Raw genomic sequence first — 72,089 nt, 5'->3', positions numbered from 1 at the left:
TTTTAATTTTCTGTTTAGTTGATCTGTCCATAGGTGTGAGTGGGGTATTAAAGTCTCCCACTATTATTGTGTTACTGTTAATTTCCCCTTTCATACTTGTTAGCATTTGTCTTACATATTGCGGTGCTCCTATGTTGGGTGCATATATATTTATAATTGTTTTATCTTCTTGGATTGATCCTTTGATCATTATGTAGTGGCCTTCTTTGTCTCTTTTCACAGCCTTTGTTTTAAAGTCTATTTTATCGGATATGAGTATTGCTACTCTTGCTTTCTTTTGGTCTCTTTTTGCATGGAATATCTTTTTCCAGCCCTTCACTTTCAGTCTGTATGTGTCCCTTGTTTTGAGGTGGGTCTCTTGTAGGCAGCATATATAGGGATCTTGTTTTTGTGTCCATTCAGCCAGTTTTTGCCTTTCGGTTGGGGCATTCAACCCATTTATGTTTAAAGTAATTATTGATAGGTATAATCCCATTGCCATTTACTTTACTGTTTTGGGTTTGGGTTCATATGCCCTTTTTGTGTTTCCTGTCTAGAGAATATCCTTAAGAATTTGCTGGAGAGCTGGTTTGGTGGTGCTGAATTCTCTCAGCTTTTGCTTGTCTGTAAAGTTTTTTATTTCTCCTTCATATTTGAATGAAATCCTTGCTGGGTACAGTAATCTGGGCTGTAGGTTATTTTCTTTCATCACTTTAAGTATGTCTTGCCATTCCCTCCTGGCCTGAAGAGTTTCTGTTGAAAGATCTGCAGTTATCCTTATGGGAATCCCCTTGTGTGTTATTTGTTGTTTTTCCCTTGCTGCTTTTAATATTTGTTCTTTGTGTTTGATTTTTGTTAATTAGATTAATATGTGTCTTGGAGTTTTTTGCCTTGGGTTTATCCTATTTGGAACTCTCTGTGTTTCTTGGACTTGGGTGATTATTTCCTTCCCCATTTTAGGGAAGTTTTCAACTATTATCTCCTCAAGTATTTTCTCATGGTCTTTCTTTTTGTCTTCTTCTTCTGGGACTCCTATAATTCGAATGTTGGAGCGTTTCATATTGTCCTGGAGGTCTCTGAGATTGTCCTCATTTCTTTTAATTCGTTTTTCTTTTTTCCTCTCTGATTTATTTATTTCTACCATTCTATCTTCTATTTCACTAATCCTATCTTCTGCCTCTGTTATTCTACTATTTGTTGCCTCCAGAGTGTTTCTGATCTCATTTATTCCATTATTCATTATATATTGACTCTTTTTTATTTCTTCTAGGTCCTTGTTAAACCTTTCTTGCATCTTCTCAATCCTTGTCTCCAGGCTATTTATCTGTGATTCCATTTTGATTTCAAGATTTTGGATCATTTTCACTATCAATATTCGGAATTCTTTCTCAGGTAGATTCTCTATCTCTTCCTCTTTCGTTTGGCTTGGTGGGCATTTCTCCTGTTCCTTTACCTGCTGGGTATTCCTCTGTCTTTTCATCTTGGTTATATTGCTGCATTTGGGGTGGCCTTTCTATATTCTGGGAATTTGTGGAGTTCTCTTTATTATGGAGTTTCCTCACTGTCGGCGGGATTGTATCAGTGGCTTGTCAAGGTTTCTTGGTTAGGGAGGCTTGTGTTGGAGTTCTGGTGGGTGGAGCTGGATTTCTTCTCTCTGGAGTGCGATGAAGTGACCAGTAATGGGTTATGAGACGTCAGCGGTTTTGGAGTAACTTTGAGCTGCCTGTATATTGAAGCTCAGGGGTGTGTTCCTGTGTTGCTGGAGAATTTGTATGGTATGTCTTGCTCTGGAACTTGTTGGCCCTTGGGTGGTGCTTGGTTTCAGTGTAGGTATGGAGGCATTTGATGAGCTCCTATCGATTAATGTTCCCTGGATTCAGGATTTCTCTGATGTTCTCAGGATTTGGACTTAAGCCTCCTGCTTCTGGTTTTCAGTTTTATTTTTACAGTAGCCTCAAGACTTCTCCATCTATACAGCACCAATGATAAAACATCTAGGTTAAAGATGAAAATTTTCTCCACATTGAGGGACACCCAGAGAGGTGCACTGAGTTACATGGAGAAGAGAAGATGGAGTGGGTAGTTAGAGGTGACTGGAATGAGATGAGGTGGGATCAAAAGAGGAGAGAGCAAGCTAGTCAGTAGTCACTTCCTTATGTACACTCTTCAATCTGGACTGCTCAGAGGTGTTCACGGAGTTATACAGGGAAGAGGAGAGGGAGGAAGTAGGCAGAGGTGGCCAGGAGGATAAAAGAGGGAAATGAAAAGAAGAGAGACAGATCCAGCCAGTAACCAGTTCCCTAAGTGTTCTGCACCATCTGGAACACACAGATTCACAGAGTTGGGTAGAGAAGAGAAGGGGGAGGGAGGAGACAGAGACAACCTGGTGCAGAAAAAGGAGAGTCCAAAGGAGAAGAGAGTCGTCAAGCCAATAATCTCACTCTCAGGTAAAATTGGGTACTGAAGATTGGGTTTTTAAATGTACAAAATTGACAACAAATACCAAACAGCAAAGATTAAAAATCTAGAGTAGAGGTTGGATATTCAAAAATACAATATTAAAGAAAAGAAGAAGAAGAAGAAAGAAAGAAAAAAGCCACAAGAATTATTAACAACAACAACCACAAAAAGAGTATATATGGCGTTTGCTTTAAAAATAGGGTCTTTTTTTTTTTTTGAAAAGTAATAGTAGGTTATAAAAATAAAAATTAAAGGAGAAATAGAGGACTTAAAAATTTAAATAAGTAAAAAGAAAAGAGGAAAAAGAAAAGAAAAAACAATCACACAACAATATCAACAACAACAACAAAAAGAACGATCGTAAAAATAGTAAAGATATATCTGACCCTTTCTCTGGTGTTGTGGACAGTGTGGGGTCACTTGCAAGGTGGTTCCCTCTGTTTAATTTCTTCTGTTTACTGGTCTCTTCAGTGTCTGATTTTCACCCTGTCACGGGGGGGACAGTGGTGGACACTTTTTTTTTTTTTTTTAGGCTCACTTGTTCAGTCGCGCTGTGGGGAGGGAAGGATGTTGCAAACAAGTAACACTGGTGTGTGCTTGCAGTGTCTCAGCCCCGCTGGGCCTGCCCCTGCTCACGGTGCACACCTCTCAGGCTCTACATTGCTGCACCAGGAACCATCTGAGGCTGGCCCTAGGCTGCATGCACCTCCCCGGTTTAAGCCGCTCAGGCTTGGCCCTCAGGTAGCCCTCAGTGGCGCAGATTCGGTTGGGCCTGTGTTTTGTGCCCTTCCCAGGTCCGAGTAGCTCAGGTGTTTGGAGAGTGCAGTCGCTGCGACTTATCGCCTTTCCTGTCTCTGCTGCTCAGTTTTTTGGGTGTATCGCTGGCGTCCCTTCTCTGGTCGCTGATGACTGTCCAGAACCCCCAGAAGTCTTAGTTAGCAAAGAAGCCTGCTTGCATTTTGGTAGGTAATGTCTCTCTTGGGCTGCGATTGCCCCCTTCCAGCCCTTACAGGTCTGGCTTCCTGTCACCGGAGGGGGATGGTCTGCAGCCAGCTATTTCTGTTCCATCCTTTGTTTTGTGTGCAGTCCTGGTGGTGTCTTATGTTCGAACTTTTTGTGTGGCAGCTATCCCACAGTCTGGTTTGCTAGCCCGTTAGTTTGCTCTGGTTATGCGCGAGGTGTTCCGGCACGAATCTTATGAAGCACTACAGCCAGCACCTCCCTGCCCAGCCCCCACTTGCTAGTGGCAGATGCAGGCATCTGCACTGCTTCTCCACTGGGGGAGTTACTGTTGGGCTCGTAATCTGTTGGTTTTAATTATTTATTTATTTTTCCTTCCTGTTATGTTGCCCTCTGTGCTTCCAAGGCTCACCACAGACTCGGCAGCGAGAGTGTTTCCTGGTGTTTGGAAACTTCTCTTCTTAAGATTCCCTTGCCAGGATGGAGCTCCCTCCCTACCTCCTTTGTCTCCTTTTTTGTCTTTTATATTTTTTCCTACCTGTTTTTGAAGATAATGATCTGCTTTTCTGGGTGCCTGATGTCCTCTGCCAGCATTCAGAAGTTGTTTTGTGGAATTTCCTCAGCATTGAAATGTTCTTTTGATGAATTTGTGTGGGAGAAAGTGGTCTCCCTGTCCTATTCTTCCGCCATCTTAGGACTGCCCCTGAACTGATGCTTTTGAACTGTGGTGTTGGAGAAGACTCTTGAGAGTCCTTTGGACAGTGAGAAGATACAAGCAGTCCATCATAAAGGAAATCAGTCCTAAATATTCATTGGAAGAAGTGATGCTAAAGCTGAAACCCAATACTTGGGCCACCTGATGTGGAAAGGGGGCAAGAATCACAGAAGAAGTGACTAATTGGAAAAAACCCCGATGCTGGGAAAGATGAAGGCAGGACGAGAAGGGGGCAACAGAGGATGACATGATTGGATGACATCACCGACTGGATGGACATGATTTTGAGCAAGCTCTGGGAGTTGGTGATGGACAGGGAAGCCTTGCGTGCTGCAGTCCATAGGGTCGCAAAGAGTCAGACACAACTGACTGACTGAACTGAACTGAATAGCTAGTACCTCCTTCCCAGCTATGTGAGAAGTTCTCTTGGAAGTGGATCCTAGGGCCCCTGATCAAGCTTCAGGTGATAACAGCCCCTGCTGACATCTTAATGCAACCTCATAAGAAAACTTGTTCCAGAGCACCCAGCTAAGTCCCTGCTGAAGTCTGATTCACAGAAAATGTGAGATTATAAAAGCTTATTGTAAGTCTTGTGGTTTTGGGGGTATTCTGCTATTTAGAAATACAAAACTAGTGAAATGGAAATGACAAGAGAAAAATCTTTGTGGCAAGAACACAGTTGGCACCTTAGAGGAATGGCAAAAAGGTCAATATGGTTGGAGGTTAACTGAGAGGGGGATAATGATGGACAATTTCTATTTACAGCCTATTTTTTTGTGGAACATAAGCAAAAATTTCTGTAAGTAATGGTATATATTTTCTGTCAAGTTCTTTAATTATCTTCTTGCATATATATATATTTATATATAGTATATATTATATAAATATATAAAAATATTATTTATATATATAGGTTGCTCCTGGTGGCATTCAATCCCTGACAAGGGATTGAACCTGTGCCTGCTGCAATGGGAGTGCAGAATCTTAACCACTGGACCGCTAAGGAATTCCCTTGTATTTGAAAACATATAGTAAACCATGTATTTAATTAATCTTCATTTAAAAGCTACAAACAATGTAAAATGCTATATTTCAGTTCTGGTAAGTTTACTGACCCTTCCACTGGATATATAATGGCAGGATACCTAGGAGATATTGTGGGCTCAGTTCCAGATCGCCACAGTAAAATGCATCACGTGCTTTTTGGTTTCCCAGTGTGTATAAATGCTATGCTTACAATATACTAGCATCTACTAACAAAGTACACACTTTAATTAAAAAACATTGGTGTTGGAAAATAGTGTTGATAGATTTTTCGCCATGCAGAGTTGCCATAAGCCTTTGATTTGTGAAAAACATAACATCTGCAGAGCTCAGCAAAGAGAATAACAATAAAACGAGTTATCTCTTTACATTTTCGGTAAAATGAGATATTCCTTGGATAGATTAACCATCATAAATCATGGTGAAACAACTTAAATTCTCCAAATAAGAGTATTAGAGTGGAAAATATATGTTAGAAATATGTAATATGTCAGCAAATTTGGAAAACTCAGCAGTGGCCACAGGACTGGAAAAGGTCAGTTTTCATTCCAATCCCAAAGAAAGGCAATGCCAAAGAATGCTCAAACTACCGCACAATTGCACTCCTCTCACATGCTAGTAAAGTAATGCTCAAAATTCTCCAAGCCAGGCTTCAGCAATACATGGACCGTGAACTTCCTGATGTTCAAGCTGGTTTTAGAAAAGGCAGAGGAACCAGAGATCAAATTGCCAACATCCGCTGGATCATGGAAAAAGGAAGAGAGTTCCAGAAAAACATCTATTTCTGCTTTATTGACTATGCCAAAGCCTTTGACTGTGTGGATCACAAGAAACTGTGGAAGATTCCTCAAGAGATGGGAATACCAGACCACCTGACCTGCCTCTTGAGAAATCTGCATGCAGGTCAGGAAGCAACAGTTAGAACTGGATATGGAACAACAGACTGGTTCCAAATAGGAAAAGGAGTACGTCAAGGCTGTATATTGTCACCCTGCTTATTTAACTTATATGCAGAGTACATCATGAGAAATGCTGGGCTGGAAGAAGCACAAGCTGGAGTCAAGATTGCTGGGAGAGAGATCAATAACCTCAGATATGCAGATGACACCACCCTTATGGCAGAAAGTGAAGAGAAACTAAAAAACCTCTTGATGAAAGTGAAAGAGGAGAGTGAAAATGTTGGCTTAAAGCTAAACATTCAGAAAACGAAGATCATGGCATATGGTCCCATCACTTCATGGGAAATAGATGGGGAAGCAGTGGAAACAGTGTCAGATTTACTTTTGGGGGGCTCCAAAATCACTGCAGATGGTGACTGTAGCCATGAAATTAAAAGATGCTTACTCCTTGGAAGAAAAGTTATGAGCAACCTAGATAGCATATTCAAAAGCAGAGACATTACTTTGCCGACTAAGGTCTGTCTAGTCAAGGCTATGGTTTTTCCAGTGGTCATGTATGGATGTGAGAGTTGGACTGTGAAGAAGCCTGAGTGCCAAAGAATTGATGCTTTTGAACTGTGGTGTTGGAGAAGACTCTTGAGAGTCCCTTAGACTGCAAGGAGATCCAACCAGTCCATTCTCAAGGAGATGAGCCCTGGGATTTCTTTGGAAGGAATGATGCTAAAGCTGGAACTCCAGTACTTTGGCCACCTCATGTGAAGAGTTGACTCATTGGAAAAGACTCTAATGCTGGGAGGGATTGGGGGCAGGAGGAGAAGGGGACGACAGAGGATGAGACATCGCTGACTCGATGGATGTGAATCTGAGTGAACTCAGGGAGCTGGTGATGGACAGGGAGGCCTGGCGTGCTGCGATTCATGGGGTCGCAAAGAGTCTGACACGACTGAGCAACTGAACTGAACTAAACGATCAGACGCAGAGTCTTTGTGGATAAAATAAAAACATAGTAAAGGTTTTTTTCATTAAAATTTTTTATTAAAATGAGAATCTCTCTGCTTTCTGATTGACAAGTTTTTCTTAGAGAAAAACAGGTCGTTGTTAAAACGGACCTTTGGATCAAACCAATGTCTGTGAAAGATAAAAATAATAAGAAAATGAATTTTTTGTGTTAGGATTTTGTTTATACCTAATAATTAATCAGTTCCTGGGTTTTTTACCCGGAGAGAAAATGATACCTCAAAATGATATTTTGTTGACTTTTCTCACATCTCTGTGGAAACTAATTTTACTGTAAATTCTTCTCAAAGAATATTGGGAATTTTCTCCAGAAACTAGATTGCCTCTCGTTTTCTCCATGGGCTAGTGTTGTGGCACAGGTCAGGCCACCCCTGAATATGCTTCAGTGGTTATTGATAATTTTCAGTTAAATTTACTTAAGAAACAACCTGAAGCTGAAGCCACTGAAGCTGAAGCTCCAATACTTTGGCCACATGATGCAAAGAGCGGACTCATTAGAAAAGACCCTGATGCTGGGAAAGACTGAGGGCAGGAGGAGAAGGAGGCAACAGAGGATGAAATGGTTTGATAGCATCATCAACTCAAAGGACATGAGTTAGAGCAAATTGTGGGAGATAGTGAAGGACAGACAGGGAAGCCTGGTGTGCTGTAGTCCATGGGTTCTCAAAGAATTGGACATGACTTAGCTACTGAACAGCAAAATAATCAGTAAGATCTTAGTAAAGTAATTACCCTAAATTTTAATTTCTCGTCTTTAAAATGGATATAAAGTAGCTACTTAATAACATATTTTAAGAATACATGAGTTAGAGGCTTCCCTCATGGCTCAGTGGATAAGAATCCACTGCCAATGCAGGAGATATGGATTTAATCCCTGGTGCTGGAAGATCCCACATGCCACATGGCAACTAAGCCCATGTACCACAACTACTAAGCCTGTGCTCCAGAATCCGGGACCTGCAACTACTGAGCCCATGTGCTGCAACTACTGAAGCTCACTTGCTCTAGAGTCTCCTCTGCAACAAGAGAAGCTAGCACCATAAGAAACCTGTGCATAACAACTAGAGAGCAGCCCCTGCTCCTATAACTAGAAAAAAAGCTGGCAGGTAGCAACAAAGACCCAACACAGCCAAAAATAAATAAATAAAAAATGTTTATTTTTCTTCTAGTTTTAGATGATTAAGGAAGAGTAATTTGAAACAATAAACAACAACGATGACAATAAAACTCTGCCTATGAAATATTTCTCACTACACATCACTTAGATAAAGATAGCCAGACCTTTTGGAAAGAGGCATAAACAATCTCTTTCATCAATTTAGAAGAGGGCTCTTCATAAACCAAATAAGTTACTCTGGATTTAGGAAGAAGGGACTTCAGATATGTTGTGAAAAAAAGCACATTTTGACTATCACTGTAGAAACTGTGAGCTAATCTAACATACTTTTTTTTTTTGGAATGTATTTCTTTATTTTCACAGCTAAATTAATCTTTCCCTCCCCCTGGTTAACTGGGAAATTATTTTTAACAGAATAATAATAATAATAATAAAAAAACATACATGATTGAGCCCAGTAATTAATTCTTCAAATTCAAGAAACAATTCCTCAAATAATTTCATATAATTATCCTTTAAATTTAAAAAAGTATTCATTTCTTATAATACAATGCCTAAATCAGTGATTAAAAACGAGCACACAGACAGATGCATGCTCTCCAGTTTTGGAGTGGAGGAGGAGAGGTGAGAGGTAGAAGGCAGATGGGGAATTGAGTGCTAATTAAATCCCTAGGAAGATGAAAGTAATTAAAAAAAAGTCTTGAAAATATTGATGACTAATAAGCTCAGCATAAATAAATAAGCCAAGTAAAAATAAAAACTAACTGCTATATTTTGGAGGATAAAAAGGATTCCAGACAGATAAAAGGTAGACCATGCCTGGCCATTCATCACTTGTTCAGCAAATATTTGTTGAGTGATTATGATATAACAAATAGAGCTAAACTGAAGAATATGCGGGGGAATTGAAGAAAATCACATTAGTTATAGGGAGAAATAAAGTCAAATACTTTATTCAATTTACAGATGATGTGCTTAAACTTAATACTCTAATTTTGTAAAAGTTAGCACTTTAAAACTTTAAAAAATTTATTTTGACAAAATCTTACATGTTTAAGGTATAAGATGTGATGTTTGTATATATAATATATATTGTGAAATTATTACCACAAACTAGTTAACCTATCCATCACTTCCCATAGTTTATGCCCTTTCATTTTGTGGTGAGAACATTTAAGATCTACTGTCTTAGAAAATTTCAAGTATATAATACATTATTATTCATTATAGTCACCAGGTAATACAATAGGTCTCCAGACTTAATCATCTTATAACTGAAAATTTGTTCTCCTTGATCCTTATATCCCCTTTTCGCTCCAGCACCAGGTAGCCACTGTTCTGCTCTGTTACTATGACGTTGACTGTTATTTTTAGATTTCACATACAGGTGAGATCATGTGATACTTATTCTGTGTTTGGCTTATTGCACTTAGCTTAATGTCCTCCAGCTTCATCCAGGTTGTCACAAATCTCAGGTTTTCCTTTTAAAAGCTCAGTACTATTCTATTGTGTATATAAGCTACATTTTCTTTATTTGGCTTCCCTGGTGGCTCAGATGGTAAAGCATCTGCCTTCAATGAGGGAGACCTGGGTTCGATCTCTGGGTTGGGAAGATACCCTGGAGAAGGAAATGGCAATCTACTCCAACACCCTTGCCTGGAAAATCCCATGGATGGAGGAGCCTGATAGGCTACAGTCCATGGGGTCATAAAGAGTCAGACACAACTGAGCGACTTCACTTTAACACTTTTTCTTTATTCATTCATCTGTTGATAGGCACTACTTTCTTTAAACAATTTTTTTTTTACTATAGTTGATTTAAAATGCTGTGTTATTTTCTGTGGTATAGCAAAGTGAATCAGTTATACATAAACATATATCCAGTTTGTAATTCTTTTCCTATAGAGATTATTGCAGAGTGTTGAGTAGAGTTCCCTCTGCTATATACTAGGTAAGTCTTTATTAGTTTCCTGTTTTATATATAATGGGCTTCTCAGGTGGCGCCAGTGATAAAGAACCTTCCTGCCAATGCAGGAAATGTAAGAGATGTGGGTTCCATCCCTGGGTTGGAAATATTCCCTGGGGGAAGGCATGACAACCCACTCCAGTATTCTTGCCTGGAGAACCCCCATGGGTGTCCAGACATGAATGAAGCAATTTACCAATATGTCAATCCCAATCTCCCAGCTTCTCCCTTCACCTCTTCTTTTTCCACTGGTAGCCATAAGTTTGTTTTCTACATTTGTGACTCAATTTCTATTTTGTAAATAATTTCATTTGTACCATTATTTTTAAGAAAACACATATAAACAATATCATATGATATTTGTTTTTCTCTAACCTACTTACTTTAATCACTATGATAATCTCTAGGTCCATCCATGAGGCTGCAAATGACATTGCTTTATTCTTTTCTATGGCTAAGTTATAGTCCATTATATATATGTATTTCATCTTCTTTACTGGTGTTGGACTGCAAGGAGATCAAATCAGTCAATCCTAAAGGAAATCAACCCTGAGTATTCATTGGAAGGACTGATGCTAAAGCTGAAGCTCCAATACCTTGGCCAACTCACTGGGAAAGACCCTGATTCTGGAAAAGATCAAGGGCAGGAGGAGAAGGGAGTGACAGAGGATGAGATGATAGGATAGCATCACTGACTCAATGGACATGAGTTTGAGCAAATTCTAGGAGACAGTTAAGGACAGGGAAGTCTGGTGTGCTTTAGTCCATGGAGTTAGAAAGAGTAAGACTTGACTTAGAGACTGAACAGGAACAACAGCATCTTTATCTACTCATCTGTTGATTGACATGACACTACTTCTGAAATGAAAATATATAAAGAAATAAAAACTTTCTTTTCCAAAGTACTCATTTTCCTAATTTTATCCCACCATCCTAACCTTACCTCATTTTATATGGAACCAGCTATAGACACTCACATTACAACAGACACACACATCTACATATACTTTACATAGCTAAATAGAAATCATGTCATGAAAATTTCTCTGCAATTCATGTTATATCTGGTGTTTAGTGTTCTAGGAAAAGAAATATTAAGTTAAAGGGAATGCACATTTCACAGTTTCATAGACAAATTACTTTGCCATCAGTTCAGTTCAGTTCAGTTCAGTCGCTCAGTCGTGTCCGACTCTTTGTGACCCCATGAATTGCAGCACGCCAGGCCTCCCTGTCTATCACCAACTCCCGGAATTCACTCAGACTCACTTCCATCGAGTCAGTGATGTCATCCAGCCATCTCATCCTCTGTCGTCCCCTTCTTCTCCTGCCCCCAATCCCTCCCAGCATCAAAGTCTTTTCCAATGAATAAACTCTTCGCATGAGGTGGCCAAAGTACTGGAACAGAGGAGCCTGGTGGACTAAAGTCCATGGGGGTCACAAGAGTTGAACACGACTGAGTGACTATGGCTGATTGTGAGATTTCCAGGATTCCCATTTTTTCTGCTAGAATTAGATGCTATCTTTTTCAGTCTTAGCTTTCCCATGGATAGTTAAGAAAAGCTGTTTTTTTTTTTTTTTTTTACCTTTCAGTTGCAAGCCAGTTCAGCTTCCTTATATTTGAAAGCCATTTGTATTTGTTCTTCAGTGAATTGCCTGCTAGTATCTTTTGTCCATTTCCATTGACTTATTAGCCAAAATAAGTCAAAAAGACTTATTAGTCTTTTTCTTATTCAGTTAGTCAGTTCAGTTGCTTGGTCGTGTCCGATGCTTTGTGACCCCATGGACTGCAACACACCCTCTGGAGAGGGAGAGGCTTCCCTCTCCATCACCAAATCCTGGAGCATGCTCAAACTCATGTCCACTGAGTCAATGATGCCATCCAACCATCTCATCCTCTACCATCCCATTCTCCTCCTGCCTTCAATCTTTCCCAGCATCAGGGTATTTTCTAATGAGTAAGCTCTTTGTATCAGGTAGCAAAAGTATTGGAGCTTCAGCTTCAGTCAGTCCTTCCAATGAATATTCAGAATTAATTTTATTCAGGATGGACTGGTTTGATCTCCCTGAGGTGCAAGGGACTCTCAAGAGTCTTCTCCAACACCAGAGTTCCAAAACATCAGTTCTTCAGTGCTCAGTTTTCTTTATGGTCCAATTCTCACACCCATACATGGCTACTGGAAAAACCACAGCTTTGACTAGATGGACCATTTTGGCAAAGTAATGTCTATGCTTTCTAACATGCTGTCTAGATTTGTCAAAGATTTTCTTCCAAGGAGAAAGTGTCTTTTAATTTCATAGCTGCAGTCAACATCTGCAGTGATTTTGAGCTCAAGAAAATTAAGTTTGTCACAGAATCCATCATTTGGCCATCTACTCACCATGAATTGATGGGACCATATGCCATGATCTTCGTTTCTTGAATGTTGAGTTTTAAGCCAAATTTTTCACTCTCCTCTTTCACTTTCATCAAGAGACTCTTTGGTTCTTCTTTGCTTTCTGCCATAAGAGTGCTGTCATCTGCCTATCTGAGGTTATTGATATTTATTCTGGCAATCTTGATGTACTCTGCATGTAAGTTAAATAAGCAGGGTGACAATATACAGCATTGACATACTCCTTTCCTGATTTGGAACCATCTGTTGTTCCAAGTCCAGCTCTGATTGTTCCTTCTTGACCTGCATGCAGATTTCTCAGGAGGCAGGTCAGGTGGTCTGGTATTCTCATCTCTTGAAGAATTTTCCACAGTTTGTTGTTAAGCACAGTCAAAGACTTTGGTGTAGTTGATAAAGCAGAAGTAGATGTTTTTCTGGAACTCTCTTGCTTTTTTGATGATCTAACAGATGTTGGCAATTTGATCTCTGGTTCCTCTGCCTTTTCTGAATGCAGCTTGAACATCTGGAAGTTCTTGGCTCATGTACTGTTGAAGCTTAGTTTGCAGAATTTTGAGCATTACTTTACTAGCAGGAGAGATGAGTGCAATTGTGTGGTGTTTGAACATTCTTTGGAAAGGCATTTCTTTGGGATTGGAATGAAAATTGACATTTTCTAGTCCTGTAGCCACTTCAGGAAAAGGATAATGGAGTTTTGCCAAGAGAAGGCACTGGTCATAGGAAACACCCTCTTCCAACAACATAAGAGAATGCTCTACACATGAACATCACCAGACGGTCAAATTGAAATCAGATTGATTATATTCTTTGCAGCCAAAGATGGAGAAGCACTATATAGTCAGCAGAAACAAGACTGGTAGCTGACTGTGGCTCAGATAATGAAGACCTTTTTCAAAATTCAGACGTTAATTGAGAAAAGTAGGGAAAACCACTAGACCATTAAGGTATGACCTAAATCAAATCCCACATGATTATACAGTGGAAGTGACAAATAGATTCAAGTTATTAGATCTGATAGAGTGCTTGAAGAACTATGGACGGAGGTTTGTGACATTGTACAAGAGGCAGTGATCAAGACCATCACCAAGAAAAAGAAGTGAAAAAGACAAAACGGATGTCTGAGGCAGTCTTACAAATGCCTGTGAAAAGAAGAGATGCAACGGGCAAAAGAAAAAAGGAAAGATATGCCCATCTGAATGCAGAGTTCCAAAGAATAGCAAGGAGAGTTAATAAACCCCTCTTACTCCAATACTGTGGCCACCTCATGCGAAGAGTTGACTCATTGGAAAAGACTCTGATGCTGGGAGGGATTGGGGACAGGAGGAGAAGGGGACGACAGAGGATGAGATGGCTGGATGGCATCACCAGCTCGAGGGACATGAGTTTGAGTAAACTCCGGGAGTTGGTGATGGACAGGGAGGCCTAGTGTGCTGCGATTCATGGTGTTGCAAATAGTCGGACACAACTGAACGACTGAAATGAACTGAACTGAACTGAAGTGGAGTGATCAATGCAAAGAAATAGAGGAAAACAGTAAAATGAAAAAGATTAGAGATCTCTTCAAGAAAATTAGAGATACCAAGGGAACATTTCATGCAAAGATGGGCACGATAAAGTACAGAAATGGTCTGGACCTAACAGAAGCAGAAAATACTAAGAAGAGGTGGCAACAATACACAGAAGAACTGTACAAAAGAGATCTTCATGACCCAGATAACCTCGATGGTGTGATCACTCACCTAGAGCCAGACATCCTGGAATGCGAAGTCAAGTGGGCCTTAGGAAGCATCACTGTGAACAAAGCTGGTGGAGATGATGGAATTCCAGTTGAGCTATTTCAAGTACTAAAAGATGATGCTGTGAGTGCTGCAGTTAATATGCCAGCAAATCTGGAAAACTCAGCAGTGGCCAAAGGACTGGAAAAGATCAGTTTTCATCCCAATCCCAAAGAAAGGCAATGACAAAGAATGTTCAAACCACCATCTCACACATTTGCAAAGTAATGCTCAAAATTCTCCAAGCCAGGCTTCAACAGTACTTGCACTGTGGGCTTCCAGATGTTCAAGTTGGATTTAGAAAAAGCACAGGAACCAGAGATGAAATTCCCAACATCTGTCAGATCATTGAGAAAGCAAGAGAGTTCCAGAAAAATATTTACTTCTGCTTTATTGACTATGCCAAAGACTTTGACTGTATGGATCACAACAAACTGTGGAAAATTCTGAAAGAGATGAGAGTACTGGACCACCTGACCTGCCTCCTGAGAAATCTAAATGCAGGTCAATTAGAAACAGTTAGAACTGGACATGGAATACCAGACTGGCTCCAAATTGGGAAAGGAGTATATCAAAGCTGTATATTGTCACCCTGCTCTTTTAAATTGCATTCAGAGTACATTGTGAGAAATGCTGGCCTGGATGAAGGGCAAACTGGAATCAAGATTGCCAGGAGAATGAAGCAACTGACAAATAATTAATCCCCCAAATATACAAGCAGCTCCTGCAGCTCAATTCCAGAAAAATAAATGACCCAATTAAAAAATAGGCCAAAGAACTAAACAGACATTTCTCCAAAGAAGATATACAGATGGCTAACAAACACATGAAAAGATGCTCAACAGCACGCATTACAAGAGAAATGCAAATCAAAACCACAATGAGGTACCATCTCATGCCAGTCAGAATGGCTGCTATCAAAAAGTCTACAAACAAATGCTGGAGAGGGTTCAGAGAAAAGGGAACCCTTTTACATTGTTGGTGCGAATGAAAACTAGTACAGCCACTATGGAGAACAGTGAGGAGATTCCTGAAAAACCTGGAAATAGAACTGCCATATGACCCAGCAATCCCACTGCTGAGCAGACACACTGAGGAAACCAAAATTGAAAGAGACACATGTACCCCAATGTTCATCGCAGCACTGTTTATAATAGCCAGGTCATGGAAGCAACCTAGATGTCCATCAGCAGATGAATGGATAAGAAAGCTGTGGTACATATACACAATGGAGTATTACTCAGCCATTAAAAAGAATACATTTGAATCAGTTCTAAGGAGGTGGATGAAACTGGAGCCGATTATATAGAATGAAGTAAGCCAGAAAGAAAAGCACCAATACAGTATACTAACACATATATATGGAATTTAGAAAGATGGTAATGATAACCCTGTATGTGAGACAGCAAAAGAGACACAGATGTATAGAACAGTCTTTTAGACTCTGTGGGAGAGGGCGAGGGTGGGATGATTTGGGAGAATGGCATTGAAACCTGTATAATATCATATATGAAACGAATCGCCAGTCCAGGTTCGATGCGTGATACTGGATGCTTGGGGCTGGTGTACTGGAACGACCCAGAGGGATGGTACGAGGAGGGAGAAGGGAGGGGGGTTCAGGATGGGGAACACGTGTATACCTGTGGCAGATTCATGTTTATGTATGGCAAAACCAATACAACATTATACAGTAATTATCCTCCAATTAAAATAAATAAATATATATAAGAATTGATGCTTTTGAACTGCGGTCTTGGAGAAGACTCTTGAGAGTCCCTTGGACTGCAAGGAGATCCAACCAGTCCATTCTGAAGGAGATCAGCCCTGGGATTTCTTTGGAAGGAAGGATGCTAAAGTTGAAACTCCAGTACTTTGGCCACCTCATGCGAAGAGTCGACTCATTGGAAAAGACTTTGATGCTGGGAGGGATTGGGGGCAGGAGGAGAAGGGGACAACAGAGGATGAGATGGCTGGATGGCATCACCGACTCGACGGATGTGTTTGAGTGAACTCCGGGAGTTGGTGATGGACAGGGAGGCCTGGCATGCTGTGATTCATGGCGTTGCAAAGAGTCGGACACGACTGAGCAACTGAACTGAACTGAACTGATTCTCTCATTTTACTTTTGTGTGCTTTGTCTCTGGCTTTTCTCTTGTCTGCCCCATGCCGCTATTTTCAGGACATGTGTGTGTGTCTCATTTATGTGTGTACACTTGTATCTTATGTTGGGGAAAGTGCATGTGTTTCTCTTTGTCTCACTGTATATCTCTGGGCCTTTATGTCTCTTTTTGTTATTGACTTGGTAATTTTCTGTTTTTCTCCCCCTCTGCTTCTGTCTCTTCCCTGGTAGATTCTGCCTGACATTCCTTTGTATCTGTTATAGCCACTCCCAAAGGACAAACCAAATAACCAATTTAGTAAGTTCAGTTCAGTTCAGTTGCTCAGTTGTGTCCGACCCCTTGCGACCCCATGAATCGCAGCACGCCAGGCCTCCATGTCCATCACCAACTCCTGGAGTTCACTCAGATTCACGTCCATCGAGTCAGTGATGCCATCCAGCCATCTCATCCTCTGTCGTCCCCTTCTCCTTCTGCCCCCAATCCCTCCCAGCATCAGAGTCTTTTCCAATGAGTCAACTCTTCGCATGAGGTGGCCAAAGTACTGGAGTTTCAGCTTTAGCATCATTCCTTCCAAAGAAATCCCAGGGCTGATCTCCTTCAGAATGGACTGGTTGGATCTCCATTCACAGTAAATTCAGAAGCTGGAGTGTAAACTGAACAAAAACATTCTATTTATAACTCCTCAGGCATTCTCCTCTTGACCACACAGATCCTTTATGCTACTTTCAGTATACTTTTAGAAGACAAACTTGCCTGCTACTTTGACCAAATATTAACGCATTGATAATTTTATTAACAGAAAGTTAGTGCAAAAAAACACTTCATCCTCTTTGCCTTTTTCTTCAGGAATAGAATTAGGATCAACAGTTAGTAACGGATGGAACAAATGAATAGTTCTGAGTTATGCTGCCCAGTTACTGTTCCATCAAGTTCTTGATGGAACTTGGAAATCTCAAAACTTCACATTTTCAGAGCTCATGTTACTGAAAGAGGGTGGAGACTGACTGCTCACAAAAGCCAATAAACAGGGCAGGTTGGTGGAAAAGAAAGTTTGCTTTATTTCAAATTCAGGCAATTGGGGGAGGTGGTGGTGGTCAGGGAGGCTGGACATCTGTTCAAAGGCCGACTTCCTTCCTGACAAGCAGGGGGTAAGAGCTTTTATAGACAGAATGGGGAGGGGCTACATGCAGAAACAGCACAGTCATCTCTAACATTCATCTTCCAATTGGTCATTGGTGGCTTGACCAGCATGATCTTAAGTTGTTTTAAGTAGAGTTAAACTGCAAGGAGATCCAGCCAGTCCATTCTGAAGGAGATCAGCCCTGGGATTTCTTTGGAAGGAATGATGCTAAAGCTGAAACTCCAGTACTTTGGCCACCTCATGCGAAGAGTTGACTCATTGGAAAAGACTCTGATGCTGGGAGGGATTGGGGGCAGAAGGAGAAGGGGACGACCTAGGATAAGATGGCTGGATAGTATCACTGACTCAATGAACGTGAATCTGAGTGAACTCCAGGAGTTGGTGATGGACAGGGAGGCCTGGCGTGCTGCGATTCATGGGGTTGCAAAGAGTCGGACACGACTGAGTGAGTGAACTGAACTGAACTGAATCTTTAGTTCCAAAGTCCGTTTTTTCCTATTTCTCTGAGTCCAATTCTCAGAACTGTAGCAGCTTCTCCTGTGGGTACTGTCTGGTTATCCTGTAGTTAACTTCTTCTACCTGATGTTTTAGTATTTATGAGTTCACAGGACATGGCTCAGAATATCTATAGCTCTTGAGAAAGCTCCTTGATTATGCTTAATGAATACATTATTATTATTTGTTCTCCTTTGACTGTTTTCCTGTTTTCATGTGTTCTCATTTTTCTGATTAAACTTACTCTTTGACTAAGGCAGGCTAAGGACACGGGGAGCAAGGACCATAGGTCCTGCTCCATTTCAATCTAACACAGCAGATTCTTCTTTTCCAGCCTGAAATCAAGGCCAAATACCTGATGGGATAGATTACTGGTTCTCTGAACCTAGATTTCATTCTCCTTTCTGAAGAGATTAGAAAACTATCAATGACATTTCCAGACTCAGTCAAATCTAGGGGGTCCAGGTAAGGCTCAGATTCTGCTGAATAGAAGCCCTCAGGCAGAATGAGCAGACAGAAGAGAAGGCTGTTGTCCTGACAAGCACATTCTGGCTAAATGTTTGTGGGGACTTGCCTCAGTTTTCCCCTTTCTAGCCTTTAGCTTTGTGGGTGTGAGCCTTTAAGTATTGTAACAATAGCAGTAGGGGTAAAAACTTCAAAATTTTGAATACTGCTAACTGATGTGACTTGACATGGCAGTGGCCATCTGACTTTAGGTTAATCATATATATATATATGCCTAGAACAGCCCTGATTTATGACCATTGTACCAGTGTAATTATTAATAGAGTTCCAGTCACACTTAAAAATACTCTCTACTCCAAAAGTGGTAATCCTACCCCTAATTTTCCAGTTCTTGCAATAAGACTATATAAATACCTAATCTCTGTCCTTCACCATCTCCAGAAGTTTGCCCAAATGCATGTTCATTGCATCAGTGATGCCATCCTGCCATCTCATCCTCTGACATCCTTTTCTCCTTCTGCCCTCAATCTTTCCCAGGATCAGGGACTTTTCCATTGAGTCAATTGTTCACATCAGATGATCAAAATACTGGAGTTTCAGCTTCAGCATCAGCCCTTCCAATGAGTATTCAGGATTGATTTCGCTGAAGATCGACTAGTTGATCTCCCTGCTGTCCAAGGGACTCTCAGGAATATTCTCCAGCACCACAGTTCACAGGCACCAATTCTTCTATGCTCGTCCCTCTTTATGGTCCAGTTCTCACAACTGTACATGACCATTGGGAAGAACATAGTCATGATTATACAGACTTTGTTGGCACAGTAATACCTCTACTTTTCAACACACTGTCCAGATTTGTCATAGTTTTCCTGCCAAGAAGCAATCGTCTTCTGCTTTCATGGCTGCAGTCACCATCTGCAGTGATTTTAGAGCCCAAGAAGAGGAAACCTGTCACTACTTCCACATTTTCCCCTTTGATTTGCCATGAAGTAATGGAGCTGGATACCATGATCTTAGTTTTTTTAATATTTAGCTTTAAGCCAGCTCTTTCACTCTCCTCCTTCACACTTATCAAGAGGCTCTTTAGATCCTCTTAGCTTTCTACCATTAGAGTGGTATCATTAGCATATCTGAGGTTGTTGATGTTTCTCCTACCTATTTTGATTTCAGCTTGTAACTCATCTAGCCTGGCATTTCTCATGATGTGCTCAGTGTATAGATTAAACAAACAGGGTGAAAGCAGATAGCCTCCTTTCTCAATCTTGAGCCATACAGGGTTCTAATTGCTTCTTGGCCCACATACAGGTTTCTCGGGTGACAAGTGAGATGGTCTGGTATTCCCATCTCTTTAAGGGATTTCTACAGTTTACTATGACCCATACAGTCAAATAAAGAAAGGCAATGCCAAAGAATGCTTACTAGCACACAACTTCACGCATCTCACACACTAGTAAAGTAATGCTCAAAATTCTCCAAGCCAGGCTTCAGCAATACGTGAACTGTGAACTCCCTGATGTTCAAGCTGGTTTTCAAAAAGGCAGAGGAACCAGAGGTCAAATTGCCAACATCCGCTGGATCATGGAAAAAGCAAGAGAGTTCCAGAAAAACATCTATTTCTGCTTTTTTGACTACGCCAAAGCCTTTGACTGTGCAGATCACAATAAACTGTGGAAAATTCTGAATGAGATGGGAATACCAACCACCTAACCTGCCTCTTGAGAAATCTGTATGAAGGCCAGGAAGCAACAGTTAGAACTGGACATGGAAGAACAGACTGGTTCCAAATAGGAAAAGGGGTACGTCAAGGCTGTATATTGTCACCCTTCTTATTTAACTTCTATGCAGAGTACATCATGAGAAACTCTGGACTGGAAGAAACACAAGCTGGAATCAAGATTGCCGGGAGAGATATCAATAACCTCAGATATGCAGAGGACACCACCCTTATGGCAGAAAGTGAAGGGAAACTAAAAAGCCTCTTGATGAAAGTAAAAGAGGAGAGTGAAAAAGTTGGCTTAAAGCTCAACATTCAGAAAACTAAGATCATGGCATCTGGTCCCATCACTCCATGGGAAATAGATGGAGAAACAGTGGAAACAGTGTCAGACTTTATTTTTGGGGGCTTCAAAATCATTGCAGATGGTGACTGCAGCCATGAAATTAAAAGATGCTTACTCCTTGGAAGAAAAGTTATGACCAACCTAGATAGCATGTTCAGAAGCAGAGACATTACTTTGCCGACTAAGGTCCATCTAGTCAAGGCTACGGTGTTTCCAGTAGTCATGTATGGATGTGGGAGTTGGACTTTGAAGAAGGCTGAGCACCTAAGAATTGATGCTTTTTAAAAAAATTTTTTATTTTTACTTTATTTTACTTTACAATACTATATTGGTTTTGCCATACATTGACATGAATCCGCCACAGGTGTACATGAGTTCCCAATCCTGAACCCCCCTCCCACCTCCCACCCCATATCATCTCTCTGGATCATCCCCATGCACCAGCCCCAAGCATCCTGTATCCTGTATCGAACATAGACTGGAGATTCGTTTCTTACATGATAGTATACATGTTTCAGTGCCATTCTCCCAAATCATCCCACCGTCTCCCTCTCCCTTAGAGTCCAAAAGTCCATTCTATGCATCTGTGTCTCTTTTGCTGTCTCGGATACAGGGTTATCATTACCATCTTTCTAAATTCCATATATATGTGTTAGTATACTGCATTGGTGCATTTTTTTCTGGCTTACTTCACTCTGTATAATCGGTTCCAGTTTCATCCATCTCATTCGAACTGATTTAAATGTATTCTTTAATGGCTGAGTAATACTCCATTGTGTATATGTACATTGTGTATATGTACATTGTGTATATGTACATTGTGATGGACATCTAGGTTGTTTCCATGTCCTGGCTATTATAAACAGTGCTGCAATGAACATTGGAGTACATGTGTCTCTTTCAATTCTCATTTGCTCGGTGTGTATGCCCAGCAGTGGGATTGCTGGGTCATATGGCAGTTCTATTTGCAATTTTTAAAGGAATCTCCACACTGTTCTCCATAGTGGCTGTGCTAGTTCGCATTCCCACCAACAGTGTAAGAGGGTTCCCTTTTTTCCACACCCTCTCCAGCATTTATTGCTTGTAGACTTTTGGATTGCAGCCATTCTGACTGGTGTGAAATGGAATATACAAGCAACTTATGCAGCTCAATTCCAGAAAAATAAATGATCCAATCAAAAAATGGGCCAAAGAACTAAATAGACATTTCTCCAAAGAAGACATACGGATGGCTAACAAACACATACAAAGATGCCCAACATCACTCATTATCAGAGAAATGCAAATCAAGAATTGATGCTTTTGAACTGTGGTGTTGGAGAAGACTCTTGAGAATCCCTTGGACTGCAAGGAGATCCAACCAGTCCATTCTGAAGGAGATGAGCCCTGGGATTTCTTTGGAAGGAATGATGCTAAAGCTGAAACTCCAGTACTTTGGCCACCTCATGCGAAGAGTTGACTCATTGGAAAAGACTTTGATGCTGGGAGGGATTGGGGACAGGAGGAGAAGGGGCCGACAGAGGATGAGATGGCTGGATGGCATCACTGACTCGATGGACGCGAGTCTGAGTGAACTCCAGGAGTCGGTGAGGACAGGGAGGCCTGGCGTGCTGCGATCCATGGGGTCGCAAAGAGTCGGACATGACTGAGCGACTGAACTGAACTGAACTGAAGAGTCAAAGGCTTTGATGTAGTCAACAAAACAGAAATAGATTTTTTAAATATATAAATTTATTTATTTTAATTGGAGGTTAAGAGAAGACTCTGATGCTGGGAAGGATTGGTGGCAGGAGAAGAAGGGGACGACCGAGGATGAGATGGCTGGATGGCATCATGGACTCAATGGATGTGAGTCTGAGTGAACTCCGGGAGTTGGTGATGGACAGGGAGGCCTGGCGTCCTGCGATTCATGGGGTCGCAAAGAGTCGGACACGACTGAGCGACTGAACTGAACTGAATTACTTTATAATATTGTATTCGTTTTGCCATACATCAACATGTATCCGCCACAGGTATACCCGTGTTCCCCATCCTGAACCCCCCTCCGTCCTCCCTCCCCATACCATCCCTCTGGGTCGTCCCAGTGCACTAGCCTCAAGCATCCACTATTCCCCAGCTTTCTCTATGATCCAGTGAATGTTGGTAATTTGATCTCTGTTTCCTCTTCTTTTTCTAAACCCAGTTTGGACATCTGGAAGTTCTTGGTTCACATAATGCTGAAGTCTAGCATGTGAGATTGTAAGCCTGACCTTATCAGCATGGGAGATGAGTGCAAATTTTCAATGATTAGCACATTCTTTAGTACTACCCTTCTTGGGAATTGGGATGAGAATTGACCTTTTCCAGTCCTGGGGCCACTGCTGGGTCTTCTAGATTTGCTGACATATTGAATGTAACACTTTGTTGGCATCATCCTTTAGGGTTTATTATTATTATTATTTTTATTTATTTATTTTTTAGTTTTTTATTTTTTAAATTTTAAAATCTTTAATTCTTACATGCATTCCCAAACATGAACCCCCCTCCCACCTCCCTCCCCATAACATCTCTGTGTAGTTCTACTGGAATTCCATTGCACCCATTAGCTTTATTAAGAGCATGCTTCTTAATACCCACTCAACTTCGCTCTCCAGAATGTCTGGCTCTGGGTGGCTGACCACACCATAGAAGTAGTCTGGTTCATTTGGATTTTTTTTTTTTTTTAGAGTTCTTCCATGTATTCTCTCCATCTCTTCTTGATCTCTTCAGCATCTACTTGGTCTCTACCATTTATGCCCTTTCTTGAGCCCATCTTTGAGCAAAATATTCCCTTGATATCTTCAGTTTTCCTGAGGAGATCTTTAGTCTTTGTCCTTCTCTTGTTTTCTTCTAGTTTTATACACCATTCACTGAAAGACCTTCTTGTCTCTCCATGCTGTTCTTTGGAAATCTGCATTTAGTTGGATGTACCTTTCCTTTATGACTTAAATCAAATTCCCAGTGAATATGCAGTGGAGTTAACAAAGATTCAAGGGATTAGAACTTATAAACAGTGTGCCTGAAGAACTGTGAATGGAGGTTCATAATATTGTGCAGGAGGCAAAGTGGTTGTCTGAGGAGGCCTTCAGTTCAGTTCAGTTGCTCAGTCGTGTCCGACTCTTTGCGACCCCATGAATCGCAGCACGCCAGGCCTCCCTGTCCATCACCAGCTCCCCTAGTTCACCCAGATTTATGTCCATCGAGTCAGTGATGCCATCCAGCCATCTCATCCTCTGTCGTCCCCTTCTCCTCCTGCCTCCAGTCCCTCTCAGCATCAGAGTCTTTTCCAATGAGTCAACTCTTCGCATGAGGTGGCCAAAGTACTGGAGTTTCAGCTTTTGCATCATTCCTTCCAAAGAAATCCCAGGGCTGTTCTCCTTTAGAATGGACTGGTTGGATCTCCTTGCAGTCCAAGGGACCCTCAAGAGTCTTCTCCAACACCACAGTTCAAAACCATCAATTCTTTGGTGCTCAGCCTTCTTCACAGTCCAATTCTCACATCCATGCATGACTACTGGAAACACCATAGCCTTGACTAGACGGACCTTAGTCGGCAAAGTAATGTTTCTGCTTTTCAATATGCTATCTAGGTTGGTCATAATTTTCTTCCAAGGAGTAAGCATCTTTTAATTTCATGGCTGCAGTCACCATCTGCAGTGATTTTGGAGCCCCCCAAAAGTAAATCTGACACTGTTTCCACTGTTTCCCCATCTATTTCCCATGAAGTGATGGGACCGGATACCATGATCTTCGTTTTCTGAATGTTGAGCTTTAAGTCAACTTTTTCACTCTCCTCTTTCACTTTGATCAAGAGGCTTTTTAGTTCTTCTTCACTTTCTGCCATAAGGGTGGTGTCATCTGCATATCTGAGGTTATTGATATTTCTCCCGGCAATCTTGATTCCACCTTGTGTTTCTTCCAGTCCAGCGTTTCTCATGATGTACTCTGTGTAGAAGTTAAATAAGTAGGGTGACAATATACAGCCTTGACGCACTCCTTTTCCTATTTGGAACCAATCTGTTGTTCCATGTCCAGTTCTAACTGTTGCTTCCTGACCTGCATACAGATTTCTCAAGAGGCAGGTCAGGTGGTCTGGTCTTACAAATAGCTAAAGAAAGAAGAGAAGTGAAAAAAGAAGGGGAAATGCAAATTTATATCCAACTAAATGCAAATACCTAGTTACCTGCATTTAATTTTCTTCTGTTTGAAATGCCCAGAGTGATTATTGTTTCTTTTATGGTGTCAGAGATAAAGCAGTACACTAGTTAATGGCAACAAAGGCAAATTTTATTGTTATAACTATTAAAATAAGGGAGAGAACCCAGTGTAACCTGAGCTCAAGTCTGCTGAAATAAAAGGCAGGAGACTTTTAAAATACTAAGGTGTGCTAAAGGAAGGACACTAAGAGTGTGAAGGGGGTGTTTAATTCATATAACTAGGCTATTTGACTGATCGGTGTTTTTCCAGAGGAGAAACAAACTTGCATATTTATGATAGGAGGTGGTTATACTAGTTGGACCAAAGTGTTCTCTGAAATTAGACCCTTTCTCTTCCATGGGAACTGAGAGCCAAGGTGAGAGTTATGTACTTGAATGTATTTCAAGAGATGGCTTCCAGGTCCTTGAGGAAATACATTTGGATGGTAGAAGATTTATGTTTTAGGGAATTTCCTAGCCATCCAGTGGTTAGGACTCCTTGTTTCCACTGCAGGAGAGATGGATGGGTATGGCTAGGGGGTGGAGTGGGGTGGGATGGGTTCGAAGTGCAGAGATTGGGTGGGGGAAACATTTGCATCTTAAAGGAACAGAGAAAGAATGTATCACTGCAATCTTTCTCAGGCAGGATTTGAAGAAGGGCCCAATCTTACCCTAGGTCTTAAGATGCTAAAGGTTATTCTAGAGTTTGGTCAAGAAGAGAGTCTTTATCACTGATATACCTGGGATCATGGGATTTTGCTGGAATTATTTTGGGAATGGCATTCAGTTACCATGAGTCATTTTGCATTTTGTTGTTGTTCAGTTGCTCAGTTGTGTCTGACTCTTTGCAATCACATGGACTGTAGCACACCAGGCTTCCTTGTCCTTCACCATCTCCCAGAGTTTGCTCAAACTCATGTATATCAAGTTGGTGATGCCATCCATTCACCTCATCCTCTGTTACCCCCTTCTCCTCCTGCCTTCAATCTTTCCCAGCATCAGAGTCTTTTCAAATGAGTCTGTTCTTTGCATCAGGTGGCCAAAGTATTGGAGCTTCAGCTTCAGCATCAGTCCTTCCAATGAATATTCAGGACTGATTTCCTTTAGGATGGACTGGTTGTATCTCCTTGAAGTCCAAGGGACTCTCAAGAGTCTTCTTCAACACCACAGTTCAAAAGGATCAATTCATAGGAGCTCAGCTTTCTTTATAGTCCAACTCTCACATCCATACCTGACTACTCACAAAACCATAACTTTGACACTACAGAAGTTTGTCAGCAAAGTAATGTATCTCTTTTTAATATGCTGTCTAGGTTTGTCATAGTTTTCCTTCCAAGAAGCAAGTGTCTTTCAATTTCACGGCTGCAGTCACCATCTGTAGTGATTTTGGAGGCCAAGAAAATAAAGTCTGTCACTGTTACCATTGTTTCCCCATCTATTTACCATGAATTGATGGGACCGGATGCCATGATCTTCATTTTCTGAATGTCCAGCTTTAAGCCAGGTTTTTCATTCTCCTCTTTCACCTTCATCAAGAGGCTCTTTAGTTCTTCTTTGCTTTCTGCCATAAGAGTGGTGCCATCTGCATATCTGAGGTTATTATTTCTCCCAGCAATCTTGATTCCAGCTTCTGCTTCATCCAGGCTGGCATTTCGTATGATGTACCCTGCATAAGAGTTAAATAAACAGGGTGACAATATACAGCCCTGATGTATTTCTTTCCCAATTTGGAGCCAGTCCATTGTTCCATGTCCATTTCTAACTGTTGCTTCTTGACCTGCATACAGTTTTCTCAGGGAGCAGATAAGGCAGTCGGTATTCCCATTTCTTTAAGAATTTTCCACAGTTTGTTGTGACCAAAGGCTTTAAATGAGACAGAAGAAGATGTTTTTCTGGAATTCTCTTGCCTTTTTTTTTTTTTCCCCTCTAATGTTGCATAGAGCTTGACTTCAGCTTTCACCTTTTTTTTTTTTGAAAATGACTGCAAGAGTATTAGTGCGGCCCCACCTCTAAAATGAACAGAAACCTGGAATTTGAAGTTTCGAGCATACATTTATAAATATGTAATAAAATAGCGTTTCTTTTCCTACTACTTGCTTGGGTTTTAAAATGATATTTACTTTAATATTTATTAATTTCTATTACTCCATTCCAAAGAGGCAGAGAGGAAGCAAGGAAGACTAAAGTATTATAACTTGTAAATATAATGTTGACCATATGGGATCTAGTTTGTGACTTGAACATCGAAAAGAAACCTAGAGGCACTGTCTTCCTCGTTACGGAGCAGCCTGGCACTCTCTCTGAGTCTGGCCTATAGGGGTTAGTCTGCATTTCTCACCAAGACAGTCAATATTTCTAGATCAAGACTCTGGGGGGCAGAGGTGAAGCTTATTCCAAACCTCTAAATAATATCTCATCCTTATGGAGGGAAAATTTATTTGTTCTTCAGAAATAAGTACAAACACAATATTTTATTATTCCACTTTGCCTGACATTTGATTTGTTTTACTGGTAGATGTGGTTTTAAAAATAGAAAGCAAATTATTATGCCTGAGTGACTTCAAAACCTTCCTATCATTTCAGTTTGTACCCGTATTGCTTCTAAGGAGGCTATTGAGGGGCTGTGTGTGCGTGGGAGTGAAGAGGATAAAAGGAGGAGGAGAGGAAGATCTGAAGAAATGGTGAGGAGGGGCAAATTGCCAGAAGCTCAACAGTTTGAAATTACAGCCTGGATGAATTACTTATTATATTCCCTCAACTGAACTAAAACGTGTTTGTCTTGAAAAGAAAACTAAGGAGATTAATTCTTGAGATAGGAAATAAAAGATCACACAGATTTCAAGGTGTTTGCACTATAATTTTCAGAGAGTATTTTCATTAAAATTTTGTTTAAAACGGGCCTTTTGTAAAAACATGATTTGGAGAGAGTGGAATGAAGAAAATAAAAAATCAACAGCATTTCAATATTGTTTTTTTTCTCTTTATTTAATTTTATTTTGAGGAGAGTAGAGAAAGAAATAACTTTATAAAGAAAAATTTTGAACAAGTCAATTCAAGGTAGATAATTGGTGGTGAGAATAAAATCATGCACTACTTTAATATTTTTAAAAAATAACCTTTTTTTTTTTTTTTTTTAGCAGCTGCTAGTTCACAGCAAAACTGACTAGAAGGTACAAAGATATCCCAAATACCCTCTGCCTCCATGAAAGCATAGCCTCTCCTGTTATTAACATCCTACACCAAATTGGTACATTTGTTACAATTGATAAATCAATAGCTATCATCCAAAATCTGCAGTTTACATTAGGATTCACTCAGTGTTGTACATTCTATGGTTTTGGACAAATGCATGAAGACATGTATCCACCATTATAGCATCACAGAGTTGTTTCATTGCCCTAAAAATCCTCTGCGCTTCACCTATTCATCTTTCCTTTCCCCTTGACACCAGCTAACCACTGATATAAATATCTGCCCGCTGCCATAAATATCTGTATGCAGATTTTGTGTGGACATAAAATTTCAATTCCTTTAGGTAAGTACCAAAGAGTGTATTGCTGGATCATAGGGTAAGAGTATCACTACTTTAATTTTCACAAGTTTTTTTTTTATTATTCACTTTATCTTCATAGAAATAAACTTTTATTATGTTTTCAAGACCCAGAAATATCATACACTTTTTTCCTTTATGCACATTTGATTTTTGAATTTTTTGTTCTTCTATGGAGTGGAATAAAATATTCTTGAACTAAACCATTCTGTTAAGAACTTGGAATGCCTTGGTTTGACTCTCTTTTCTGAACCCTGCTTTGGTGTTCAGACTTTGATTTCCTTTGAAGAGTGTGTTTCAGATCTCAGTGCTTTTTCTGAGTTTCTGGAGTGTAAAACTTACTGTTTTACTTGACATTAAGGAATATCTGGGCTTACTGTTAAGAACCACAGACAACCAAGTAATTTGCAAATAGTATAACATCTCCACCTTATATCTGTAAGTTTTGCCAGATAAGAAAAGTGGCATCTATGGACAAATGTAATGACTCTGAAAACCAAGCATCATTAGGAAAATGTGTTGGTGGAGATATAGCTCCAGATACTACACCTGAAAAATCCATGGTTTGAAAATGAAAGGTATACTCCTTATGAAATTCTGTTAGCATAATGGTATATAGATGAATATCATGACTGGAATCCATTTTCCGATGTTTAGTAAAAGGTGACACTTCTTCCCTCGTCTTCTTCCAGCCCCTCATTAGTTGAGCTTTGTTCATTACCACTGACTTTGTTTGAAGGAAGGTTTTATCTTAGTTGCCATCCCTCAAAAGCTGACCTTGAAAAAAAGGACTTGAGTGCAGGTAGTTTGTCTGGGTAGATCTTGAGATGCACAAGTGAAGGAAGTGAGAAGATGGGAGAAGGAAGGGAGGAAAAGTCATGAGAGGATGCATTAAGTGAATAAATTACTTAGGTAGGCAATGGAGTTCAATCCAGCTAAGGATGCTATTTATCTTACTGAGGGACAAGGAAGTTGGGGTATTCATTTCCTTCCCTTGTTGTTGAGGTTTGCTTCTTGTGTTTAATCCCCAGCACTTCCAGAATGCCCACAAATATGAATTTTAAAAGAACCTTGCTTATAGAAGTATGGACATACAAAGCACACTTGAAGCAGAATAAAGTTAAGATTTTTCATGACCAGCAGAGCAAGCTGTTTCTTCTAGGACAGAGAGAATCTACAAGCCAAGAAACAGATAGGGCAGGGTGTTTGTGATGGAAAGTTTATCAATGTGCCCAGAAATTGTCCATAAGAACTATAGGAACTCAGAGTGGGTGCTGGGAGGATATGAAAGATGGTATGCAATGGTGTCTGTGTGGGCTTTGAAATATTTAGATTTTCACTTGGTGGAACTTGAATGATATTAAGATTGACATTTAAAAGCCCCTCAGTGGTTGCTTTTTTGCTGGTACTAAGTGCACAAACTAGAGGAAGTACACCTTCACACATTGGGATAGTTGTGAAGCTAATACAAAAGGTCTCCAGTGTAAGCAGTATGGGGATAGCCAGGTTTTTGTCTCCCAGAGCTCATCATCACTCCCATGCAGTGTGCCAACATATGGCTCCTTTTAGAAATTCTTTTTTTTTTTTTTTCCCCAGAGAAGCATACTGTAAAGTGAAAGTATTCTCTGTAAAACTACTTGGGGATTCTAACAGAAAATTCTTTACCTATTAAGTAAATAAAAACACTCTTTAAATAATAATTCTTTGGCAGTTTCAAAAAGCAGCTGAAAACTACTAGTTGGCATAAGCATATTATTAACTTCTACAAATCCTATGATATATGTATATGGTAAATATGTTGGGAAGATTCCCCTGGAGAAGGGAATGGCAACCCACTCCAGTATTCTTGCCTGGAGAATTCCACTGATAGAGGAGCCATGGCAGGCAACAGTCCATGGAGTCACAGAATCGGACGTGACTGAACGATTAACACTTTCATGTATATGTATAATGTATAATTGTATGTCTCATCCAGTTGGGTAGTTCTTTCTTTGTTTTTTAATTTAAATTTATTTATTTTAATTGGAGGCTAATTACTTTACAATATTGTATTGGTTCTGCCACACATCAACATGAATCCACCATGGGAGTACATGTGTTCCCCATCCTGAACCCCCCTCCCTCCTTCCTCCCCCTACCATCCCTCCAGGTCATCCCAGTGCACCAGCCGCAAGCATCCTGTATCGAACCTGGACTGGCAATTCATTTCTTATATGATATTATACATGTTTCAGTGCCATTCCCCCAAATAGTCCTGCCCTCTCCCTCTCCCACAGAGTCCAAAAGACTGTTCCATACATCTGTGTCTCTTTTGCTGTCTCGCATACAGGGTTATCGTTACCATCTTTCTAAATTCCATATATATGCGTTAGTATACTGTATTGGTGTTTTTCTTTCTGGCTTACTTCACTCTGTATAATAGGCTCCAGTTTCATCCACCTCATTAGAACTGATTCAATTGTATTCTTTTTAATGGCTGAGTAATACTCCATTGTGTATATGTACCACAGCTTTCTTTTTTTTTTAATATAAATATGTTTATTTTAATGGGAGGTTAATCACTTTACAATATTGTATTGGTTTTGCCATACATCAACATGAATCCGCCACAGGTATACACGTGTTCCCCATCCTGAACCTTCCTCCCTCCTCCCTCCCCGTACCATCCCTCTGGGTCGTCCCAGCGCACAGCTTTCTTATCCATTCATCAGCTGATGGACATCTAGGTTGCTTCCATGTCAACATAAAACACATTTCATTATGGGCATTTGAAGTGTGATTGTTGAAGCTATTATCTCTCTCTGAATAGTAGCAGTTGTCAACAGTTTACTGAACAAAGTGGAGGAAAATGGTGTAATTCATAGGCAAAGAGACAATATCTACAATGCAGGGTGTGCTTTTTCATAATTAGCGCAATAGGACTAAGACTATCATTTTATTATGATGAAGAACAATATAAATTCCAAGATCTTCATACATTCAAAGAAGGTTCTTTTTCCAAAAAATGGTTTTAACTACAGTAACAAAAGTTGGGCATATATAAATGTGGATATTTTAAACTCTATGCAGTCTTCCATATATTTCCTTTATGCACATGCAAAAGTTAAGTTACGAGCCACTGAAAATAGTTCTATAGTATTTAATTTACATGTGATATTTGGTATCTGCTACTGGCACAGTCCGTAATTGGGGAAAATTTTATGGAAAATTTGACAAATAGGATGATGATGAGGAATATTTGATTTATCTCACATATAGGACAGCTTGTTCTTTTTATACTATTTAAGGGGCTTCCCTGGTGGATCAGACAGTAAGCAATCTGCTTGCGATGCAGGAGACCCAGGTTCAACCCCTGGGTCAGGAAGACTCCCTGGAGAAGGGGATGGCTACCCATTCTAGTACAGGCATTATTAAATTGTAAATATAATACCACATAGTGCCTTTGTTTGAAGAATTCAGTACCTTAGAGGAGACAAACATGTAATCTTTTTGCCTAATATTTCCTGTTGCTTGGTGACAACAATGTATTCTTTTGTAGGCCTCTAAGGTTAGATCCAAGAGAAGAGAGCCTTTATAAACATTCTCCTGTATTAGGGTTTTTAACTGTTTTTTTTTTTTCCAGAAAGATTTAAACCCAAAAGACTAGTTTTTACTGTGTTTCATTTATTTCTCATCTTTAAAATAAGTGATTGGGCTGTTACTATTTAAGTTCCTATATAGCTATAATTTTACATTGCAGTATAAATGAGGTAGAAAGTAGGGTTGGGAAGGGTGGAAAAATCACTCAAGAAAAAGAAAATATGGCTCCTAACTTGAAGATCTTTTATAATCTACTATGCACATTTACTCAGGCCTAATGAGCATTTTCTATCACTTGAGAACACAGCTAAGAAGTTTCACATTCTTGTCCTTTGAATCGTTCATCTGACTGAAAAAAATGTGAATGTTTTATTTTTAAATTTACAATCATTTCATAGATCTGTGTTACTCAGAAAGTCCACACACACATATTGAATTCTGGGAAAAACAGAGGGAGCTGATTTCATTTTATTTGTCAGATGTAGTATAGTCCTGCTACACATATGATTAAGTAATTTGGGGCAATTTTGCTTTGGCTGTAATCAAGAGAACATAAAACTTCTCAGCAGTAGATGAGCTGGAAAAACTGGCTATGGCAGACCCCCAAGAGAGATAAATGTTTTATTTTGTCATGTTTGGTATGCAGTTTCATTTTGATTTTTATTGTTAGGCTTTTCTTTTTGACTTTTCATATAGCCCCTTTGAAAGCAACATTATAGGGGCTTTAAAAATAGCATGTTGAACTACTACAGGATGATGATTTGGCTATAAAAATTTCCTCTGAGCCAGATGATTATGTTTATGACTAACTTTATTCAGATTTGCTCATTTAATTTTGGCACTATTTCAAGTAAAAAAATTTCTCTCTTTCAAAGGATATTGTTAATTTATAAGACACTTAACAGATGCCAGTGAGGTAGAGTACAAACCCACATGGCATATTCCACTGTGTCTCTCTGTCCCCTGACAACCTGACCTGGAAATGGAATCAAAGTCCAGACTGGTATTTGTTAAGGGAACAGAAACCTATCAGATATCCTCTTGGACACTCACTCATTGGAGCAATTTCAGTAAGATGCTTAAGTAAGGGATGGGTGACACAGGACTCTGAGGACTGTGGGTATCCTGTCTGCTTTTTTGCATTCAGGGACTTCCCTGGTGGCTCAGAGGTTAAAGTGTCTGCCTGGAATGCAGGAGACCAGGGTTTGATCCCTGGGTCGGGAAGATCCACTGGAGAAGGAAATGGCAACCCACTCCAGTACTCTTGCCTGGAGAATCCCATGGAGGGAGGAGCCTGGTAGGCTACGGTCCATGGGAGCCTGAGTTGGACACGACTGAGCGATTTCATTTTCACCTGGGAGATACTCTAAGACTGAGATGTTTATTCAGTACCTTCTATGTGTCAAATCATTGTGCTATATATCTCCTTGTCATTGAATCAATCCTTTTAATAAGTCTGTAAGGTAATTATACTCCTTATAACCAGAATTGCCTCAAGTCTTACCTGTCTGAGTGCATGGATGAAGTCCTGTTAACATTTTCACCCAAACTGCAAAGGCCTTATCCCTTCCTGTCTGAGAATCACCTTTCCAGTCTCTCCCCATGGTGTCTCACGTGGGCAAGGCTACTCCTATTCCTCCACTCTGGTTTCCACACTGATGGGTCAGCATAATTTCTGCTGAGAATGGCTTCTCCAAGTATTTCTGCCAAGCAGACACTGGCCTGGGAGCTGCTCTTGGATCCCTCAGCACCAAGTCTGAACTGAGATCAGTGGTAGCTTAGGGTCCTGTAAGAGGGTAAAATGAATTCACGGTAAAGGTTGGCTTTATCTTCATCTCTGTTCAGCACCTTTCACCCAGACCCAAAGTTGCACTCACTGTACTATTATTGCATACAAATCTTATTCTTTGCCACACTAATTATTGCTTCTTCAGCTTCTGTTCTTCACTCCTCTTTCCACTGGGTCTCAAACTAATCCCTGGTACAAGTGAGGAGACAGATTGTCTTATCTTCTCTTTCACACTCCTTCTCTACTTATTTCTCTTTCTTTAGATTAAAGATTAAAACCCTTAACTCACACATAGATGGCCAGAGTCTGAAACTTATTTTGAAATCAGCCAGGAAAATGACTAAAATAGTTCCTGAGCTGATACTGAAACACAGGACAGTCAAAACCAAAGGGTTTTATTCTTCAATAAGCACATCATTTTCCAACACATAGGTCTAGAACTTTCCTTGTTTCTGATTCAACTTACTTTAGAAGGCTTGTCATTAAAAATAATTCTTGACATCTAGCACACAATGATTCTAAAGAAAAGATAAACACAAAGTGTGGAAAATTACCCTGAATTTTAATACCTAAAAGTGTAGTGTTATTTGAAAATTAATCATATGCATGTATACTAAAGAAAATAGAACCCAAAGAACAATGTAATCTGTCAGGGGAAACTTCCCATTTTCATGATGCTTTGAAAGAAGCAAAGCAGTGATTTATTATTTTAAGATGTATGACTAATTTTAAAATGTTTTTAATTATCTCTTTTATGTGGTACTGAACAGTGCACATTAATTTACATATTTTAGTTTGCTAGAATGTTTGAGTTTGCTTCACAACTTCACTCTGTCTCTGAAGCACTTTGAGGATGTCTCTGATCTCTGGCCAAAACTCTGTGGTTTTTGTTTTACTCTGTAGCTCATGATTGAAATTCCAAATGCCTTCAGAGTAGAGGGGGTGAGGGTCCTTCTCTTTGCTCCTTGGAAAATCTTTGTGTACTGTCACTGTTCCTCCCATCATGGTTTAATGTCCTTGGACAAAATGCTAAGGCACCAGAAACCTTACTGCTAAATAGTACAGAATGTAATACTTTATTGGTGCTTTTAACGTTTAAAGTATTTTGCTCACATAATCAATTTGTATGCTGATAACAATCCTATCAAAGGGTTGGAACTGATGTTACTAGTTGGTTGGTCTGTTCATGTGATAGAATGGGAATGGTTGAGAAATACATTTAAGACTTTCCACTTTGTGAGTGTCCTAAATTTTCCTGAAATTCATTGACTTTAACAGATGTGATCAGAGGCCTTGATATGATGAAACTGCTTGTTTCCATCTTTTTGAAAAGCTATTTAGAAAAAAATTCACAATGAATTTCTTATTCATTCATTTTTGCATTCATTCATTCAAAACTATGTATTAACACCTACTATTTAGGCCTATGGATATAACTGGGGGAAGAAACAGACAAACTCTCTTCTCTTAGCTTATATTAGCAAGCAGAGAGTACATACACAAAACAAATCAGTAAGATGTATATTGCACAACATGATGATAAGTGCTAAGGAGATAAATAAAGCAGGAACGGGGTTGGTGGTAAGCTGCATTTTAGGAAAGGTGCTCCAGGATGGTCTCACTAAGAAGATGGCATTTGTATAAAGACACTAAGGAGTTTATTTTATAGCTTACAAATTTTGAACTGCTTTCACATTTATCATGTTGTTTGGACCTCACCAGGGAGAATATTACACAATAGGAAAATGAGCATTAAAGATTTGCCTAAAGTCATGCAAGCCAATTTGAGCCCAAGCTGTACGCAAGATGTAAAAAAAAGTTTGGTGCATTGTTTCTACTGTACAAACACAATGTCTATAAACTGAGACTGAACATTCTTTTGGGGCCCACAGAAAAATAAGTTTAATAGTTTAAAAATAAAATTTAAAAACTCACTATTCTAGTTCAAAATACAGAAATTAAAAGTCTTTTAAGCTGTTTTATCAGATGTTAATTATATTCAACTATTCATATTTGGTACAACTGTTTTTTAAAATTAATTTTTATTGCTGTATAATTGACTTACAATGTTGTGCTAGTTTCTGCTGCATAGCAAAGTGAATCAGCTATTCATGTACATATATCCCATCTTTTTTGGATCTCCTTTCCATTTAGGTCACCACAAAGCACTGAGTAGAGTCCCCTGTGCTATATAGTGTGTCTGCTTAGTTACCTGTTTTACAAATAGTATCAATCTCAATCTTCCGATTCATTCCACCCCTTTCTCCCTTTGGTATTCATATATTTGTCCTATTATCTGTATCTCTATTTCTGCTTTGCAAATAAGATCACCTGATAGCTCAGTTGGTAAAGAATCAGCCTGCAATGCAAGAGACCCTGGTTTGATTCCTGGGCCAGAAGTATCTGCTGGTGAAGGGATAGGCTACCCACTTCAGTATTTTTGGGCTTCCCTGTGGCTAAGTTTGTAAAGAATCTGCCTGCAATGCAGGAGACCTGGATTCAATCCCTGGGTTGGGAAGATCCCCTGGAGAAGGGAAAGGCCACCCACTGCTATATTCTGGCCTGGAGAATTCCATGGACTGTATAGTCCATGAGGTTTCAAAGAGTTGGACACTACTGAGCTACTTTTACTTCATTTTATACCATTTTTCTGGATTCCACATTTATGCATTAATATATGATATTTGTTTTACTATTTCTGACTTACTTCACTCTGTATGACAGGCTCTAGGTCCATTTACATTTCTGAAAATGGCCCAATTTAATTTCTTTTTAAGGCTGAGTAATATTCCAATGTGTATATAATATCACATCATCTTTATCCATTCCTCTGTTGATGGACATTTAGGTTGCTTCCATGTGCTGGCTATTATAATAGTGCTGCAGTGAATATTGGGGTTCAAGCGTCTTTTTGAATTATGGTTTTCTCTGGATATATGCCTAATAGTGGGGTTTCTGGATCACATGGTATTCTATTTTTAGTTTTTTAAGGCACTCCATATTGTTCTCCACAGTGGCTGTATCCATTTACATTCCCACCAATAGTGAAGTGCAAGAGGGTTCCTTTTCTCCACACTCTCTCCAGCATTTGTTGTTTGTAGATTTTTGGATGATGACCATTCTGACTGGTGTGAAATGATACCTCACTGTTGTTTCAGTTCAGTTCAGTCACTCAGTCGTCTCCGACTCTTTGCAACCCCATGAACTGCAGCACGCCAGGCCTCCCTGTCCATCAACTCCTGGAGTCCACCAAAACCCATGTCCATAGAGTCGCTGATGCCATCCATCCATCTCATCCTCTGTGGTCCCCTTCTCCTTCTGCCATCAATCTTTCCCAGCATCAGGGTCTTTTCAAATGAGTCAGTTCTTTGCATCAGGTGGCCAAAGTATTGGAGCTTCAGCTTCAATATCAGTCCTTCCAATGAACACCCAGGACTGATCTCCTTTAGGATGGACTGGTTTTATCTCTTTGCAGTCCAAGGGACTCTCAAGAGTCTTCTCCAACACCACAGTTCAAAAGCATCAATTCTTTGGTGCTCAGCTTTCTTTATAGCCCAACTCTCACATCCATACATGACCACTGGAAAAACCATAGCCTTGACTAGATGGACCTTTGTTGACAAATAATGTCTCTGCTTTTTAATATGCTGTCTAGGTTAGATTTGCTTTTCTCTAATAATTTTTGATGCTGAACATTCTTACACGTATTTGTTGGGCTTTTGTATGTCTTCTTTGGAGAAATGTCTCTTTAGATCTGCTGCCCATTTTTTTTTTGTATGTTTGTTTTTGGATTGGGTTTTTTTGTTTTTTGATATTGTGCTGCATGGGCTGCTTGTATATTTGGGGGATTAATCCTTTGTCAGTTGCTTCATTTGAAAATATTTTCTCCCATTCTAAGGGTTGTTTTTTCACCTTGTTTATGGATTCTTTTGCTGTGCAAAAGCTTTTAAGTTTAACTAGGTCCCATTTGTTTATTTTTGTTTTTATTTTCATTACTCTAGGAGGTGGGTCAAAAAAGATCTTGCTGTGATTTATGTCTAAGAGTGTTCTTTCAATGTTTCCCTCTAAAAGTTTTATAGTGTCTGGCCTTACATTTAGGTCTTTAATCCATTTTGAGTTTATTTTTGTGTATGATGTTAGGAAGGGTTCTCATTTCATTCTTTTATACACCAGTTCAGTTCAGTTCACTTGCTCAGTTGTGTCCAACTCTTTGTGACCCATGAACCGCAGCACACCAGGCCTCCCTGTCCATCACCAACTCCTGGAGTTCACCCAAACGCATGTCCGTTGAGTCGGTGGTGCCATCCAACCATCTCATCCTCTGTCGTCCCCTTCTCCTCCTGCCCTCAATCTTTCCCAGCATCAGGCTCTTTTCAAATGAGTCAGCTCTTCGCATCAGGTGACCAAAGTACTGGAGTTTCAGCTTCAACATCAGTCCTACCAATGAACACCCAGGACTTATCTCCTTTAGGATGGGCTGGTTGGATCTGCTTGCAGTTCCAAGGTATTCTCAAGGGTCTTCTCCAACACCACAGTTCAAATCCATCAATTCTTCAGTGCTCAGCTTTCTTTATAGTCCAACTATCACATCCATACATGACCACTGGAAAAACCATAGCTTTGACTAGATGGACCTTTGTTGACAAAGTAATGTCTCTGCTTTTTAATATGCTGTCTAGATTGGTTATAACTTTCCTTCCAAGGAGTAAGTGTCTTTTAATTTCATGGCTGCAATCACCATCTGCAGTGATTTTGGAGCCCCCCAAAATAAAGTCAGCCACTGTTTCCATTGTTTCCCCATCTATTTGCCATGAAGTGATGGGACCAGATGCCATGATCTTCATTTTCTGAATGTTGAGTTTTAAGCCAACTTTTTCACTCTTCTCTTTCACTTTCATCAGGAGGCTCTTTTGTTCTTCTTCACTTTCTGCCATAAGCATGGTGTCATCTGTTGTCCAGTTTTCCCAGCACCACTTATTGAAGAGACTGTCTTTTCTCTGTTGTGTATTCTTGCCTCCTTTGTCATACATTAGGTGACCATAGCTGCATGGGTTTATCCTGTTCCATTGATTTATATTTCTTTTTTTTTGTGTGTGTGGTAATACCATACTGTCTGGATTACTGCAGCTTTGTAGTACAATTTGAAGCCTGATTCTGCCAGCCTTTCTTTACCGTCAGCTTCCTGCCAGGGGCTGCTGGTCCCTTTCATCATTTCTATTTTCTTTTTTTCTTTCTTTTGTCCTACCTGGTTTTGAGGGGATTTTTCTTGTCTTTATAGATGTCCTAAGTTTTCTGCTAATATTCAGCATGTGCTCTGCGAGAACTGTTCCATGTGCAGATGTATTCTTAATGCAATTGTGAGGACAAAAATGTTCCACCTCTTCCTATTCTGCCATCTTGACCCCTCTCTCCAAGGATGTTTTTAAAAAGATGTTAAAGTTCTGGACTTAGCTCTGGCAGAGCTCTGCAGTGCCAGTAGAGAAAATAAGCCAACTAACAATTTTAACAAATTTTAATTTGGACTATTTAAATTTAGTTAAATCAATTTTATTATTTTTATAATACTTATATTTAGAAGTATCAGTGATTCTCGCAGGAAACCATTCTGTTCAGTGAACAACAGAAAAGGATCAAAAATCCTGAATAGTCAAATAAGTCATCAAGGAGTTCATTGGACTATTTTTTGTGGTTGTGACAAACTAGATCCTTGAGGTCGCAGCTCTTGGGGCCCTGGTGATGTCATATAAAACACAAATAATTTTTATTTCATATTCTCTAATATGTAAAATCCTTATGGGGTGCATCCCCAGTTCTTGTTCACAAAATCTCAGAAATATGGGTGTACCTAATTGCTCCCATTAAAATTTTCCTTAAGACAACTGGAAAAAATGCACAACAATTCTCCCCAATCCTTAAGACCCAGAGGACACATAATGATGCTTTTGGTAATAAAAAGTCTTCTTGATTATTCTCCTTATTTTAAAGATGGAGAAGAATAAGACATGTAGCTGTGGTTTTATTTCCATAGCACTGAGCATTTAAGTAGGTTTTCTTTTGTAAAGTTAAGTGAATGGCCAAGTCCTACTGGACTTATTTTACAAAGCAGAGAAATTTATGGTTCCCGGTAGGCTGTAACTTGAAACAGTGTGTTAAATTGCAGGGTGGTGCCATATTCACACTGCCTCATCACCAGGCCTGTATGGGGACTGCTAGTCAACACAGGAGATTATATTAGACTCCCACATTGCGGTCATGGTAGCTGCAAACTGTGTTTTCCCCAAGCTCCTTTGAAAACAATCATTTCATTAGGCAATGGGCACTCTCATCAATGTTATCTCTGCCTCCTATATTTCTTGAAGTCTCCTGACTTTAAATCTCTCTCCCTGACAATAAAATAAGGAGTTTTCTCTAGTTATGCTCACCGTTGCTCCTGTTTACTGAATTAGAGATTTCAGTTTTGGTAATTGGTCTCCTGCAAATTGCAGCCACAAGTGGTACTCATCATCCAGCTGCTTCTGCTTCCATGGCAACAGATATGTTTATATCCCCAATGTTATTCAATACCCTTTTTTTCACCTCTGCAATTCAGTAAAAAGAAAAATGATGCTTGAAAAGGAAAGATATTGTCATAAAAAAGGACAGAGAAAAAGATTTTCAATTATAGAAATTAATAAAATATTTTTAAAAACCAGAGCTTGTTTGCTTATAGTTATTGAGGGATGAGACCAGTGGTTTTATAAGAAGCACTGAAATATTTTAAAATAAGGACTAAATATAGGTCTTACTTTAGTCTTTGATATAAAGTAAATTGTATTTATTGTAAAGGTAAGAATTGCTCTGAATTAAACTCCAGGAATAGGCTTATATATGAAAAAATAGTGGCTTTCACACCCTCTTATAAAGTTGTTTCTTCCTGATTTTAAGATCTTTGGGCCCATTGTGAACTGAATGCTTGTGTCCCCCCAAATTTTATATACTGAAGCCCTGGCCCCCAGTGTAATGGTATTTGAAGGTGGGGTCTTTGCGAGGTAACTAGGTTTAGGTAAGATTGTCAGGCTGAATCCTCCACGATGACATCAGTGCTATTTTAGAAAGAGACAGTGACATCCCAGAACTTACCCTCTCTTCCACACATGCACCAAGGAAAGGCCATATGAGCACACATCAGGGGATGGCCATTTGCAGTTCAGGAAAGGGCCCTATAAGAGCCCAACCATGCTGGCACCTGATCTCAGCCTCCTGGCCTCCAGAATTTTGAGAAAATGAATGTTTTGTTTAAGTCATTTGTCTACAGTATTTTGTGATAGCAGTCAGTGAAGACTAAGAGGGGGCCCTATCACTGAGCCTGTGGAAATGAATTGTTCAGTACTGACATGCCTTAAACAGTATAAGGAAGGATAGAGCTATTTTTCTGTGAAACAACATGTCTTATGGATATGTTCTGTCTGTGTGTTCCCATAATTTACACTTCAGGTGAAGTCACTTCGGGAGTGTGAGATTAGTAGATGCAAACTATTGCATTTAGTCTGGAAAAACAATAAGGTCCTACAGTAGAGCACAGGGAACTATAGCCAGTCTCCTGAAATAAACCATAATGGAAAATAATATGAAAAAAGAAATGTATACACGTGTATAAGTGAGTCATTTTCTTGTATAGCAGAAACTAGTACAACATTGTAAAAATTAAATTACCTTTTTCTTTTTTTCCCCTTTAGGTCGAGTGTACATATCTATGTGGAGGGGGTAGGGATGTTTCTGGGCTCTCTGTTATTCCATTGGTCTACTTATCTATCTTTGCAAAAATAACACACTTTCTTCACTATTGTGTGTTTATTGTAAGACGATATATGATTGTTAAATCCTTTCATTATCACTCCCACTACCACTACTGGCTTCTCCTTATTCAATAGTGCCTTGGGTAATCTTGATTCTTTGCATTTCCATATACATTTTAGGATCACCTTGTTATAGTCTACCAAAAACGTGTTGGAATTTTGATTGGTATTACACTGAAATGAAATGAGTCTAGAGAATTGAAATCTTTGTAATATTTCTATCTACGAACATAGTTTTCTCCTATTTGTTTCAGACATCTTTAATTTCTCTCCATAATATTTTTCAATATTTTGTATAGAGTCCTTCATTATTTTCATTAGTTTTATTTTTAGAGACTTGTTTCTTAAATTCTATTGAAAGTGACATAATGAAAAAATTCATATTTTAAGTGTTTTGCAGCTGGCATGTGAAAGTTGCTTGGTCATGTCTGACTCTTTGTGACCCCATGGACTATACAGTCCATGGAATTCTCCAGGCCAGAATACTGGAGTGGGTAGCCGTTCCCTTCTCCAGGGGATCTTCCCAAGCCAGGGATTGAACCCAGGTCTCCTGCATTGCAGGTGGATTCTTTTTTAATTAAAAAAATTATTTTATTTTATTATTATTATTTTTTGTAACTTTACAATACTGTATTGGTTTTGCCATACATTGACATGAATCTGCCACAGGTGTACATGAGTTCCCAACCCTGAACCTCCCTCCCACCACCCTCCCCATATCATCTCTCTGGATCATCCCCGTGCACCAGCCCCAAGCATCCTGTATCCTGTGTCGAACCTAGACTGGCGATTCGATTCTTACATGATAGTATACATGTTTCAATGCCATTCTCCCAAATCATCCTACCCTCTCCCTCTCCCTGTCCCTCTGAGTCCAAAAGTCTGTTCCATACATCTGTGTCTCTTTTGCTGTCTCGCATACAGGGTTATCATTGCCATCTTTCTAAATTCCATATATATGTGTTAGTATACTGTATTGGTGTTTTTCTTTCTGGCTTACTTCACTCTGTAAAATAGGCTCCAGTTTCATCCACCTCATTAGAACTGATTCAAATGTATTCTTTTTAATGGCTGAGTAATACTCCATCGTGTATATGTACCACAGCTTTCTTATCCATTCATCTGCTGATGGACATCTAGGCTGCTTCCATGTCGTGGCTATTATAAACAGTGCTGCGATGAACATTGGGGTACACGTGTCTCTTTCAATTCTGGTTTGCTCGGTTTGTATGCCCAGCAGTGGGATTGCTGGGTCATAAGGTAGTTCTATTTGCAGTTTTTAAAGGAATCTCCACACTGTTCTCCATAGTGGTTGTACTAGTTTGCATTCCCACCAACAGTGTAGGAGGGTTCCCTTTTCTCCACACCCTCTCCAGCATGTATTGCTTGTAGACTTTTGGCTCATAGCCATTCTGACTGGTGTGAAATGGTACCTCATTGTGGTCTTGTTTTGCATTTCTCTGATAATGGGTGGTGTTGAGCATCTTTTCATGTGTTTGTTATCCATCCGTATGTCTTCTTTGGAGAAATGTCTATTTCGTTCTTTGGCCCATTTTTTGATTGGGTCATTTATTTTTCTGGAATTGAGCTGCATAAGTTGCTTGTATATTTTTGAGATTAGTTGTTTGTCAGTTGCTTTGTTTGCTATTATTTTCTCCCAATCTGAAGGCTGTCTTTTCACCTTGCTTATGGTTTCCTTTGTTGTGCAGAAGCTTTTAATTTTAATTAGATCCCATTTGTTATTTCTGCTTTTATTTCCAGTATTCTGGGAGGTGGATCATAGAGGATCGTACTGTGATTTATGTCGGAGTGTGTTTTGCCTATGTTCTCCTCTATGAGTTTTATAGTTTCTGGTCTTACGTTTAGATCTTTACTCCATTTTGGGTTTATTTTTGTGAATGGTGTTAGAAAGTGATCTAGTTTCATTCTTTTACAAGTGGTTGACCAGTTTTCCCAGCACCACTTGTTAAAGAGATTGTCTTTAATCCATTGTATATTCTTGCCTTCTTTGTTGAAGATAAAGTGTCCATAGGTGTGTGGATTTATCTCTGGGCTTTCTATTTTGTTCCATTGATCTATATTTCTGTTTTTGTGCCAGTACCATACTGTCTTGATGATTCTTCTTCATTTTCTGCAATAAGGGTGGTGTCATCTGCGTATCTGAGGTTATTGGTATTTCTCTTTGCAATCTGGATTCCAGCTTGTATTTCATCCAGCTGAGGATTTCATATGATGCACTCTGCATATAAGTTAAATAAGCAGGGTGACAATATACAGCCTTGTTGTACTCCTTTTCCTATTTGGAACCAGTCTGTTGTTCCATGTCCAGTTCTAACTGTTTCTTCTTGACATGCATACAGATTTCTCAGGAGGCAGGTCAGGTGGTCTGGTGTTCCAGTCTCTAAAGATTTTCCAGTTGGTTGTTCACACAGTCAAAGGCTTTGGCATAGTCAATAAAGCAAAAGTAGATGTTTTTCTGGGACTTTCTTGATTTTTTGATGATCCAGCGGATGTTGGCAGTGTGATCTCTGGTTCCTCTGCCTTTTCTAAATCCAGCTTGAACGTTTGGAAGTTCACGGTTCATGAACTGTTGAAGCGTGGCTTGGAGAATTTTGAGCATTACTTTGCTAGTGTGTGTGATGAGTGTAATTGTGCAGTAGTTTGAACATTCTTTGGCATTTTCTTTGTTTGGGATTGGAATGAAAACTGAGCTTTTCCAGTCCTGTGGCCAATGCTGAGTTTTCCAGATTTGCTGGCATATTGAGTGCAGCACTTTCACAGCATCATCTTTTAGGATTTGAAATAGCTCAGCTGGAATTTCATCACCTCCACTAGCTTTATTTGTAGTGATGCTTCCTAATGACTACTTGACTTCATATTCCAGGATGTCTGGCTCTAGATGAGTGACCACATCATTGTGGTTATCTGGGTCGTGTGGATCTTTTTTTCTATAGTTCTTCTTTGTATGTATTCTTGCCACCTCTTTTTAATATTTTCTGCTTCTGTCAGGTCTATACCATTTCTATCCTTTATTCTGCTCATCTTTGCATGAGATAGTCCCTTGGTATCTCTAATTTTGTTGAAGAGATCTCTAGTCTTTCTTATTCTATTTTTTCCCTCTGTTCTTTGCATTGATTGCTGAGGAAGATTTTCTTATCTCTCCTTCCTATTCTTTGGAACTCTGCATTCAAATGGGTATATCATTCCTTTTCTCTTTTGCCTTTAGCTTATTGTTTTTTCTCAGCTATTTGTAAGGTCTCCTAAGACAATCATTTTGCCTTTTTGCATTTCCTTTTCTTGGGGATGATCACTGCCTCCTGTACAATGTCATGAACCTCTGTCCATATTTCTTCAGGAACTCTATCAGATCTAATCCCTTGAATCTAATGTCATATCCACTGTATAGTTGTAAGGGATTTGATTTAGGTCATACCTGATTGGTCTAGTGGTTTTCCTTACTTTCTTCAATTTAAGTCTGAATTTTGCAATAAGGATTTCATGATCTAAGCCACAATCAGCTCCTGGTCTTCTTTTTGCTGACTGCATAGAGCTTTTCCATCTTTGGCTGCAAAGAATATAATCAGTCTGCTTTCAGTATTGACTGTCTGGTGATGCCCATGTGTAGAGTAGCCTCTTGTGTTGTTGGGAGAGGATGTTTGCTAAGACCAGTGCGTTCTGTTAGCAAACTCTGTTAGCCTTTGAACTGCTTTGTTTTGTACTCCAAGGCCAAACTTGCCTGTTACTCCAGGTAGCTCTTGACATTCTACTTTTGCATTCCAGTTCCCTGTAATGAAGGGGACATCACTTGGGGGTGCTTGTTCTATAATGTCTGTAGGTCTTCACAGAGCCATTCAACTTCAGCTTCTTCAGCATTACCAATCGGGGTATAGACTTGGATTACTGTGATATTGAATGGTTTGCCTTGGAAATGAACAGAGATCCTTGTTGTTTTTGAGGGGTATAGACTTGGATTATTGTGATATTGAATGGTTTGCCTTGGAAATGAACAGAGATCCTTGTTGTTTTTGAGGTTGCATCCAAGTACTGCATTTAAGAATCTTTTCTTATCTATGATGACTACCCCATTTCTTCTAAGGGATTCCTGCCTGCAGTAGTAGATATAATGGCCATCTGAGTTAAATTCACCCATTCCAGTCCATTTTAGTTCGCTGATTCCTAAAATGTCTGTGTTCACTCTTGCCATCTCCTGTTTGACCACTTCCAATTTGCCTTGATTTGTGGACCTAACATTAAAGGTTCCTATGCAATATTGCTCTTTACGCATCAGACTTTACTTCCATCACCAGTCACACCCGCAACTGGGTGTTGTTTTTGTTTTGGCTCTGTCCCTTCATTCTTTCTGGAGTTATTTCTCCACTGATTTCCAGTAGCATATTGGGCACCTACCATCCTGGGAAGTTCATCTTTCAGTGTCCTATCTTTTTGCCTTTTCATACTGTTCATCAAGTTGTCAAGGCAAGAACACTGAAGTGGTTTGCCGTTACCTTCCCCAGTGGATACTTTTTGTCAGAACCATGACTCGTCCATTGTAGGTGGCCCTATATGGCATGGCTCATGGTTTCATTGAGCTAGACATGGCTGTGTTCCTTTTGGTTAGTTTTCTGTGATTGTGGTTTTCATTCTGTCTGCCCTCTTATGGATAAGAATAAGAGGCTTATGGAAACTTCCTAATGGGAGAGACTGACTGAGAACGAACTGAGTCTTATGATGTGTGGGGCCATGTCCAGTAAATCTTTAATACAATTTTCTGTTAATGGGTGGGGCTGTGTTCCCTCCATGTTACTTGACCAGAGGCCAAACTATGGTGGAGGTAATGAAGATAATGGTAATCCTTCAAAAGATCCCAAGTAAGTACTGTTACACTCAGTGCCTCTGACCCTGAAGCAGGCCGCTGCCAACCCACGCCTCGGCCAGAGACTCCTGAACACTCATGGGCATGTCTGGGTCAGTTTCTTGTGGGGTCGCTGCTTCTTTCTCCTGGGTCCTGGTGTGTGCAACATTTAGTTTGTGCTCTCCAAGTGTCTGTTTCCTCAGTCCTGTGTAAGTTCTAGTGGTTCTATGGTGGGGTTAATGGTGACCTCCTCCAAGAGGGCTTACACCATACCCAGGTCTGCTGCACCCAGAGCCCCTTCAGCGGGCCACTGCTGATCTGTACCTCCACATGAGACACTCAGACACAGTTCTGGCTCAGTCTCTGTTTGTTGGGCGTGGGTTTTGTGCCCTTTCCAGGTTTGAGCACCTCAGGTAACCAGATGCTTGGAGAGCACACTGTCCCAGGTGGGCCATGTGTCTTAATCACCTCCCTCATCCTTATCGCTCAGTTTTCTGGGTGCGCCATGAGAACACCATCTCAAGTGTGCTGTATGTCTCCTCTGAAGAGCTGATCTCAGGCTGCAACCCTCCTGGTGGAAGTCAACCATCCAGGATCTCAGGAAGATGTGGTTAGCAGCTGGGAGACTGCTCACAGTTTGGTGGAAGATGCCGTCTCTGGGGCTGAGATTGTAGCAGCCCCTTGCCTTCTGGCTCTGGCTGTTGCTAGCCTGCATCTCTGCCTCTGGGATGGGAGGGGCCAGTGCAGCCAGCCTACTCTCCTTTGTTCTGTGAGTGGGCCAGGCTGTGTGTTAGGTTGTTAGGTTAGAGCCTTTCCAGGGAAAGTTCTCTGTTCCACAGTTGCGGTTAGGTGTGTATTCTGTAGGTTTCTTTTTTTTTTTTTTTTTCTCTCTCCCAGTTACGTTGCCTTCTGAGATTCCAAAACTCCCCACAGACCCACCTGTGAGAGGGTTTTCTATTGTGTGGAAACTTCTCCTCCTTCATGACTCCCTCCCCAGGAGAGCTGTCCATCCCTAACTCATTTGTCTCTCGTTTTGTCTTTTATATTTTGTCCTACTTCCTTTAGAAGAGAACAGGCTGCCTTTCTGGGTGCCTGGCATCCTCTGCCAGGGTTCAGAAGTTGTTTTGTGGAATTTACTCAACATTCAAATGATCTTTGGATGAATTTGTGGGGGAGAATGTGGTCTCCCCACCCTATTTCTCTGCCATCTTTAGGGTGATAGTGTATATATACATACACACACACATATATAAATCTCAACTTCCTAATGTATCTCTCCATCCACCCCCCTTTCCTCATGGTAACTGTAAGTTTGTTTTCTATGTCTATGAGCCTCTTTCTGTTTTGGAAGTAAGTTCATTTGTATTTTAAAGAGAGATGTTGTGGGGAGGGAGGTGGGAGGGGGGTTCATGTTTGGGAACGCATGTAAGAATTAAAGATTTTAAAATTTAAAAAATAAAAAAATTAAAAAAATTCACATAAATCATAGCAGGTAGATATAAAAATAATAAAAATTGAAAAGCTTAATGGAGACTTGAAAAAAAAAATAAAACCAGTTAAGAAAGGAAAAAAAAAAAAAGAATTTGTGTCATAAAGAAGGCTGAACACCAAAGAATTAATACTTTTGAGTTGTGGTACTTGAGAAGACTCTTGAGAGTCCCTTGAATTGCCAGGAGATCAAACAAGTTAATCCTAAAAAATATAAACCCTGAATATTCATTGGAAGGACAGCTGCTGAAGCTGAAGATCCAATACTTTGGCCACCTGATGCAAAGAACTCAGTCATTGGGAAAAGACTCTGATGCTGGGAAAGATTGAAGGCAAATGGAGAATGGGGATGAGAAGAAGAAGAGATGGTTAGGGAGCATCACCGACTTAATGGACATGAATTTGAGCAAACTCAGGGATAGTTGAGGACAGAAGAGCCTGGTGTGCCATGTGGTCACAGAGTAGGACATGGCTTAGTACCTGAACAACATCTTTTTTTAAAGATTCAGGTATAAGCAATACTATGTGATATTTATGTTTCTTTGGCTTTCTTCACTTAGTATGTTAATCTCTAGGTCCATCCATGTTGCTGCAAATGACACTATTTCATTCTTTTTTATGGCTATATGATATACATTACACACACACACACACACACACGTATACTACATTTTCCTTTTCCATTCATTTGTTAATGGACATTTAGTTTGCTTCCATGTCTTTACTATTGTAAAACAGTGCTTCAGTGAACACTGACGTGTCTGTATCTTTCAGAATCGTGGTTTTCTCTGGCATTGCTGTGTCACATGGTATTACTATTTTTAGTTTTTTAAAGAACCTCTATACTATTCTCCATAGTGAATGCACCAATTTACATTCCCACCAACAGTGTTGGAAGGTTCCTTTTCCTAAGGAAATAATTTTTATTTCCTGGTGTAGCAATAGCCTGAAATGTCTCCTGAATGTATGCTGAATTTTAAGTCTTTTCTACACTGATTGAGATGATTATATGATTTTTCTTATTTATTCTGTTTATTAAATTAACTTTAATTCTTGGACTAGGTTCAACTTGTTTTTGTTTTATTATCTTTCTATATATAATACTGGATTTAGTTTCTTAATGACTTATTTAGCATTCTTCTATCTGTGTTTATGAGTTTGGCTGTAATTTTTCTTTATTGAAATGTTCTAGTTAAATTTTATTATAGGGATAATGTTAGCCTCACAAACTGAATTGTGGTCTTGTTATGATTTTTTTAATTTGTCCCATCAGATCTTTTCTCTGTGTTTATCTTTTTATATAGTGAGATAAGTAGACTGCTAGGGAATGAATCACCCAGGTTACTCTGCTTTCTGCCTTCTATTTGGATTTGACATAGAAGCAGAAGATGGAGACACTCTATACAGTCAGCCAAAACAAGACCAGGAGCAGACTGTAGCTCAAATCATGAACTCCTTATTGCAAAATTAAGACTTAAACTGAAGAAAGTAGGAAAAACCACTAGGCCATTCAGGTATGCCCTAAATCAAACCCTTACAATTATACAGTGTAAGTGAGAAATAAATTCAAGGGATTAGATCTGATAGATAGAATGCCTGAAAAACTATGGATGAAGGTTCGTGATATTGTACAGGAGGCAGTGATCAAAAACATCCCCAAGAAACGTAAAAAGGCAAAATGGTTGTTTGAGGAGGACTTACAAGTAGTTGAGAAAAGAAGAAAAGCTAAAGGCAAAGGAGAAAAGGAAAGATATACCCATTTGAATGCAGAGTTCCAAAGAATAGGAAGGAGAGATAAGACTGTCTTCCTAAGTGATCAATGCAAAGAAATAGAGGAAACCAGTAGAATGGGAATAGATCTCTTCAAGAAAATTAGAGATACCAAGGAAACATTTTATTCAAAGATGGGCACATTAAAGGACAGGAACAGTATGGACCTAACAGAAGCAGAAGATGTTAAGAAGAGGTGGCAAAAACACACAGAAGAACTATACAAAAAAGAACTCAATGACCCAGATAATCATGATGATGTGATCACATGAGACAGATATCCTGGAGTGTAAAGACAAGTGGGCCTTAGGAAGCATCACTACAAACAAAGCTAGTAGAGGTGACGGAATTCTGGTTGAGCTATTTCAAATCCTAAATAGATGATGTTTTTGAAGTGCTGCCCTCAATATGCCAGCAAATCTGGAAAACTCAGCAATGGCCACAGGACTGGAAAAGCTCAGTTTTCATTCTAATCCCAAAGAAAGGCAATGCCAAAGACTGTTCAAACTACCACACAACTGCAGTCATCTTACATGCTAGCAAAGTAATGTTCAAAATTCTCCAATCCAGGTTTCAACAGTACATGAACTGAGAACTTCCAGATGTTCAAGCAAGATTTAGGAAAGGCTAAAGAACAAGAGATCAGATTGCCAACATCCATTGGATCATCAAAAAAGCAAAAGATTTCCAGAAAAACATTTACTTCTGCTTCATTGACTATGCTAAAGTCTTTGACTGTGTGGATCACAACAAACTGTGGAAAATTCTGAAAGAGTTGGGGATACTAGACCACCTGACCTGCCTCTTGAGATACCTGTATGCAGGAAGCAACCATTAGAACTGGACATGGAACAACAGACTGGTTCCAAATAGGAAAAGGAGTACGTCAAGGCTGTATATTGTCATCCTGATTATTTAACTTATATGCAGAGTACATCATGAGAAACACCAGGCTGGAAGAAGCACAAGCTGGAATCAAGATCGCTGGGAGAAATATCAATAACCTCAGATATGCAGATGACACCACCCTTATGGTAGAAAGTGAAGAGGAACTAAAAAGCCTCTTGATGAAAGTGAAAGAGGAGAGTGAAACAGTTGGCTCAAAGCTCAACATTCAGAAAATGAAGATCATGGCATCTGGTCCCATCACTTTATGGGAAATGGATGGGGAAACAGTGGAAACAATGGCTGACTTTATTTTTCAGGGCTCCAAAATCACTGCAGATGGTGATTGCAACCATGAATTTAAAAGATGCTTACTCTTTGGAAGAAAAGTTATGACCAAACTAGATAGCATATTTAAAAGCAGAGACATTACTTTGCCGACTAAGGTCTGTCTAGTCAAGGCTATGGTTTTTCCAGTGGTCATGTATGGATGTGAGAGTTGGACTGTGAAGAAAGCTGAGCACTGAAGAATTGACGCTTTTTAGCTGTGGTGTTGGAGAAGATTCTTGAGAGTCCCTTGGACTGCAAGGAGATCCAACCAGTCCATTCTGAAGGAGATCAGCCCTGGGATTTCTTTGGAAGGAATGATGCTAAAGCTGAAACTCCAGTACTTTGGCCACCTCATGTGAAGAGTTGACTCATTGGAAAAGACTCTGATGCTGGGAGGGACTGGAGGCAGGAGGAGAAGGGGACTACAGAGGATGAGATCATTCGATGGCATCACCAACTCGATGGACATGAGTTTGAGTGAACTCCAGAAGTTGGTGATGGACAGGGAGGCCTGGCATGCTGCAATGGGGTCGCAAAGAGTTGGACACGACTGAGCGACTGAACTGAACTGCAGAGGAACTAATGAGCCTCGTGTTGAAAGTGAAAGAGGAGAGTTAAAAAGCTGGCTTAAAACTCAACATTCAGAAAACTAAGATCATGGCATCTCATCATATCGCTTCACGGCAGTTAGTTGGGGAAACAATTGAAATAGTGACAGACTTTATATTCGTGGGCTCCAAAACCTCTGCAGATGATAAATGCAGCAAATTAAAAGATGCTTGCTTTTTGGAAGGGAAACTATGACAAACCTAGATAGCATATTAAAAAGCAGAGACAGTATTTTGTCAACAAAGGTCCATCTAGTCAAAGCTATGGCTATTCCAGTAGTCAGTATGGACATGAGAGCTGGACTGTAAAGAAGGCTGAGCACTGAAGATCTGATGCTCTTGCATTTTGTTGTTGGAGAAGATTCTCGAATCCCTTGGATTTCAAGGAGATCAAAGCAGTAAGTCCTAAAGGAAATCAATTATGAATATTCATTGGAAGGATTGATGCTGAAGCTGAAACTCCAATACTTTGACCACTTGATATGAAGACCTGACTCATTGGAACATACCCTGATTCTGGGAAAGATTGAAGGGAGGAGGGGAAGAGGATAGTAGAGGACTAGATGGTTGGATGATAGCACTGATTCAATAGGCATTTATTTGAGCAAGCTGTGGGAAGTAGTGAAGGACAGGGAAGCCTGGCATGCTGCAGTTCATGGGGTCACAAAGAGTGAGACACGACTGAGGGCCTGAACAACAACAACAACAAATAGGAGGTAAAGACTGGAGAGTAGAAGACAGGAGGATTGAGTAATTAAGGTACTCATGCTTCCCACTTTCTCTAGGTTCAGCAGAGGCTGCCTTTCCTTTAAACTACAATTTCCTCTAGAAATTCCTTCTTGTGTGCTTCTAATTCTCATGGCCCTCTGATAACTAGATTCCCTCTTCTTGCCCCTTTAGACCTGGTGCTGGTGGAGGTTTCCCACTGTTGCAAATTCAGCGATGCTTCATCATCTTTTGTTTGTACCCTTAACCACATTCATTTTTCTGAGAAATTGTTCCCTCATTAATTTCTCTTCAATTAAACCTTTTAACATTTGACACTTTTTCCTTCATTGGCTGCATCATGCAGAATGTGGCATCTTAGTTCCCTGACCAGGGATTTAACCTCCTTCCTCAGCAGTGAAAATGCAGGGTCCTAACCACTGGACCAGCAGAGAATTCTCATATGCCATCTTTCTGTCAGGATCATGACTGAGGAATAAGTTGGTTCTAAACCTGACCTGGTGTCATGATGGAAACCTTCAAAATGAGGCTTTGAGTTTCATTTGCTCACATGTTTAATGAGCAAGCAGATAATCTCCTTACTGGGGGAAGCATGGAACAAGTATTCTGTGGTGTATAGTAGCTTTGTAATTATTTAAGCCATCACTGGTGGTAGCATGAAATGGTGTGCTAGAAAAGGGCAAGGTGTTGGCATAGTGCCTCTGGTTTTAGTTGCTATGGTGATAGTGTTGATTACAAGATACTGGGGTAGGTTGGTCATTTATCAGTGTGCTGGAGAGATTATAAAAATAAAAGCACTAAATACAATCAATTCAGTTCAGTTCATTCGCTCAGTCGTGTCCGACTCTTTGCGACCCCATGAATTGCAGCACTCCAGGCCTCCCTATTTATCACCAACTCCCGGAGTTCACTCAGACTCAAGTCCATTGTGTTGGTGATGCCATCCAGCCATCTCATCCTCTGTCATCCCCTTCTCCTCCTGCCCCCAATCCCTCCCAGCATTAGAGTCTTTTCCAATGAGTCAACTCTTCTCATGAGGTGGCCAAAGTACTGGAGTTTCAGCTTTGGCATCATTCCCTCCAAAGAAAACCCAGGACTGATCTCCTTCAGAATGGACTGGTTGGATCTCCTTGCAGTCCAAGGGACTCTCAAGAGTCTTCTCCAACACCACAGTTCAAAAGCACCAATTCTTCAGCGCTCAGCTTTCTTCACAGTCCAACTCTCACATCCATACATGCCCACTGGGAAAACCATAGCCTTGACTAGACGGACCTTTGTTGGCAAATACAATAAATAAAATTAAATAAAAATTAGGAGTTTGGATTCCCAAGTAATGTCCTAAATGGAGTATCAGAAAGCCTCCATGATAACCTTAAAGAACTTTCTTATCTTATGTAGCCACAAGGCAGACATTGCTGAGCATCAGACCCCAGATCTGATTGTAGATGTGCAGAATCGCAAAACCTATTAACTTGCTAAGTCCCTTATGATAAGGCAACTGGTTGGGAAGGAGTGCTACCCTACCTTGAGTGGAGAATTTAGACAGATAAAGACTAAGATGAGAAGTTTTGGTCCCCATAATATCTTGAAACTTCTTTGCTAGTATTCAATAACTTTATATAGTTATCTTATCTGCAGGAAATTCCCACACAATCTATCATTACCTTGAAGCCTTTAATGAGAGTTAATGTACAACATAGTCCAGATGGAGAAGTGTAAGGACAACTCTAAGGGAGAGATAGCATATATATTAAAGTAGGTACAATATCTTGACTATTTGTACCTTCAGGAGCTTAGAAAACAGGCTTGGGGATGGTTTCTACAGTTCTTAGCTCCTTCCCTGTTTACTCTTGAGCCTAGAAATAGTTCTGATTCCTGTGTTCTTTAGAGTGCTCTTTTTTTATTGACCACATTAAAAAAGTCAATAATTGTTTTAATTAAATTTTCCCTGTTGAAAATGTTAGATTGGAGCCTCACACATACAGACCGTTTTATAGAACTCTGTAGTAATATGTTTGAGCCTTGTGTATGTTTATGGAAATATTTAAACCACTGCTTCAACTTAAATAGTGATTATGATTCAGTCCATTTTTCTATTTTTTCTTACATTTTCTTGCTTTATTAGATTTGATAATGATAATACTCATGACTACCTTGTGAGTAACTATTACTTCCCTTGTACTTGAAGCATATCTTTTAGAAATTCCTTCATACCAGGTCTTTGGTTATGATTTATGTAGTCCAGGCTAACATCATTGCTTACTTTGCATTTCTACTTATCATTGGATCATTGTGTTATTGTTCCAAGTAGACTTCTTGCATTTCTAAAACTCACTCTGTAAAAAACTACCAGAGTTACTTTCTACAAAATACCTCTCTTTCTCTATCCATCTATCTATACCCATCTCAAGTCATACCACTTACTTATTAAAAATCTGAAAGATAGGATAATTTATTGCATAGAATGTGTTCTCAATTTAGCTCATAGATAAGCTTCAGGGGTCTAGAATATTACTGGAATTCTATGCATATTTTCCTGTGTACAAAATTTCTTTGAGAGTATCCTTAACTCTCATCAGATTCTTGGAAGGAGAGTGATCCTTGCTTCCAAATTAAGGACCTCTCTGTGGGTTATTTACAAGATTGATGATATTTACATGAATTATTATAAGAATACATAGTTCTCATTTTAGGATATGTAATTAATCATTCTCAATAAAAAGTATGCTATTAAAATGCTAGCTTACTAAGACTTACCAAGGCTTCTCTAGAGACCCAGTGGTAAGGAATCCACTTGCCAAGGTAGGAGATAAAGTTTCAATCCCTACAGCCCGTGCTCCACAACAAGAGAAGCCATGTGCACCCCAACTAGAGAGTAATCCCCACTTTCTGCAACTAGAGAAAGCCTGTGCACAGCAAAGAAGGGCAGCCAATAAATAAATAAATAAAGGCAAATGATACTCAAAAATATAAACAAAGGGTATTTGGGCTTCAAGGGATTGTGGGGAAGTTACTAGTTAATACCTGGGGAAACTAATGGAAGATAAGGGTTTAACAGGTTTTTTTATGCAAACTCATTTTGAAGCTCCCTTTCTGTTTCCAGTGATAAGAGTTGCCCTCTTCTTCTAGGTATGAAAGAAGAGGACACTTTCACAAAGGGAAATTTATGCCCTGAGTTCAGGTAGGTAAGAGGAGGGCAGAGAAATATTCTTGCTGTCACTCTGCTGCTTTTTATATAATCACCCTCTGAGCAGAAAAATTCACTTTGCATGTGTGCATAGAAGTCTTCCTATTTTGGGAACAATTTGTTTCTTTTTTTACTCAGCATATGATTTGAGTGTGGATTTAGAGCAAGGGAAGTGAGAGGCCTGTGGGGTGATTGAAAGAATATAATCGAATGCAAATTTTGAGGGAGGGAGGGAGTTTGCTGATTGAAAAAAATATATACAGATTAGATACATCCCTCTATGTATAAAATTTTAACTCTTTCCCCTGACCTACAAGACACTCCCTGATGGGGCTCAGGCTCACCTCTTTGTACTACAGCCTTTGTACTTTCTCTTTCTTTCCTGAAACAAGTTTTCTCCCAATTTTTTATGGATGGCTCCTTAGTGTCATTCAGTATCAATTTCAGTGTTTTCTACTCATAGAGGTCTCTTCTCAAAATCCAATCGAAAATAGTCCTGAGAGCCACCTCACCCATTTTATTTATTTCTTGGTACTTATTACTGTCAGATGTTGCCTCATTAGCATATTTGTATATTCGTGTATTGAATCCACTAGACCATAAACTCCATGAGAACATAGAGTGGGTTTCTTTTATTGGTTTGGGCAAAAAGCTGGTTTGGATTGTCCTGACAGATGTTATGGAAAAACACAAACAAACTTTTTGGCCAACCTGATATTTAACCCCAGTCCCTATAATGTTGCCTAACAAGAAGTGTTAAATAATTATTTGTGGACTGAGTGGCTCACTGAAAAGACAAGGGTTGGTGAAGCATGTGGAAGGTGAAGAGTTCACCTAGAGCAAGTATTTAGAAATTTTCTGTCTCAGGATCTGGTTGCACTCAAAATTATTGAGGATACTCAGTTCAGTTCAGTTCAGTCACTCAGTCATGTCCAACTCTTTGTGACCACATGAACCACAGCATGCCAGGCCTCCCTGTCCATCAGCAACTCCTGGAGCCCACCCAAACCCATGTCTATCTAGTCTGTGATGCCATCCAGCCATCTCATCCTCTGTCGTTCTCTTCTCCTCCTGCCCTCAATCTTGCCTAGCATCACGGTCTTTTCAAATGGGTCACCTCTTTGCATGAGGTGGACAAAGTATTGGAGTTTCAGCTTCAACATCAGTCCTACCAATGAACTCCCAGGACTGATCTCCTTTAGGATGGACTGGTTGGATCTCCTTGCAGTCCAAGGGACTCTCAAGAGTCTTCTCCAACACCACACTTCAAAAGCATAAATTCTTCTGCGCTCAGGTTTCTTTATAGTCCAACTCTCACATCCATACATGACCACTGGAAAAAACCATAGCCTTGACTAGACAGACATTTGTTGGCAAAGTAGTTTCTCTGCTTTTTAATATGCTGTCTAGGTTGCTCATAACTTTCTTTCCAAGAAGTAAGCGTCTTTTAATTTCATGGCTGCAATCACCATCTGCAGTGATTTTGGAGCCCCCAAAATAAAGTCAGCCACTGTTTCCACTGTTTCCCCATCTATTTGCCATGAAGTGATGGGACCAGATGCTTCATTTTCTGAATGTTGAGCTTTAAGCCAACTTTTTCACTCTCCTCTTTCACTTTCATCAAGAGGCTCTTTAGCTCCTCTTCACTTTTTGCCATAGGGTGGTGTCATCTGCCTATCTGAGGTTACTGATATTTCTCCAGTGATCTTGATTCCAGCTTGTGCTTCCTCCAGCCCAGTGTTTTTCATGATATACTCTGCATATAATTTAAACAAGCAGAGTGACAATATACAGCCTTGACATATTCTTTTTCCTATTTGGAACCAGTCTGTTGTTATGTGTCCAGTTCTAATGATTGCTTCCTGACCTGCACACAGGTTTCTCAAGAAGCAGGTCAGGTGGTCTGGTATTCCCATCTCTTTCAGAATTTTACACAGTTTATTGTGATCCACACAGTCAAAGGCTTTGGCATAGTCAGTAAAGCAGAAATAGATGTTTTTCCAGAACTCACTTGCTGTTTTGATGATCCAGCTGATGTTGGCAATTTGATCTCTGGTTCTTCTGCCTTTTCTAAAACCAGCTTGAACATCGGAAAGTTCATGGTCCATGTATTGCTGAAGCCTGGCTTGGAGAATTTTTAGCATTACTTTACTAACATGTGAGATGAGTGCAATTGTGTGGTAGTTTGAGCATTCTTTGGCATTGCCTTTCTTTGGGACTGGAAAGAAAACTGAGCTTTTCCAGTCGTGTGGCCACTGCTGAGTTTTCCATATTTGCTGACATATTGAGTGCAGCATTTTCACAGCATCATCTTCCAGGATTTGAAATAGCTCAACTGGAATTCCATCACCTCCACTAGCTTTGTTTATAGTGATGCTTCCTAAGGCCCACTTGTCTTCACATTCCAGGATGTCTGGCTCTAAGTGAGTGTGAGTGATCACACCATCATGATTATCTGGGTAAATTTTGTTTATATATTATATCAATGATATTTAATGTACTTGCTATTAAAACTAAAAAAATAAGAAAATAGTTGCCAATTATTGCATGAAAAATAATATAATAACTCCATTACATATTAACAAAAATATTTAAAACAAAAAGTATTTTCCAAAACAACAAAAATGAAGAGTGGCATTAGTTTACATTTCATTAATCTTGATAATGTCTGTTTTAGTATAAGATATCTGGGCTACCATAACCTCTTTTCATTAAAAAGCTGTGATATTTTATTTTTGTTAAAATATATGAAGAAAATTAAGAGTTTCTCTGGTGGCTCAGATGGCAAATAATGTAGAAACTGAGACTATATCGATGAATTTTCTATACCTTATTGAATTCAAACTTCATTGATCTATCTTATAAGTTGAATAGGTGAGTGTTTTTCCCATGTGTGATTTTGTAATATATTGCATTGGTCCCTTGGAAAATATCAATTCACAGTGTTATACTGACACATTTCATTATATAATTTGCCCCCCTAAAAATCATATTTGTTAATATTACTGCTGATATCATCAGAAGAGTGTTTAAGAATTGGGAAGCTGTCAAGCTCATGGTGGCAGATAAAAGATTTCAAATTTAATTTTTACTTGAAACCTTCAGTTCTATCATTGGCAACAAATACTTGTAATGATTTCCTTGAACTGATGAGCACATATTGTTCACATTAAAAAAAAAATCCTGCCCAATATCCAAGATGGAGTGATCATAGTTTGTCAGTCACTCTTTTAAGTAATAATAGTGTCTTATGAAAAATGTGGCTAATTGAGCTGGTTAAGTAATTGCGCAAGTGGTTATAGACAATCATTATACTTCACTATGAAGCAAAAGTGCTTTATGTATAGGTGTGCATCAAAGGTTGAGATTTAGTAAAATAAACAAGTTTTACTACATTGCCAATATTTTGAATTATTATTAAGTGGGACAGGTGATTTTTTTTTTCTGTGACTATTGGGCAATTAAGAAGCAACAAATGGAATGATATATCCATTTTCTTGGACTGAAGAACCAGATACTGTCAAAATGACTATACTACTCAAGGTAATCTACAGAGCCAATGATTCTATATTAAATTGCCAGTGGCCTTTTTCACAGAACTGGAACAAAAATCTAAAATTTTCATGGAAATACAGAATACCACAAATAGCCAAAGCAATCTTGAGGGAAAAATGGAGCTGGAGGGATCAGGCTTCCTGACTTCAGACTATACTACAAAGCTACAGTCATCATAACAGTATGGTACTGACACAAAAATGAAATATACATCAATGGAACAATAGAAAGCCCAGAAATAAATCCATGCACCTATGCTCAATTGATTTGTGACAAAGGAGTCAAGAATATATAATAAAGGAAAGACATTTCTTCAATAAATTGTGCTGGGAAAACCGGACAGATACCTGTAAAAAAAACGGAATTAGAAAATTCTTTAACATCATGCACATAAATAAACTCAAAATGGATTAAAGACCTAAGTGTAATATCAGAAACTATAAAACTTTTAGAGGAAAACATAGGCAAAACACTCTTTGACATAAATTGCTGGCAATATATTTTCCAAGTCATCTTCTAAACTAGTGAAAATAAAAATAAACAAATCTAATTAAACTCAAAACTTTTTCACAGCAAAGGAAATCATAAACCAAATGAAAAATAACCCCCATGGGAGAAAATGCTTGCAAATGATGCAACCAATGCTCCAAAATAATATAGACAGCTCAAAAAGGTTAATATAAAAAACCAAACAGCCCAATCAAACAATGGGCACCAGATCTCAATGCTTACTTCTCCAAAGAAGGCATACAAACGGCCAAATGCACATGAAAAATGTTCAATAACACTAATTATTATCCATATTATCCATAGTGATTGTATCAATTTAAATTTCCATCAACAGTGTAGGAGAGTTCCTGTTTCTCCATTCAGTTCAGTTCAGTTCAGTTCAGTCGCTCAGTCATGTCCAACTCTTTGCGACCCCAAGAACCGCAGCACGCCAGGCCTCCCTGTCCATCACCAGCTCCCGAAGTCCACACAAACCCATGTCCATCGAGTCAGTGATGCCATCCAGCTGTCTCATCCTCTGTCATCCCCTTATCCTCCTGGCCTCAATCTTTCCCAGTGTCAAGGTCTTTTGCAGTGAGTCAGCTCTTTGCATCAGGTGGCCAAAGTAATGGAGTTTCAGCTTCAACATCAATCCATCCAATGAACACCCAGGACTGATCCCCTTTAGGATGGACTGATTAGATGTCCTTGCAGTCCAAGGGACTTGCAAGAGTCTTCTCCAACACCACAGTTCAAAAGCATCAATTTTTCAGCGCTCAGCTTTCTTTACAGTCCAACTCTCACATCCATACATGACTATTGGAAAAACCATAGGCTTGACTAGATGGACCTTTGTTGACAAAGTAATTTCTCTGCTTTTGAATATGCTATCTAGGTTGGTTATAACTTTCCTTCCAAGGATTCTTTTAATTTCATGGCTGCAATCACCATCTGCAGTGATTTTGGAGCCCCAAAAAATAAAGTCAGCCACTGTTTCACAATGTATTTGCCATGAAGTGATGGGACCGGATACCATGATCTCCGTTTTCTGAATGTTGAGCTTTAAGCCAACTTTTTCACTCTTCTCTTTCACTTTCATCAAGAGGTTTTTTAATTCTTCTTCACTTTCTGCCATAAGGGTGGTGTCATCTGCATATCTGAGGTTATTGCTATTTCTCCCGGTGATCTTGATTTCAGCTTGCACTTCCTCCAGCCCAGCGTTTCTCATGATGTACTCTGCATAGAAGTTAAATAAGCAGGGTGACAATATACAGCCTTGACATTCTCCTTTTCCTATTTGGAACCAGTCTGTTATATGTCCAGTTCTAACTGTTGCTCCCTGACCTGCATATAGGTTTCTCAAGAGGCAGGTCAGGTGGTCTATTATTCCCACCTGTTTCAGAATTTTCCATACTTTATTGTGATCCACACAGTCAAAGGCTTTGGCATAGTCAATAAAACAGAAATAGGTATTTTTATGAAACTCTTGCTTTTTCGATGATTCAGTGGATGTTGGCAATTTGATCTCTGGTTCCCCTGTCTTTTCTAAATCCAGGTTGAACATCTGGAAGTTCACAGTTTACGTATTGTTGAAGCCTGGCTTGGAGAATTCTGAGCCTTACTCTACTAGTGTGTGAGATGAGTGCAATTTTGCAGTAGTAAGCAGAGACATTACTTTGCTGACTAAGGTCCATCTAGTCAAGGCTATGGTTTTTCCTGTGGTCATGTATGTATGTGAGAGTTGAACTGTGAAGAAGGCTGAGTGCTGAAGAATTGATGCTTCTGAACTGTGGTGTTGGAGAAGACTCTTGAGAGTCCCTTGGACTGCAAGGAGATCCAACCAGTCCATTCTGAAGGAGATCAGCCCTGGGATTTCTTTGGAAGCAATGATGCTAAAGCTGCAACTCCAGTACTTTGGCCGCCTCATGTGAAGAGTTGACTCATTGGAAAAGACCCTGATGCTGAGAGGGATTTGGGGCAGGAGGAGAAGGGGACGACCGAGGATGAGATGGCTGGATGGCATCACTGACTCGATGGACGTGAGTCTGAGTGAACTCTGGGAGTTGGTGATGGACAGGGAGGCCTGGCGTGCTGCAATTCATGGGGTAGGAAACAGTCGGACACGACTGAGCGACTGAATTGAACTGAACTGAGCATTCTTGGGCATTGCCTTTCTTAGGGATTGTAATGAAAACTGACCTTTTCCTAAACTACTGGCCAAAATGGCCATTCTCAAAAAGTCTATAAAGAGTAAGTGCTGAAGAGGGTATAGATAAAAAGGAACTCTCCTACAGTGTTGATGGAAATTTAAACTGATACAATCACTATGAATAATAGTATGCAGTTTCTTTAAAAAATACTAAAAATTGAATTGCCATATGACTGAACATTTCCACTCCTGGCTATATATCAGGGTTAAAACAGTATTTCAAAAAGCTGAATGCAACCCAATGTTCATTGCAGCACTGTTTGTAATAGCCAAGACATAGAGGCAACCAAAATGTCCATCAACAGACAAATGGATAAAGAAGATGTGGTACATGTATGCAAGGAATATTATTGCATCTACAGCAATGTGGATGAAACTGGAGACTATTATACTAAATGACATAAGTCAGACAAAGAAAGACAAATATCATATGATATCACTTGTGTGCTAAATCTAAAAAAGATGATACAAATGAACTTATTTATAACACAGAAACATACTCATAGACATAGAGAACAAACTTATAGTCAACAGTATGGAGGAGAGATAGACTGGGAGTTTGGGACTGATATGTACAAACTTAAACTTAAAATAGATAACCAACAAAGACTTACTGTAGAGCATAGGGAAAGTTGCTCAATATTCTATAACATCTATATGGGAAAATAATTTGAAAAATATTAGGTACATATATATGTATAACTGAATCACTTTGCTGCACACCTGAAATGAACACATTTGTAATTAACTATACTCTAATATAAAATTAAATAAAAAATAGCATGACTTCTAGCTTAGTTTTGTGCTTGTTTCATGCTAGGACATCTGTACTTTCCCCACCATTGTTTACATACATACTATCAGAACAAATTTTAACTCTTTTAAAGGACAAGAAATAAAGCTTAGTATTATTATAAAAATAAATTCTGACCTCACCCGCACCCTGAGAGGAAACCTTTCCTCTGCCTCACTTCACAGAGGTATCCTGGGGCTGACCTTTAAAAAGTGTTGCTTTAGTTCATGGCAGACGAACCAGAGAGCAAATTTCCAACATTCAAAGATCACGGGGAAAGAAAGGGAATTCCAGAAAAACATCTGAATCATTGACTATGCTAAAGTCTTTGACTATGTGCATAACAACCAACTGTGGACAATTCTTAAAAAGATGGGAGTAGTAGACTGCCTTATCTGTCTCCTAAGAAACTTGTATGAGGGTCAAGAAACAACAGTTAGAACTGGACATGGAACAACTAACTGATTCAAAATCGGGAAAGGAGTACGACAAAGTTGTGTACTGTCACCCTGGTTATTTAACTTATATGCAGAGAACACCATGTGAAATACAGGGCTGGTTGAGTCCCAAGCTGGAATCAAGATTGCTGGGAGAAATATCAACAACCTCAGATATGCATATTTGTTGTTACTGTTCAGTAGTTCAGTCATGTTTGGCTCTTTGTGACCCCATGGACTGCAGAACCCCAGGCTTCCCTGTCTTTCACCATCTCCTGGAGTTTGCTCAAACTCTTGCCCATTGAATTGGTGAAATCCAATGGTGAGGTCCATTGAGTTGATGAGATCCAATCATCTCATCTTCTGTTGTCCACTTCGCCCCCTGCCTTTAATCTTTCCCAGAATCAGGGTCTTTTCCAATGAATGGGCTTTTTGTATCATGTGGCCAAAGTATTGGAGCTTCAGCTTTAGCATCAGTCCTTCCAAAAAAGAATATTCAGGATTGATTTCCTTTAGGATGGACTGGTTTAATCTCCTCGCTGTCCAAGGGGTTCTCAAGAGTTCTCCAGCACCACAGTTCAAAAACATCAGTTCTTCACTGATCAGCCTTTTTTATTGTCCAGCTCTCACATCTGTACATGACTACTGAAAAAACCATAGCTTTCATTATATGGACATTTGTAGGCAAAGTAATGTCTTTGCTTTCAATACACTGTCTAGGTTTGCCATTACTTTTCTTTCAAGAAGCAAGCATCTTATAATTTCATGGCTGCAGTCACCATCAACAGTGATTTTGGGGTCCAAGAAAATAAAGTCTGTCACTGTTTCCATTTCTTCCCCTTCTATTTGCCAAGAAGTTTTGGGACTAGATGCCATGATCTTAGTTTTTTGAATGTTGAGTTTTAAGCCAGCTTTTTCATTCTCATCTTTACCTTCAACAAGAAGTTCTTTAGCTCCTCTTCACTTTATGCCATAAAATTGGTGTTATTTGCATATATGAGGTTATTGATATTTCTACCTGCAATCTGGATTCCAGCTTGTGCTTCATTCAGCCTAGCATTTCACATGATATACTCTGCATATAACTTAAATAAGAAAGGTGACAATATACAGCCTTGATCTACCCTTTCCCAATTTGGAATCAGTCCGTTCTTCCATGTCCAGTTCTAACTGCTGCTTCTTGTCCTACATACAGGTTTCTCAGGAGGCAGGTAAGGTGGCCTGAATTCCCATCTCTTTAAGAATTTTCCACAGTTTGCTGTGATCTACAGAGTCAAAGGCTTCAGTGTAGTCAATGAAGTAAATATTTTTTCTGGAATTCTCTAGCTTTTCTATGATCAAATGGGTGTTCACAGTTGGATCTCTGTTTCCTCTGTCTTTTCTAAATCCAACTTGTACATCTGAAAGTTCTCAGTTCACATACTGTTGAAGCCTAACTTAAAGGATTTTGAGCATTACTTTCTCACATGTGAGATGAGTGCAGTTGTGTGGTTGCTTGAACATTCTTGGGCTTCTTTGATAGCTCAGTTGGTAAAGAATTGCCTGCAATGCAGGAGACCCCAGTTTGATTCCTGGGTCAGGAAGAACCACTGGAGAAAGGATAGGCTACCCACTCCAGTATTCTTGGGGTTCCCTTGTGACTCAGCTGGTAAAGAATCTGCCTGCAATAGGAGAGACCTGGGTTTTATCCGTGCATTGGGAAGACCCCCTTGAGAAGAGAAAGGCTACCCACTCTAGTACTCTGGCCTAGAGGATTCCATAGGCTGGATAGTCCTTGGGGTTGCAAAGAGTCAGTTGCAACTGAGCAACTTTCACTTTCATATTCTTTGGCATTGCCCTTCTTTGGGACTGCAATGAAAACTGACTTTTTCCAGTCCTGTGGCCACTACTGAATTTTCCAAATTTGCTGCCATGTTGAGTGCAGCACTTTTTTCTTTCTTTTTTAAAAATATAAATTTATTTATTTTAATTGGAGGTTAATTACTTTGCAATATTATATTGGTGTAACAGCATCATCTTTTAGGATTTGAAATAGCTCAGCTGCAATTACACCACCTCTACCAACTTGTTCATAGTGATGCTTCCTAAGGCCCACTTGACTCCACACTCCAGGATGTCTGCTTCTAGGTGAGTGATCGCATCATCATGATTATTTGGGTCATTAAGATCTCTTCTTTTTTTTTGTATAGATATGCAGATGATACCACTCTAATGGCAAGAAATAAGGAGGAACTAAAGAGATTCTTGATGAGGGTGAAAGAGGAGAGTGAAGAAAGCTATCTTGAAGCTTAACATTAAAAAACCTAAGATCTTGGCATCTTGTCCTATCACTTCATGGCAAATAGAAGGGGAAAAAATGGAAGCAGTGACAGATTTTACTTTCTTGGGCTCCCAGATCACTGCAGATGGTGACTGCAGTCATGAAATTAAAAGATGCTTGCTCCTTGAAAGGAAAGCTATGAGAAACCTAGATAGAGATGTCTAACAGAGACATCACTTTACTGACAAAGTTCTATATAGTCAAAGCCATGGTTTTTCCAGTCATGTAAGGATATGAGCGTTTGACCATAAAAAAGGCTGAGAGCTGAAGAATTGATGCTTTTGAATTGTGGTGCTGGAGAAGTCTCCTGAGAGTCTTGGATTGCAAGGAGACCAAAAAGATAATCCTAAAGGTAATCAATCCTGAATATTCATTGGAAGGACAGATGCGGAACCGAAGCTCCAGTACTTTAGACACCTGATGTGAACAGCTGGCTCATTTAAAAAGACCCTGATGCTGGGAAAGAGTGAAGACAAAAGGAGAAGGGGGCAGTAGAGAACGAGATGGTTAGATAGCATCATGTAAAAACTTGCACTTTTTATATGTAAGCATGTAGTGGTGACTGAAGTACTTTCTCATAGCTTGATATATCTAGTACTTTGAAGTAATATATATATATTTAAATTAATTTATTTTTTATTGAAGGATAATTGCTTTACAGAATTTTGCTGTTTTCTGTCAAACCTCAACATGAATCAGCCATGTATCCCCCCCCACTTTTGAAACTCCCTCCCCTCTTCCTCCCTTTTCCACCCCTCTAGGTTGATACAAAGCCCCTGTTTGAGTTTCCTGAGCCATATAGCAAATTCCTGTTGGCTATCTATTTTACATATGCTAATATAAGTTTCTATGTTACTCTTTCCATACATCTCACCCTCTCCTCTCCTCTCCCCATGTTCATGAGTCTATTCTCTGTGTCTGTTTCTCCATTGTTGCCCTGTACATAAATTCTTCAATACCATTTTTCTAGATTCCTTATGTATGTGTTAGAATATGGTATTTATCTTTCTCTTTCTGACTCACTTCACTCTATATAAGAGGTTCTAGGTTCATCCACCTCATCCACGTACAGAACTAACTCAAATGGGTTCCTTTTTATGGCTGAGTAATATTCCATTGTGTGTATATACCACAACTTCTTTATCCATTCATCTGTCGATGGACATCTAGGTTGCTTCCATGTTCTAGTGTTGCAATGAACAATGGGATACATGCATCTTTTTCAATTTTGGTTTCCTCAGGGTAATGCCTAAGAGTGGGATTTCTGGGTTATATGATAGTTTTATTCCTAGATTTTCAAGGAATCTCCATACCATCTTCCATAGCAGCTGTACCAATTTACATTCCCAACAACAGTGCAAGAGTGTTCCCTTTTCTCCACACCCTCTCCAGCATTTATTAATTGTAGACTTTTTGATGTAGGGCATTCTGATCAGTGTGAGGTGATATCTCATTGTAGTTTTGATTTACATTTCTCTAATAATGAGTGATGTTGAGCACCTTTTCGTGTGTTTGTTAGCTCTCTGTAAGTTTTCCTTGGAGAAATGTCTGTTTAGGTCTTTTCCCCACTTTTTGATTGGGTTGTTTTTCTGGCATTGTTGTGTGAGCTGCTTGTATATTTTGGAAATGAATCCTTTGTCAGTTGTATCATTTGCTATTATTTTCTCCCATTCTGAGGGTTTTCCCTCAGAAATTATTATTTGCTTATAGTTTCCTTTGCTGTGCAAAAGCTTTTAAGTTTAATTAGGTCCCACTTGTTTACTTTTGTTTTTATTTCCATTACTCTAGGAGTGGGTCATAGAGGATCTTGCTTTGATTTATGTCATCGAGTGTTCTGCCTATGTTATCCTCTAAGAGTTATAGTTTCAGGTCTTACATTTAGGCCTTTAATCCATTTTGAGTTTATCTTTGTGTACGGTGTTAGGAAGTGTTCTAATTTCATTCTTTTACATGTAGCTGTCCAGTTTTCCCAGCACCATTTACTGAAGAGGCTCTCTTTACTCCATTGTATATTCTTGCCTCCTTTGTCAAAAATAAGGTACCCATAGGTGCATGGGTTTATTTCTGGGCTTTCTATCTTATTCCATTGGTAAATTATATATAATTTATGCACTATGCAAAATAGCAATCTCCAATTTTGGAACAACTGGGCAGCTTTTTCTGTAATTCTAGATTATGGTACCAGCAGGACTGGTACTATTATTCTTTTGAAAGACATGGCAATTAGGCAAAACTTCTTTGGTCTTGAGCTAATCTTTCACTATATTAACATTCAAAATAAATGTCACTTGTTGATTTTTAAAATATTGGTTGTACAGATTTTTTAATTTAATGTTTTCCAAGTGTGGCTGCACATTAGAATCACTTATATAAAAAGACAGTGGTGAGCACTTACCCTAGGCCATAGATTCCGGAGACAGGGTTTCAGCATTGGTACTTTTTGTATTAAGGTACATCAACTGATTCTAATATGCTGACAAGGTTGAGCATTGTTTTAGTTTCTAAGCTACTTTCTGGTAGCATTTTAGGCCTTTGAAGAGCTGCATAAACCTTTTAAGCCTTCATGATTCCATCTAGTATATCACAGAGGGGTTAATAATTGATCAATTAAATTTCAAAAACAATGAAATTAATCAATCTGTAGATGAATAAGGCTGAAAAGAACAGTGTGTCTCTTTGAGAATACATTAGCTAGGCTGCATAATGCCACTATCTTAACAATAATATTTACTGTGAAGTGTTTTTTCAAAAGCAATTTTCTTCCTGAAACATCATCCATATCATTTTTGTCTCCCAAGTAGCTGTCTATAATCAAATTCAAGGCTTCAGTATCCTTCTTTAAGTAACAGTAATAATCTATATTTTATTTCCACTTAGTAATAGGAAATGAGGAAATTATGTTTTGTAAATTATCATTTACTGTACCAAGATTTCCCAGTGGTCACATGGGTTGAAGTATTAAAGTAAAGCATTAGTAAGCTTGAATAGCCTCTGTTTGTTGTTGTTTTTTCTACTTCAGGGAGATTTTATGGAAAGTAATTAAGCCCAAACTGTCAGAAGCTTCTCACAAGGATTATTTTCAGCATGGACTTTAGATATGACAACAGTCTGAAAATTAAACTCACCTTAAACTGGAAATTAAACTCACTAAAATCAATTACACCCAACAGCACTGAAAAAACATGTCAAACTTTGTTAGTTTGTCAAATGAGATTTCTTGCAAAGTGAGTGACATTCTAAATAAGCGGACATCAGAGTCTCTCCTTGGTAAGTATTTTCCATGCTTTGGCCAATGGCACCCTGTACCCCTGAGTGCCTGATTTGGGTTAGAAGGAGGAGCTCCAGCCTTTAAATGTTTTGATTTTATTCCCCATACACTTTCCAAAATGTGTATCTTAAGTTCCAGTACTGCCTTAGATTTTATTTTGAAGTCTGTTGTTTATGCAAATGTTGATCCTAGATGGGCTTCCCAAATGTTCCCCAACTATAAGTAGACGGGTTGGCATACCTTTGCCTCTACATTCCACCTCACCCAATCTCCCACCCACCCTGCCCACACACTTAAACACCTCCATTATGAATTTTATTCTTAAAAAATTGAAGAACAACATAGACATCTAATGCCTGCTGCGTTTGAAGTAGTAAGATAGGAATTTTATACAGCTTAGCACTTAAAATCTTCCTGAGAAATCTTTAGGTATTGTTTTCTTGCCCCAAATTTCCCATGCAGGGCAGCTGCTAAAAATCTATACCTTTGCCTTTCTTTCTGCAATATCCTTACCATTTTGCTGCTTCTGCCTCTTCTTTATCTTATTCTTAAGCATGCTTATGCCCCACACTTCTGACAATTGTCCCTTTCTATCCCACAGCTCCCTTGTAATCATGGTTTATCACTTGTTTTCCCTGTTCAGATTGAGCCCCCAGACTCTCTGGAATTCTGTTACATGCATGCAGCTCTCTATCTAATTACATTTTTTCCTTTAGCAAAAAACAATCTATCTAGTGCTCCACAGAGAGGCACACTGTGTATCTATATCTATATCTATCTATATCTATCTATATATCTATATATCTATATATCTTCCCTTTCACAGTTCAGTATCCCCTTTTTTCCCTTTTCTGAAGGAAATGAGATTTTCCTCAATTTCATCTGAAAGCATTACTAGGCTCAATCTGGTTGTACCAATCAGTTTTTCCTGGAAAGTCTGGCAATCAATATATTCATCAGTTCAGTTCAGTCACTCAGTCGTGTCTGACTCTTTGCGACCCCATGAATCGCAGCATGCCAGACCTCTCTGTCCATCACCATCTCCCGGAGTTCACTCAGACTCACGTCCATCGAGTCGGTGATGCCATCCAGCCATCTCATCCTCGGTCGTCCCCTTCTCCTCCTGCCCTCAATCCCTCCCAGCATCAGAGTCTTTTCCAATGAGTCAACTTTTCGCATGAGGTGGCCAAAGTACTGGAGCTTCAGCTTTAGCATCATTCCTTCCAAAGAAATCCCAGGGCTGATCTATACTGGGATGTAATTTTCCCTTCCTTTAGGGGTTCTATTTCTATAATTAAGGTTAAAATAATCAAAATGCAGTTTTCCATGAAATGTCTTTCTGTCACAACCAGAGCCAGTGTACAGCTATTTTCATCCTTGCAGGGGACAATAACATGGCTATAAAATGGCAACAAAGTGTGTGTTAGTTGCTCAGTTGTGTCTGACTCTTTGTGACCTCACCAGACTCCTCTCTCCATGAATTCTCCAGGAAAAAATACTAGAGTGGGTAGCCACTCCCTTCTCCAGAGGATCTTCTTGACCCAGGGGATGAACATGGGCCTCCTGCATTGCAGGAAGATTCTTTACTGTCTGAGCCACCAGGATTTGGCATATCTGGGTACTGCCTTGGTCTACCTGCCATAAAGAACAGCAGCGAGTCCCATCTCAAGTTGACCCTCCATCTATTCAGAGAAGATGCCAACTACTTTAGCTGAAATCTATGTATTGATTTATCCCTTTCCATTGATGAGCTTCCCTGGTGGCTCAGATGGTAAAGAATCCACCTGCAATACAAGAGACCCATGCTTGATCCCTGGATTGGGAAGATCCCCTGGAGAAAGGAATGGCTACCCAGTTCAGTATTCTTACCTGAAGAATTCCATGGACTGAAGAACTTTGGGGGTTATAGCCCATTGGGTTGCAGAGTCAAACATGGCTGAGAAAGTAACACTTTCACTTTTCCACTGATATCTTTCCTCTCGTGGATTTAAATTTAAAATGATGAGGCATATCTGTGGCACTCTTTTGCTTAGCATCACTGTCATTTTTACTTTTCATTAGTTTAACCAATAGTGAACATATAGGGAACACTTTGGGGCTCAATATGCTTTTTAGTCTCTTAAACAACTCTAAAAAATTTTTTTTTACAAATATGCCTGATTTTCCAGGCTGTACTTCATTCAACTACTTACCAGGCAAGTGGTTCTCATTTGAACATATAGTGGAACATATCTTTCTCTTTGATTCTGGATTATAGGTTTGATGTACAAATCCAGAGTACCCCTCTCCTTATAATTTAATCTCCCCAAAGAAGTGAGGCTCTCTTCTACCAATGTGGAGGTTCTGAATCCACTCATAGTCACTGTTAGTAAACCCTAAAAATCAGAAGGCTTTACACTGCACTGTGTTTTTTTTTTTTTTTTGGACTGCGTATCATTTTAAAATAGAAATATTTTACACTCACCGAGAATTTTATTTTATTTTATTTTTTTCTTGTCTTTCACTCAGCATAATTATTTTATTTTATTTTTTTTAAGATTTAAAATGTTTTATTTATATATTTTTTTTAATTTTAAAATCTTTAATTCTTACATGCGTTCCCAAACATGAACCCCCCTCCCACCTCCCTCCCCATAACATCTCTCTGGGTCATCCCCATGCACCAGCTCCAAGCAAGCTTCACTTGACAAAGTAGTAACAACCAGTACTCCTGGACTTGTCTTCCCACTGAGCAGCAGTTAGTCAATGCAGAGTAGTGGTGGCTTCCTTCACATGGAGCATGTACTTTCCTGATAGTGACAATCCTTATCATGACTTATTCTTTGACATTTGGCCTCTCTCATTCATTTATGTTACTGATTAGCCCATGGAAATGTTAGCGTTTACCACATGTGGTATAGACTCTTATATAGTCTGCACCATTTCCCTTTAATTTTTTAAATGCAATTCAAGTTTTATCAACGTCTTAAAATTTTTTTCTTAATATTTATTTCATATTATAGTTAATTTTCATTGTGTGATAGTTTCAGATGTATATCGCAAAATGATTTAATTACATTTATAGACATATACTCTTTTTCAGATTCTTTTCTGAAAAGATCTGTGATAAATTATTAAAGAGTATTGAATAGAGTTCCTTGCGCTATACAGTAGGTCCTTGTTGATTATCTATTTTATATATAGTAGTGTGTATATGTTAATCCTAGCCTCCTAATTTATCCCTCACCCAGCTTTCCCCTTTGGTATCCATAGTGGCTGTGGCAATATAAATTCCCACAGACAGTGCAGGAGAGTTGCTCGTTACACTTTCTCCAGTGTTTACTGTTTGTAGACATTTTGATGATAGCCATTTTACCAGTGTGAAGTGATATCTCATTGTAGTTTTGATTTATATTTCTCTAATAATTAGTGGTGTTGGAGAAGACTCTTGAGAGTTCCTTGGACTGCAAGGAGATCCAACCAGTCCATTCTGAAGGAGATCAGCCCTGGGATTTCTTTGGAGGGAATGATGCTGAAGCTGAAACTCCAATACTTTGGCCACCTCATGCGAAGAATTGACTCATTGGAAAAGATTCTGATGCTGGGAAGGATTGGAGGCAGGA

The sequence above is a fragment of the Capra hircus genome, chromosome 5, assembly GCF_001704415.2.
Source record: "Capra hircus breed San Clemente chromosome 5, ASM170441v1, whole genome shotgun sequence".
NCBI lineage: Eukaryota > Metazoa > Chordata > Mammalia > Artiodactyla > Bovidae > Capra > Capra hircus.
The sequence above is the reverse complement of the archived record's forward strand: the minus strand, read 5'-3'. Positions refer to the sequence as shown.